A 72,089-nucleotide genomic window follows, 5' to 3' on the forward strand; every position below is an offset into this window, starting at 1 on the left:
ATGTTTATATCTAAACACTTGATCAAATGATTGACTGTGAGACAAACACCATTTCAGAGCACTTTTTCCGTCTGCTTTGAATGGGATCACAGAATTAAGAGTTGTAGTTGTAACTTGGTAAAGTTTGGATTCACTGAATGGCTTATAGTATGAACTGTCCATGCTATAGAAATAATGGACACCTTACATAGTAACAATAAACTCCCTATGTTGGTTGACATCGACAGCAGAGCATTTAACTGTCTCTGGTATATTCGAGGATAATGCTGTGAATGTGATGATCTCATAGACTGACAATCAAATTTTACCTATGAATATCTGAGCGAAGGAGACAATTTGATCCCAATATTAAGAGATAATGTAACTAAATGCATTTAGCAGTAGATAGCACAGCCTCTGACTTAGATTACGACCAGTGGAAGCCCGAATAAGTGCACATAAGGAACATTCCGATTTCATGGCAAATCAATGAAGAAGTTATGTCACCTCGTACTGGGATTTACCGGTCTCTAAAGCCACAGGGCAAAGTGCTTATATGTATATATGTATATATACCCTACATGTAATGTGAACTCCGATGAACCTATGTCAGATTAAAAACTCTGATCTCTGAATCTGAACACACACCCACTTAATACATCCCATTTGTTCAGTTCTGACAAGGAGTATAAGTCTTCCCCATTGTCTGTGACAACAAGTGACAACCTACGTTCATCTAAACACCAACAATCGACAAGGACGCCTTATTAATCATGATTATATAATGGAGTTCTAGTTATATGCCAATAACAAGAAATATCAACTTGAGTGAAAAAGACCATGGTACGTGGATTTCGTGTTCATGTCACGCACTTGTCTCCTATAGCGGTATTGATCATGACAGTCCTAATCATCATCCATTGTTAACTCTGGGTGCAATTTTTTTTTACATACCCTATCCAAAATCTGCATTCATCTATGCCGGCATAGGCTCGCCCTGCCACAAGATGACACATTATATGTACACACACCTGATGACTCTTCGTCGTCATACGACTGAAAAAACTGTTAAGTACGACGTTAAAACCTATGCATACATACATACAAAAGTTCATACATATATTCATACGTACATATGTATTCATCAAGAGAATCATGAAAATGATATTTCTATCGTTAACTCTGAGCGCTCTTTTTATCCCCATATCCTATCATATCGCCGTATTTGTCATGGGAATCATTTTCGACCGTTAACTGTTATTTCCATATCCCATCCTATAGTGGTATTTATCATGACAGTCACGTTGACCTGTTAGCTCTGAGTGCAGTTTTTCATTTCCATATCCCATCCTATAGTGGTATTTACCATGACAGTCAGTTTTGACTCCTTACTCTGAGAGCTGTTTTTATTCCCATATTCCATCCTATAGTGGTATTTATCATGACAGTCAGTTTTGACTTTTAACTCAGAGTGCAGTTTTCATTTCCATATCCCATCATGACATCATGACGTATTTATCATGACAGTCAGATTGACCTGTAAACTCTGGGTGCAGTTTTCATTTCCACATCCTATCCTACAGTGGTATTTACCATGACAGTCAGTTTTGACTCTTTACTCTGAGAGCTGTTTTTATTCCCATATTCCATCCTATAGTGCTATTTATCATGACAGTCAGATTGACCTGTAAACCCTGGGTGCAGTTTTCATTTCCATATCCTATCCTCTAGTGGTATTTACCATGACAGTCAGTTTTGACTCTTTACTCTGAGAGCTGTATTAATTTCCATATCCCATCCTATAGTGGTATTTACCATGACAGTCAGTTTGGACTCTTTACTCTGAGTGCTGTATTAATTTCCATATCCCATCCTATAGTGGTATTTACCATGACAGTCAGTTTGGACTCTTTACTCTGAGAGCTGTATTAATTTCCATATCCCATCCTATAGTGGTATTTACCATGACAGTCAGTTTTGACTCTTTACTCTGAGAGCTGTATTAATTTCCATATCCCATCCTATAGTGGTATTTACCATGACAGTCAGTTTTGACTCTTTACTCTGAGAGCTGTATTAATTTCCATATCCCATCCTATAGTGGTATTTACCATGACAGTCAGTTTGACTCTTTACTCTGAGAGCTGTATTAATTTCCATATCCCATCCTATAGTGGTATTCATTATAAGAATCATTTTGCTAAATCTGGGCGCTGTTTTTATTTCCGTATCCTCTTCCCAGAGGTTACTATTAATACTCATAAGTATAACTATCAATGTTGTCCATCGATTATTAATACTAACATAACTATAAAGAAACTATATACATACATATATACATACATATATGTATATATGTATGTATGTCCTTCGACTTTCTGCGTAACCATTCATCTAGTCAACATGAAAGGAAACCAATAAAGGTAGTGCAGTGCCGAGAAACGTAAAATTAAAAGTAACATAAAATTATTTCGTAAAATTATAAATTAAGACATTGATTGTTTATATGCAAATTAAGCAATGTTCACGCCACAAATAGTTTCAAAGGGCACGGCACTAGTTTATGAATATTAAAATCGTTATCTTCTACCTTCTCTATCCCATGCATTCATTATGTATATTTTCGCTCATAATAGTGTATGAATTAATTTTCCGCCCAAAAGGCAAAAATATTGTTTTAGTCGAAAACGGCTTCTTCGCACAAGACGATGTAAGAGCAGATATTAATATGGCCCAAGCGCAAATAAAAAATAAAACGGACAGAAATAAGTCCAGTTACCTGTCCACGCGCAATTTCCATGACAACACAGAGTGAATAGATTTTCGTCATATACGATATGGTAAATGCACTTGAGGCAGCGTTGAAATAGCTTTGTAGGACGGGCCCCAGGTGACAACTTAACAGCTGTATTACACAGACATACAAACACCTGCCATCATCTAAAAAGGTGAAATTAATGGACGAATGATTATGGCATAACGCCAAGAAAGATCGAACTTGCCTGGAAAATATTATAACTGCTATACAGATATATACTGCTATATCTAACTGTTTGTATTTTAATGTAAGATTGTTATTGTTTATGTTAAATAAACGAAAGTGGTCTTTCTTCAGAATTTGATCGGCCTACGCCACTTAGGATAACGGCGTTAAACGGAACGCGATAAGTCGTCCAGTCTCTATATATAGGCCTTTATATTTTATGCTATTTCATCTAGTATTAGACTGCTCCTTTAACGCATATATGGGTACAGTAAGGTATACATACCTTACAGACTGTATTTTAAATGAAAAGACAATACTAGACCAAATGTCCTATATATCCATCGACAAAGTATCCCTCAAAAATTAAAAAAAAAACATACCATTTTAATTTTGTGAAGTGGCACAACCGAGATATCGCACGATTTGCCTTTTAGCCCTTTGTGGGTGGGGTATACGAGTGACGCGATATCGTGTATCCAGTTTTTCTAACATTGAGAATCCTATCGCTTAGCCAGGATTCTTGACGAAAAGTTGAGTATATATATAGATGATCCGAAAAAACCAAGGTCATATGATTGCCTTTTCTTTTAAATGTTTGCTGACCAATGATAGCTCAGTTAATATGAATATAACATTACTCATCTAATCTTAGAATGAATCCAAGTGTGATATTGGTTAACATATATATCACGAGAATATTTTCAGTCTCGAAGGTTCTTTATTTCTAAACTCTATTGGTTCGCACAATGGTTGTCTAACTTGTACCCAGTTTCCCATTTTTGGACAGGTATGGGAATTAGTATTTGCACCTGAAGGGACACATTGTGTGTGTACGTTCGCGAAAACTCGCTATGGAAGGTGTAAATGGCGCCATATTTTTCCAGAGTGCATAAAGCATTGCGTTTTCTCAGCCTACCGACCATATGGACCATATAGTTCATTTATTATAATTAGTTTCATTTTTAAATATCAATATATAAGAATTCAGTATTTTTACTAGAAAAGTGTTGATTTAAACAAAAATTATCAGGTTAACCTGCATGACGGAAAGCGAACATGGCCAATTTTAGTTTGACTTTATCCTTGCCTTGTGTTCTGACCAAATAGCCTTTACTTCTGCAACATGATTAAGGTAGTCTGGCAGTATGAGAGCTCTTGTCTCTCACTCGAGCGCTTCCGCCTTTAAATAGGCATACGACCAAGTTCTCTTCGCAAATGCGCAGAGAATCTCCACTGACACAGTTTTATAGTGATCTCTTATAAAATCACGAAATCCATAAACCCCGCGGCGCCAAATTTGCAATTTTATGATTTTTTAGGGGAGGAAATTCGGGTGAATGGGTCCTTCACCAGCCGTGTAAATTGACAAACTATCTGAAGGACGCGAAATGGTCCTGGCTTGTTGGCAGTGGGAAATGTAATTTAATTTACACGGATGCCAGCCAGTTGGCGCTATTCCGGGGTTCACATATGAATTGAGTCAGTCCACTTTTGTAGTTACGGTGAAATCGATTCCGATGTCTATCTTTATATTGCTCGAGTAATAAATATTATTTCATGAGCTGATATGCAGTCAACAAAGCGCAAAGAAAGATGGTTAAAAGATGAGGGCGAGAGTAATCCCGGAACAGTTGATTGGCCGGTGGAGCATGAAAGCGACTGTTCCTGGCGGGCACGTGGAAATATAACAGTAGGAGACAGCAAGCACTCTGAAAAGAAGTCTTGCAAAACGAGGGTGTACATGAACGGGGAGCGACCATGAACGTGTAATATTTTATTAGTAGTCAAATATTGGTGAAAACTCATTCTTTTATTGAAAACAGATATGTCATGCTTTGGTGCACGTACATACACATCCATTACACTGTGTTAAAGTTGTCAGCTCTTTTATTTCCTTTAAACAATTTATTTGCTTATTTATCTGCTAGTTTAATTTGTGTTTAATGCTCATCTCAAAATTATGTTTTGACTATATTAATAACAACCGAATCTGGGGAAAATAACATAGATGGCAAATTCCAAAGATCGAATCAACGTTTGAGCTTCAATAGGTTTGGTAACGATTGACTCGTCCAAGTGCGTGGTCCACCTGCATATCTATCCGCTATAGTGATCGCGCGTAGACTGTCTCAGGGGTAAATTGTGCAGGCTTTGTGTGGCTTACTACGGTATAAACGTTTTGGGAGGGCATAATTAATGGTCAGTATACGCTTAATGTTTCTCCACCCTACGTGATCGCAAACTTCTAAGCCTTGAAAGCCCACTGACTTGTATGTCTACAGGTGATAATGTGTGCCTACCAGTTACGGCTGACTGGAAACAAAAGGTATTTGAACTGTCAATAAATTTTCTCACATTAAATTACAGTTCTTACCAGTAAGATATTGCACGCATTGTAAGTAACATCATTCAGCGCGTAACAAAGCTACTCTGTAACCTTTAGCGTTTAACTTTGTACCCTGTACCCTTTATACCTTTATCAACTCTCGAATAACATTCACAAAAACCAAACATAAAAAGTGTTTGTACTGGTTGACCTGAACGGCATGTTGAAACCAGTTTGCGAAAATAACCCGCAAAAAAAACAACTTTGTTTTTAAACAGAGATGGCTGAAGCTGACACTCAAAAAATAATCAGTTAATTGTAACAGAAAGTCGGCTGTCTGAGTGATGCTAGAATGTATTATGTTATTATAACATAATACTGTGTCATATTCAACATAATACCCATTTAGTCTAATGGAATCTTTATGGTTTAATTAATAGAGTGTGTGTGTTATGTTTAACAGAATAATCTGTTGCAATAGCAAAATATATTCTAGCATAACTCAGACAACAGATTCTCTGTTAAAATTAACAGATTTTAAAATTTTTTGAGTGTATAGGCTACCTATACCCATCGTTCAAATATCCGAACTCTATGTTTAGGAACAAAAAGTTACAAGTCCAGTGTGTTCTAGCTGGGAAGAGCATTCCAATCTCTTAAATTTTTAGCTGTATTTAAGCAGTAATTTTTTTTACTCCTCTACATGTCATTTTAAAGTATAGCTACAATACTTTTCTCAGTGGCAGAATATACCGAATATACAGCATTTTTATGTATTTATTCTATTCGCTTTGTGTACGTCTGCCTCTTGTTTGAAAATGTAGTCGTGTATTGGAAGTGTATTTAGTCCAACGTGCATGCTTACTACAGATCGCTCCAAGGCTCTACAAAAGATGCAGTAAAAACCATCAAAACCATCTAGTTGTAAAGTGGCATTCATCACACATCCCACCAAAACCTTAACGTGTGTCAGAATTATCCAGATAGATTTTGGAGAGATATTTTATTCCAGTTGGGATTTTTTGAATCGTTTGCCAACGACAGAAAAAATAATTAGAATTCCGCGCAACGCAACACTACCTTATCCAAAGCACACTTCGTTTAACAAGAATTCTTTTTTTCTATTAGCTGTTTTTCGACCCATAAATGTGGCCTGTGTAGGAGATGAAACTAAAAAGGTCACTGGGGTTGTTACTTGAACCAATTACAACAGGATAAAGACCCGGTGGTGAGGTGATCCAATTTCTGCGCGCCTGGCTGGATAAGACGACACTCAGAATACAGATTGGCTGGGGATAAAGTCGGATCTATTTCATCTACCGTGTCGCATGTTCTGTCGCGATTATGTGTGTTAGGATCAATGGCCAACACTGGTGATGACATTGGAGCTCTTAGAAGTTCGGCAAGATGCCTTGAGGCTGTCCAAAAAGCTAATTGACGCTCGGTTTAGGTCACCATAACGTATCCACCGAAAATAAACAAGCGCGGCGACATATTCGTTGTTCAAGGTTGAAGATTCGTTTGCTGTTCCGTTTAAACCTGTGACCTGTCATGATCTCACAAAGGTCTCGAGCGATCGGAGAATTCCCATTGTTGTTATTCTCAAATTATGTATTTATTCTGTTGGTGTTTTTTTTTTTGCCAAACTGTATACTTTATTCCAAACCGTATACTTATAACGGTACGATGGAGGAAGCTGTACAAAACCTTCAAAAACCATGAAACAATGGAAGAAAGAAGACTAAGCAAGGGGCGGTCATCACACAAGGTGAAGGAAACCGAACAAAATATGGGAAAACTATCGCTCAAAGTGAAGGAAACCAGACAAATCTGTGGAAAACCATCACACAAAGTGGAGGGAGCAGGGCAAAGGATGGAAAAAAATTCATACAGGGTGAAGGATAGCGGGCAAAACAAGGAAAAACTATCACAGAAGATGAAGGATAGCGGGCAGAACATGAGAACATTACCACAGGAGGTGAAGGATAGCGGGCAAAACAAGGAAAAGCTATCACAGAAGGTGAAGGATTGCGGGCAAAACAAGGAAAAGCTATCACAGAAGGTGAAGGATAGCGTGCAAAACAAGGAAAAGCTATCACAGAAGGTGAAGGATAGCGTGCAAAACAAGGAAAAACTATCACAGAAGGTGAAGGATAGCGGGCAAAACAAGGAAAAGCTATCACAGAAGGTGAAGGATTGCGGGAAAAACAAGGAAAAACTATCACAGAAGGTGAAGGATAGCGGGCAAACATGGGAACACTACATCAGGAGGTGAAGGATAGCGGGCAAAACAAGGAAAAGCTATCACAGGAGGTGAAGGATAGCTGGCAAAACATGGGAACACTATCACAGGAAGTGGAGAATAGCTGGCAAAACATGAGAACACTACCACAGGAAGTGGAGAATAGCTGGTCAAATATAAGAAAACTGTCACACAAGGTGGAGAATAGTGAGACAAGTACACGGTCTTGTTACTGTTTCACATGAGAACATCCTCACACGACCTTGTTACTGCTTCACATGACTGTATATTCCCATACGGTCTTGTTACTGTTTCACATGACTGTATTCACATACGAACTTGTTACTGTTTCACATGACAGTATATCACCATACAATCTTATTACTGTTCCGCATGTGGTCATGCCATTTCTCAGTAACAGTTGTATTTTGACATTGGTACGGTCGTGAGATACAATGTCGTCATATCACAATGACGTCCTATTCAGATTCCGCATAGAAACAATTGTCAGGCAACGCTCGATAATCAACAACGTGCCGTCGTAACTAACTGTCAAGGGTCAAAATTTTTACAATTACGTTGGACATGATTTTTTTTTACGCTATAAAAACAATGAACTGAAGAAGTCAAGATGTATCTGTGTTCGAAATCCGGATAACTTGGTACTGAAGAGTTGTCTGTTTTGGACAAGTGTTGACGAGCAGAGCTAGTTGTTTTTACATAATGTTATACAGATGGAAGACGTCCGTAAACTGTGTAAAGTGACGCCTAATTTTCAAGGGGATATCGACTGTCTGCTCTACGACATTATCTTGAGAATAATGCATTTCAGCACGCCAAGCTAGACTGCTCGAGCTTGTCAGTGCCAGCGAGCTGTCACCTCCTCCCCAGAATACAATACGGTCTCAGGTGCATCCTCAGCCTTACTACATTAAATTAATTACCGTCACATCAGCACAAACACCGCTATCAGCGCGTTAATTATTTCTTAAAGGTACTCAAATTCGCATTTATCAGAAAACGGACTTGAGGAGTTTGTGTGCTTCGTGAAGCAGCGGGAAGCTACTTGGGGAGGACATGTTTATCACAGACGGGACCTGACGTATTTGATGACCGGCAGCCTGCCTTATATTAGGTGACCACTCCTACAGCATGTGTTCGTTACTTGTTATCGACAAAAACAAACAAAACCACCGCTTTTTATATCACATATTATATCTTCAACACTTTTTTTGATCCCATTTACGTTGGGATGTACACGATTTTCAGCTTAGCGGAGCGATGAAATATATTCGGGAGAATGTTGCATTTAATTTTAGGGTTAATTTTAAATTCGACGTTAAACAAGTGACTTTTAACGTGGCATTTACCTCCAGTGATTTGAATACATGCAGAAATGTTATAATAATCACATTTTAATGCTAGAACATGTATATACTGAGTAACATTACACTTCACGTTTATAGGAAACAATGGAAAAGAGATAGCTGTTTGGTGTTGTAACGCTTTGTTATACTCAAAAGCTCCATAATTTGCTAATGTACAAAGATATTCTATCCTATAATTATCACAATATGAATTGCCATAAAATCTCAGGTGCTACATTATAATTCAGACATAAATATAGTACAAATGCATTAAACAAATTGTTGTACATAGATTTCTCTTTAAAGCTCAATACAAATGTGCATGGCTGAGTACAAGCACGTGTACGCAAAAAAGTTCGACCTTTTGTAGAGATATTACCGTATAAGCACCTGTGCAATCAAACAGAATTTAAGATCAGCTGAATTCAGGCATCTGTGGATGAGGAAGACTTAAAAGCCAATGATTCCACGCCTACATATCCGAATCGATGACTTGAGAAGTTAGAAATACATGTATGTATGTATGCATGTAAGCATACGTTTGTTTTCAAGTTTTCAACTACAAGTATATATGAAACTGTAAAGGTAAAAGGCAAAACAGTTTGTAAGCAGAGTAACGGCAAAAAGGGCAAGTAAGCTTGTTTGACTAATAACACATGTTTTTGAATATGTGTACGTATGTTTTGGGATTTACGTCGTACTTATTGTCGTTAGGTGTGTGTACTATAATATATCTTTAGGTTTACAATTTATCATAAGCATGTGCATTTAATATTAAAACACATAGCCCAGGCTGATATTGCCAAATGTCTATAGAAAATATGTTATTATTCGGGTTTCAAGCAGAGTATATCGAGAAAGGAATAGAAGTTTCGCAGTAAAATAAATCTAAAACGTATATAAATACACAGACACATATATAAGGAGGACAATGTTTTGATTAGATGATTTTCTGACGACCATTTTAACCCCCTATATAAATAGTATCGTAGTTTTCTTTTTCTGTATAATTTATTGGTTGTTTATCTTTATTTACGCTATTTATGGCAACATTATGGCATGGAAACAACTATACACTCGTCATCCGGAGACATGTCAAATGAATTAATGTTCAATGTCTAATTGCCTATGCCACCAAAAAAAACACTTCTGTAAGATTTCTGTATTTAAAAAAATAACGAAAACCACGCCTCGTTTAAGGCCATATTTTAGTGTAAATCCTGTGTAATTCATAGAGGATATGAATATGTTAGCGGTACCTAAAAGAGCAATTATATGCTCTTTTAAGTGATAATATCTTGTGCCTGGCAAGTTTTTCACTTTATTGAATCCGGTCACTACAGCTATTGCTTATACGGTTTTAGTTGGAGAAAACTGAGCATATGGTGCCTGATTGTCCGACCGTCCGGGATGCGGGCGATGTGTAACGGGTCCGCTAACTCGAGACCGCTAATTACCACAGACCACTCAGCCGGGTTAACACCAAATACACAGGAAACGGTTTCAAGGCTTTTTGGCTCGCTAATTTTACCACCATCAGAGTTGATAATAACTCTGATTATGCACATCATCGACTGAAAGCAAAAGAGTTCAAATGGCAAAGAAATAAACGACCGTTTTCGGTGTCCGGGCTACACGACAGTGGCAGTGCCATATGCTGTCCCGTCTGGTGGGATTCAAATAAAGACTATCGACTTGCCCGTCGAATCCCAAGGCGACCTATCACGGCCCGATCGACTCTTAATTTCAATCAGATAAATGGAATAATGACACCCGAGTTCGGGTCCCACAAAACAACGTTGTATCGTCGTCCTGCGTTCAAAACTGACCATCATTCCTTAAATTCTAGGAAGGTTTTTTTTATTGAAGATATGTAAAAAGAAAACCAATTATTTAACCCACTTTTTCGAATTTGCACTGATATACATCCGCTCATTACAGGCATTGGTTTTGTATGGAACACAATTTAATACACTTAGATACATGTAGCTCCACGGAACGTGATTAGGATAGACAGCTGTTTATTTATTTATTTATTTATTTATAAATGTAAAGAACAGTTTGATTGGACGTTAGCAGTGTGTATGTATACAATCTAAGAGTTTAATCTATACACGTAATGGAAAACAAAGCTGAAATCCCTCTCGTTAACCAATGCAAATTTTTCCATACATGATTACATGAAAACAAGGAATGAAGTTTTGCCAGCCAGTCAAGGGGTTTTTGCCAGCCAGTCATGGGATTTTTGCCAGCCAGTCAATTAGGGGTTTTACCAGCTAGCCGGTGAAGTGGTGTTGCCAGCCACATATGGATTTTACCACCCATGAAGGCAAGGAGCTTAACTGACCGAGCCAAAACATTAGGCTGCGTGTCATGATATAACTCAACAAATCTAATGCGGCACCTATCCCCATACTGTGCTAAGTCAAATACAACACATAATTTATTGTTGAAACTGAAAATGCTCATGTTTTTAAGGAACTATTAACATTTCATTAGCGAACACGATTCACGTAAAGTTACGCTAACCTTAATGTCTGCCACAATTAATTCATGATATTACCCAAGAGAATATTGTGTAATTAATAATAGCGAATAGTTTTGTTGTTTTTGGTGTCAGCGAAATGTTAACAGGCAATGGAAATAATGAGAACATCGATCCGCAAATGTTAGCCCTGATTAAAAAAAATAACGATCTAAATAAATCAGCAGGCATGCATTATGATGGGGGGGGGGGGGCGGAGGGGGTGCAGGAGTCAGTCTCGTCTGTTTCAGCTATTTAACTAATATCACTGAACCCAGACACTCGTTTTAACAGCTTGGCGAATACATAAACGGTGTTATTGGTCATGCTAAACAACCATTTTCCATGCTGAAGTGTTCACAGGGGCTCGGTTTACATAGAGCCAGCCCGTTTCCCGGTACCCTCTTTGTTCCGTGTGTGTGTTATCGATATCAAGCCTGCTCCCTAAGGGCTGGTCGTTTGTGTAACTCGCTGTAAATTGAATCAGACATCATTTGGTCTCGGTTTTAGTCCCAATCACTTTGCTGTTTGCAGACCGTGTCTATTTAACCGACTGAAGCTCGACATAGAAACACTCAAGAGAATCGTAAAGGGAACAATCGCCACTTGCTACAAATCTATGATGTGAATTGATAAAACATCATCATTTTTATCGACAAAACGGAAAAAAATGAGGAAGAGATAATGTTTGCGTGGAGTATTAGCTCTTTGGTAAATTGGAATTGAGTAGGGAGGAGGTTTGCGGCGCCTTACAAATTTCGACCCGTGCCCGAGTCGTACGTGGCTGGAATTCTCGTCTAGGCCACAAAATCCCGCATGGGTTCGGGCGAAAAGTTGAGGCAGCGACCTTCATTAACATTGGTGTTCCCGAAATCCAGGTCCTGTTAAGTGTTAGAGTTGCAAGCCCTTATTCTTGTCGAACGTACAGACAGTAATAATAATAGTATAACTATATAATAATAGTATAACTATATACAAATTTATTTATTTATTTGATTAATATTTTACGCCGTACTCAAAAATATTTCACTTATATGACGGCGGTCAGCATTATGGTGGGAGGAAACCGGGCAGAGTCCGGCGGAATCCCAAGACCATCCGTCGATTGTTGGAAGACTTTACCACGTACGGAGAGGAAGCCAGCATTAGCTGGATTTGAACTCACAGCGACCGCATTGGTGAGAGGCCCCTGTGTTATTGCGCCGCGCTGGCCGCGGAGGCCGCAAATATGATGATAATAACTATATAATGAAAGTATAACTACATTACTACCTCGGCTTCAGTACTCCATAAGGTCAATAAAAAACCGTCAAAAATACAAGGACTAAATGTCCTATATATTATAGCCGTTGAATGCCCATTATGTTATCAGCAAGCTCCCATGCTTCATGCTACCAGGGTAATATAAATATAACCTTCATCACATTACTATAAAGTAATACTCAATCAATTAGCTATAATGCTAATAGTTCCACTTAACCTGGCTGTTTCTGCGTAGGTTGCAGTGTGATCATTGAGCCATGGGACAGGGAAAAACTACGGCAGAAGTGTTAGGGTGGTATGATTTATTTATTTTTATTTGATTGGTGTTTTACGCCGTACTCAAGAATATTTCACTTATACGACGGCGGCCAGCATTATGGTGGGTGAAAACCGGGCAGAACCCGGGGGAAACCCACGACCATCCGCAGGTTGCTGGCAGACCTTCCCCAGTACGGCCGGAGAAGAAGCCAGCATGAGCTGGACTTGAACTCACGGCGACCGCATTGGTGAGAGACTCATTGGTCATTACGCTGCGCTAGCGCGCTAACCAACTGAGCCACGGAGGCCCCAGGGTGGTATGAAAAACGAAGTATAGTACAGGTGTTCCAAAAGTGTCCAAACTAGTGTATGACGAATTCTCGACTTCACAATTATGAAACCCGAGACTTGCCCTTGTACTCCAGTGCATATGTTTTTGTTAGGCACCTTGTTTTCCCGGTTGCTAACTGTATATACCACTGGATACATGCCTTCTTTCAGCTGTTGTATATATTTTTAATGCGCCGCCCACCATTTCTCCCGCACCAGTATTTTTGTGCACTTACTGTTGGTATTAGTCTTTGAAATGATGCAGCACAACAGCGGAAGTCAGCGGTAGCTAGGATAAAAATACAGTAAACGGTTCATATATAATTAAGGCGATCATACATGTAACTGTTCGATGGCCATCGGCAAAACCGTTCCCTAGGAGAATGGGGACAAAGATGTGGAATTAAGCTATGATTAATAAATATGACCAGGCAGATGGAAGGCTAACTTCCAGTCCTGCGGGTTACCGGTCATCCTTTTAGGCCCTCACTCAATGCCGAGTACCTGACAATGATGAAGGCATTTACCTGTTGTTCTGACAGGTTAGGCTATCCATGCATGGCTAGGTCCAAGGCTATCAGCTACTTATCTCTCCGTCAATTCATAATTAACATTTGCCTCCTGTGATTAATGGACAGAGGGTAATTGTATAAGCCGCATGGCTCTCGAGTTAAACAGATTCGCGTTATGATTTGGTGTGTATATGCCGGTATCTGAGGTGACCAGAACAGAGAGATTGAAGGGAGAACCTAAGCTCCAGCATTTTTGATGTGACACAAAGCCAAACAAGTAAACACATTAACAGTAAACCATGCGCATTTTGTTGTCCGGTGCGTATATATCACTTAATCTTGTGTACACTTAATAATGTACATGCACGGAGGAATGGGCCGTAGCCGGTTGATAAAGGTGCTTCCATTTCAACTTGCGGGTTCGAACCCGCCCTTCCACGGGGTTTTCATTACCCCCCCCCCCCCCGCGCACACACACACACACCCCGTTCTTGGTGCCTTTGTGACAATAAGCGCCGTTCTCCCACCAATATATTTATTAGATTGGTGTTTTACGCTGTACTCAAGATTATTCCACTTCTAGGAAAGCGGCCAGTACCGTGGTGGGAGGAAACCGGGTAGAGCCCGGGGAAAGCCAGGGCCATGCGCAGGTTGCCGGAAGATCTTTCCACGAAGGGTTGGAGAGAAAACCAGCATGAGCAGGATTTGAACTCACAGCCACCGGTTAAAAACAATCTTTCAACGAAATAAATCCAATAAAGAGGTCATAAGTTTGAAACATACGGTTGTTGTAAAATGAAGCCGTGTTCGTCCACTGCTATGTTCGCAGCATGGTTTTGCTTTAGACGACAATGACAAGGAGCTCGTGGAAGTCATTTGCATGGAAATCATGTAGCACACGTGGCTGCAACATAATGCTAAATGATTCAATTAATTTCAGCCACAAAGCTCTGACAACAGCCTAGCTCCTGGAGCTGGACTTGGCACCACAGTGCTTCCGCAATGCGCCTCGCTTAGAAGTTGTCCATACCGTACCGCTTCACGCCGGCCGATTCAGCCAATCGGTAGAGGAGGTAAAAGTCACGCACGACCAAAACAGTTGTCTGAAAAAAAGAACCCAGGACATCCACTCAGAATTGCAGCTGATCTAACTGGGACACGACACTACTTTTTTGCCAATGCATGTTGTTTGGTATTAAAGGTTTGTATGGTAGACTGTTGATGCCATTATACTTTATACACCATGTAAATTTACTTTGTAATTAATGGCCCAGTGTACGACCTTATCAAACAGAGCTGTGTCTTACTCATGCTATTATTCAATTTTGCGTATCTGCATGTAAATTATGAACATGACTGTTTGTAAACAGCTCTGGTTTGTTTCTAGGTTCATGCATGTTCTGTCTGCAATTAGTTCTAGTTGTTTCCCCTTATTACATGTCTTGTTTCGTGTGTAATTAGCTCTAGTTGTTCCCATTATATTTCATGTTTTGTATTCAGTTAGCTCTAACTGTTTCTATTACATGCCATGTTTGGTGTGCAATTAGATTGAGTTGTTTTCATTACTTGCTGTATTTTGTGTGCAATTAGTTCTCGTTTCAAAAACAGACCGTGTTTTGTTTGTAATTAGTTCCATTTGTTTTCATGCCATGCCTTTTTTTGGTTGTAATTAGTTCTCTGTGTTCCATAATTGTTATTTACACAATGTATTTTACGTTGTTCCGAATTAGTCACACGCTTGCATGTGCACACGATTTCATTGTTTGTTTCAAGTGAGCCTTGGATTTAGATGGTCACAACACAAATGTAACGCGAATTAGTACCAGTTTATGAATTCATAATTTCACAGTTTTTTGTTGTTGAGATTTTCTGTATTAAAATAACCAACAACTACTATATTCATGAAAGACGCAACAATTAAAACTAGTTGCTGTGGGGATTCTGGGCAAGGGACTTTCATTCCAAGTATAACTGATCTGAGAGTTTTCTTTTCTCTTAAGTTGAACTGAAAAGCTTTCAAAGTTTGTAAAAAGTGTCACAGGCTTCACCTATTGTTCTGTAAGATTGTGAAAGTTTCCTTCGTAAAATGGCTCATAAGAAGTTTTAACATAAATGTTAAAATCACATTTCATATGATATAAATACAACTAATTAGGGGGTTCAAGCCAATATCTGCTGCCATTGAAATATTTGGTCATTAATTATTTCAATCAGTTAAAATAGATTTGTCTAGTATTTCTGTTTGCTTTGTTTACTGCATAACACACATGTACATCTATATTTGCAAAGTTCTACTTTTTGAACTTCTGGCGTGTAGTCAAAAGCTAATACCACATTAAATCGAAACAAATTAAGGGTATCCATCCTGATAAAAACACAGGAAAAGTATGCCACGAAAAATTAAGTAATGTCAAGACGGTAGAGGCCAGATTTCCATGCATGTAGAAAGAATAGTTTAGTACAACAAAACAAATTCTTCCATGACAATTATGGTGTACTAAATCTTTGTAAACCGCTTTTAGGGCTGTAAATCTGTACTAAAATGCACTAAGCAAGCCCACTAATAACTGGACAAAGGATTGTATAATTCCGGTGCAATTTACTTTCGGAACACATTAAAAAAATCCAGAAAAATTTACATAAGACAATGCTTCTTATCTTAGTGGACATTTACAAGAATTTATGTGTGGCGCTCGTTGACTTTTTGAGCGTCCGCTTCGGGACCGGTAGATCCAGGATCAATCCTTGGTCGAGTCACACCTAAGACTTTAAAAGAGGAAGTTGTAACTTCCTCGCTTGGCGTTCAGCATGAAGGGGATAGTGCAACGACTGGTTGACCCATATCAGTATAATGGCTCGGGCGGGGCGGCTTACTTGCCTTCGGTAAGTCGTCTCGGTGATGCAGCACTAAATAAAAGAGCGGTGGAAATCCGTCCTGCAACAAGGAGGCACATTACACGTGCATGCACCCTAATGATTCCTTCGTCGTCATATGACTGAAAAATTGTTGAGTACGACGTTAAACCCCAAGCACTCACTCACTCCCTTGACTTTTTGAACACTCAAACAACTTACTATTTCCTACAATACGTACCAGGTCACATTCTGTTCAGTTGATATATCTACTTAGTGCTAAGTGCCAAGGAAACATGTAAATGCCCACTAATAACTGGACAAAGGATTGTATAATTCCGGTGAAATTTACTTTCGGAACACATTAAAAAAATCCAGAAAAATTTACATAAGACAATGCTTCTGATCTTGTACGTTCTTGACATTATTTATTTATTTATTTATTTATTTATAGAGAACATACAGTTTGACTGTGGTCATACATTTCCTTGTATGTCTCACATACATGTAAAACTTATCATGTGAAACAATATTCATGAGTCTAATTGGCCACTATACTCGTGCTTTTTGAAAATATCACACTGTACATTACTTAACAGTTTAAAAAAATCAAATTGACATAAAAAGTAAATTTTGAGTAATTAATCAGACACTGCTATATTATTAGAAATTTTCAAGAATGTTGGTATGGTGCCTGAGAGGGATGCACAATTCGTGATTTCTATGATTTATAGTGTATCGTCTTGATATGGTTGTCGTTTTAAGCTAAACAGAGAAAAAGAGTCATAGATTTTCTGACACATGTTACATATAGATACCCTTAAAAATTTTACTAAACGGCAGTACATACAATGTTGGTATGTAGATAACTTTATAAATTACGACCTGTCATACATATTTTTTTTTATCAGTATGAAAATGACAAAAGACTTAGTGGTTGTACTGATCTGTATATAGCTGCTGCTTTCACCAACACTGCCATGGTTTACCAATGCTGAGAATGTATCCACCCCCACTCGAAAAAAACCTACGAAAAGATAAGAAAACAGATAACAGCATTTCTTTGAATATATATATATATATATATATATATATATATATATATATATATATATATATATATATATATATATATATATATATATATATATATATATATATATATATATATATATATATATATATACTGGGATATATGGTACAATTAATTAAGATATTTTTCTCTCAATGGTAGTTATCATAAAATGATTACATTTTAATGAGGCAGAATTACCACCTCTAATTTCTCATAGGGTTACGTTACACCCATCAACGAATTTCTAAGGTTGGTTTAATTGGTGTATATGCCAACCACTTCAAGTTTTTTCACAATCGTTTTATTCATCCCTACATTTAATTGTTCTTCAAAAGGATGGCAAGAAGGCATCATCAAAATGTATACATGTATTTGGAAAAAGGAAAGACAAATGGTGGAAAATGAAGTGGTTACTTTAGGAACGCCTTAGTCTGTGCCATTGTCTTAGAACATAATTACATTATTCTTATTTACTGGTGGTTTTATTTGGTCAAGGAATGAACGGGCAGAGTAGATTCGAACGAGGACGTGAGATTTAGTCGAAAACATTAGATTCAGACTCAGGCGCGAGATTTACACGAGATTCTCGACTGAATGTCGTTGGAATCTCGTGTCGCGTTATTGTTTTTATCTCGACCTAATCTCGACTAAATCACGCAGTGTCGTTCGAATATCGGTATCACTGGTTTAGGGTAAGTATGAGGAGAGAGCATGGCCGCATCCAGCTTCCACAGATAGCACTTTTGTAGTGCTTGGGGATTTACACTGGCATTGAACAAGGGAGTGGCTATAAATCCTTTTTCATAAGGGCATGTGAATGAAACCTTCATTTATGTGTATCTATAACGTTTCCATTACATTGCCTCTCAGCGACAAAGTTGTGTGTTGTGTACTATTGATTTTTGGTTTTCAAGACTAAATGACCGAGTGGTAAACGTGGGTATATCACCAGGTTTGAAGTTGGCATGTGTTCAACTCCCCCTTTGTGAAATTATTAATTTGTTGAATGTTATAAATGGAGCTGAGTTAGATTCTCACGTACACAAATGTTTGCTTTACAACAAGGAGCTCCTCACAGGAATTCTTATAAATGTTTTGTTTTTTTTTTGGACGACGAAAAGATGACTTCCAAGAGGGGAAGAACTCGTGAATTCTTTCAAAGACAGTAATCCTATCCGAAGTAAAATGTTTACTTTGGGAACAATGCTGATCATCCGTAACATCCAACGCTGATCATCTATAACATCCAATGCTTATCATCTGTAACATCCAAGAATCTATTCTCTTTCACCTCCAGATAGCTTCAGGAATATATGAACAACCAGGACTTTACTGGTACATGGAAGACACGTTCGTGTGCAAGAAAATTAACAACATCCTGTTTTGAGAATGACGGAATTTGAACAGTGAATAGTCTTCTTTTTTGTTGAAATTTACTTATATGTCATAATTATAATTTTAGAGCATCTTTGTTACCTTTAGTTCATAAAAAATGTTAATAAAATGTTTGAACACCAAGTTTGTTTTTTTTTTTGTTAAATTTACAGTGTTAATTAATGTGTGTTTCAAGAGGAAATTTGTCTTAGACTGCAACGTATGCTTCACCTAATATACAAAATTCAGCTAACTTTAAGCATACTATTTAGACACACTTTTAAAAAGTGGAGTTATATTTGTGTTTTATTTTAAAATACTTTATAAAAGAGTTTTATTTATAAACAATGAAAGTGTGTTCAAAGCGGGGACAAGCTTAAAAGTCATTTTAGTGTTTATTTAAAAGTCTATTTTAACTTTCTGTTCAAAATTTATAGACATTGTCTTTTACCTTAAACACACAAAGTGTTTACGTGTTCTAAAGTGGGGAAAAAATGTCTATATACAGTGTCTTGCTTTCAAACACTTTTTACTTACGGTGTTGTAAAGGTGTGTGAGTTTCAAGATACGGATATCAGCTTTGGGTCATGTTTACAGTAGGCTGCGCTAAATTGAGACAAAATGAGGCTCTAGAGGAATAATACTGCTCAAACAAACAAAATGACAAGGTTGATTTTAGATGACAATAATGCTTTAACAGATAGGGTTAAAGAGAAATCATTGATCAAGTAATCCGTCTAATAAAAGTCAACAGCTTTACCGGTGTCTTCTGTAAATAATAAACCTCTTGTACTTCAATTCAAGGTCTCGCCACGATATGGCTGAAATATTGCCGATGTGGCGTTAAACCATAATCATTCATTCAATTCAAGGTGATTGTATCTATAAATAACTTCATGTGAAAGTTATTCCTCTCAGCCAAATTAGTTCAACCAAACATTATTCAGTTTTCCAGAAATTCTTTAATGGACGTGTATACATGTAAATTTCACGCACGTGTAGTTACCGTGGATCAATGGAAGCTCTTAATACGACACCAAACTTTGGACAAGTACCTAACAGTTTCACGTCAGATCATTAACACAAAGAGTTTACCGCATCGCAACTGGACCGCTGATGAATTAATTAACATATGGACACCAGTGATCTGTTCATCCATTGACTGTAGACTCATGCAACACTTAAATCGTAAACATTTGTCCCCTAGACTGTGATTAACACAGCCGCAGGGCAACTGATGGACCCTTTCATCTGAATGCTCCGACAAATATCACAGAGTGCATTGATTAATTACGTTGATTAATAAACAAACTCCGATTACGGTCCAAAGACAAAGTCTATTGTCAGAACCAATGGGGGATAACAAGCACGGCACGCACTAGGTATACTCCGCTGCTATGAAGATGTACCCCAAAACATGCACACCTTAAACACCTTGGAGTGGGCTTTGACCCGGTCCGCTGTAGCTCGACACTAGGGTAATGGCCCATGCCACTCATCTTACAATGATCAATCTAGCGTGACCGATCTACGTGCGCGCCTTAATCATTGTGTTGGGCTAAGGCTTGTGGACTTTTGGAATTGTACCTCAGTGGTTGATTTACTGAAGTCTGGCAGACACACAAGGCCTGATAGCAATAAAAGAAGACAAAAAGAAATATGTTGATGTTTAATACGGTGTACCATTGGTTTGTGGTTGAATTTCTTTGTATCAAGAAAGTAATGAAGGCATGGCACAATCGTGACATAACAGTCTCAGTGTGGATCAATGAAGTGCAATATACCTCTGTATATACCTCTTACATGTAGTAGCCTAAATCTCTTCAATTCTGTTATAACTAGTTATGCTTTTTTTTATTTATATACCCACATATTTATAGCTATACGTAAGCATCTACTTATGTTTTCATTGACATGTTCATGTATTATTTTGTTTTCGTCGCCATACGACAGACACTTTATACACTATCATGTAGATCAATGAAATAAATACATTGGAAAAGTCAGATATGTAACTATCTGATAGAGGCGTACATTTACATTTTACCAGCGCATGAATATAGGCCTACATATTGAACAGTATAAATATGACGTTAAACCGTTGCATTCAGGGTATGTTCCCACATTCGACGCAATGTGTCTTTTTTGTTTCAGTATAAACGGAAAGGACATGGGTGGGGTTGGGTGGATGGGTGCGTGCATTTGCGTGTGGTGGGGCGTGGGTGTTTCATATCTGGCACTGTCAGCCTAACAGACGCTAGTTAAGATGGTTAAGCCGCAGAAGAGCTGGGGAATCGGGATTCTAATGCTGGGCGATGTGGAGAGGTTTGGCGGTCGAGGAGGATGTAAATCTCGTCGTTGTCTAACACTGATCTCACAACCGTCGACGTGATGATTGCTTTTGACTCCAAACCAATTTCACATTCTTGTCGTGAAACGCTTTCACTCTTGCCCAGGCAAACCGACAAGCTGCTAAGCTGCATTGTCTAGTTAAGGCTATATATACAGGGATGTTTTAAACGAATTCACTTACACGCATTCAGAACCCTGTACATTAGATAGGGAGAGGTATATAAATCGTTCAATTATTCAAATATCGTTGCTTTCAGTATACATTTTTTGCTGTTTTTATTTTCTTGCGCCGTTGTTTTTAAAACGGATATGCTTGATCTCTTATTTGGCTTCATACAGAGCTCGTATATATGAACACTTAATATGTTATCTTACATGAAGTTCACAGGTCAGTTACCTTCCACCAAAATGGCACACTGAACTCACTGAACGGGTGAAATGTCACATATATGGAAAAGTGTGTCAGCTATATTTGCACAACTATAGCCTGGCTCAGTCCGGTTTCCTCCACCCATACAACTGACCTGCGGCATCGGCGTTGAATCCAAAGCAAATTATTATATAAATATATCTTTTTTAAGGCTTTAAAAAAAATATTTTATGTGATATTAAATTTCGGTTACGGAGTCTCCACGGTAAAGCCAGATCAGAGCATTTGGGACCATTGATAATTTTAAGAGGCTTGCATCCTTCAGTATTCGAGGCTCACTATCGACAAAGCCACGCTTTACATGGACTTTCTCTACATGCGTATGTTAGTATATATATATATATATATATATATATATATATATATATATATATATATATATATATATATATATATATATATATATATATATATATATATATATATATATATATATATATATATATATATATATATATACTTACTTCGAGGTACGTCTTCATGAACAAGTCATTTATAAAGCTGCACTACCAAACACCGTGAGACCGAAATATGTGGGGAAACTGACTACCGTGCCTATTTTTACAGTACAAAGTAATTGTCTATTAAATAAATTTTGGTACAAATCTGTTGTTCCATTTTTTGTAAATTGTCTGATCGTCGTTGACCTATTTAATAACACTTATGTCCTACTTTTTTGGGTGGAAAATTAATAAAAATATTTTGTTACTTGGTTTTGTTACATGACTTCCACTTATCGAACTCGCGTGTAAGTCCAAATTTAATGGATTACATTTATACATATGTTTTCTTCTCCGAAAAATTGCATGCCATTTTATCTTTTATTAAACTTCTTAAATTACAATTTCAAGTATTTTTATGGAAATTCTGTTTGTAGAAATATTCTGTGAGTGCATGGAAGAAAGCATATCAGGATTGTCAGCGCGCATGCGTGCGGTTTGTTTCTGAAAATTCAAAACAGCCATGTACAAGCTGACATACGTATGAGTAAAAAACTTTGCAATAATGTCTGTACAAAGCAGGGTTATCCAAAAACTACCAATAGTATACTTGTTAAAGGGACAGGGAGTTCTTGGAAATCTATATGTGGAAATATTAAACGCCATCATCTATATACAGAGATTTGTATCATCAAGTAAACATTCCATCTCCTGTCCTGGATATGTGTTAGAACATGTCAAGACAACCAATTTCCAGTTATATCCGGCTATAACTGTTCTAGAGATTTTTTTTCCGTGCAGTAGTTCTTTAAAACAAAATGCACGTATTTAAACAAAGGGTAATAACTGAATAAATAGTCTACAGTTTTTAAAGTTACTAGCCCTCTTGCACTTCCATGGATGTAATCTGAAATGCATACCCCAATTAAGCAGATCCAGATTTTACCTGGTCAATCATTAAATGTCTAACATGATGAAATCCTCTGCCACCTGTAGAATTTGGTACACTTGAAAATAAGGACACCCATTTACTTTGTTGACAGTTTCAGTAGCAATAATGGTGTCAGTGGTGTATAAAATGTTACCATATCTACCCGTTAAAAGTTATGACGGTCTTCGGAGATAGGTCGTCAAGTCATTCAGCGACGATTGGCTATCGAGTTCAAAGCGAGACTATAGTCACAACAATTGCTTTCTAAAAGTATTTTACTTTTAGACCATTCGGTTGGATAGAAAGGCGCAGATTTAACGTAAACCTGTTGAACATGTCAATTACATTGAAAAAAACAAAAAACAAATAAGAAACCAAATAAGTAATCATATTATATAATTCAGTGGCTTTATAGTCAAAGGGTGCTGTTTGAAAGAGTGCAAAGAGTCCAGTACTAACATATATAATGATAATGACTTCGAGAATATCACATATATATATGGGTTTGTCTGGTCAAAATCTTTATGGTCCAACACTTACTTTCTGGTAAAAAACACACTTCGGTTAAATTACATGCATATTTTATGTTTCTGAGGCAATACCATGTTCACAATTCATTTGTTTTTTTTCTCTGTTTTCTTTTTTTGTGCACAGCTGACCTTAACTTAATTGCGCCCCAGAGCTAACTGCATTGCAAGATGTCCTAAGCCGTGACTCTTTGTAATCCGTGGAGACTTTTGGAAGGACGGCATCGTCTGTGGTGCTATATTACAGATTGAGCGGTCAAGTTAAGACGCCATGATAACACCCGACTCGGGTACGCCTACATTGTCTTTGTGAATTCTGAGTGAGTGTATTATTATCGGTGTTTATTAACCTCATCATTCAAAGCGGCCTCCGACAAGATAAAGACGACTTGATGTGTTTTCTCTAATTGAAATTGTCCACGCGGCCGAGAGAAATTGATTCCGTGTTCGATTTGAAATCCTTCCGACCGCGGAACGTCGTCAGTTATCTGCCGGAAAGATCGACATAGCTGAGTTAATATCATTGTAGCCTGTCCAAGCTCGACACCGGAATGTTAGTGATTACAAGCCGATTACCCTGGCCCGGCCGATCATCGATGGACAGACATCCCCTACCCCTCGGGATTACCTTATTGAAATCCCGGGCGTAAGGCCGCTCTCTTCGGTTACATTTTGATGACAGTGTCACAAACTCATTAGCCCTTGTTCTTAACGCCTAGTATATGAGGCGAGGGTAGAAAGCCCGACCCACGACTGCGATATGACAGCGGATGTGTGACATGATAACATACCGTCCCTGTCGTGGGGCCAGAGAAACGGGTTATAAAGGTCCTTAATATGTGACATCGCGAACAAGCCAATACTTAATAAATAAACTTGACAGCTGATAAATGAATTCGTCAGCGGGGCATTAAGCCAATACAGTACATTACACTGATCACTTCTGTAGATAGAGTTTAATAATCTGTTTATTAAATTTATAGTGGTATAGATTTTAAATTACTGAATGATTTTCCAAACGAAATGAAAATTCATTCGGTTGAGAGTTACCCATATTGCACACATATAGCCAATAGAGCGACAAGTACAGACCAACTACACACGTGTTTACCTTAGGGTTTACAAGTGTGTCGTTCGTAGACCTATGTTATCTCTTCAAAAGTAGCAAAGATACACCCTGCCTTAACTAGAGACATGCTGACTGTGAATATAAACATATCACACTTCTTAGAAATAGAAATAGGAAGTAGAAATACATGTCATGGTGGATAATCTGTTGGGCTTTGCAAGCCGGACAGTTATTTTGAGCCCATTTATCTATCTGATATTCATTTTCGATCTTTCGAAAAATGACTCAATGCCTGTAAACACATCCCAACGTTTGCGGAGCCTTTTTACATATACAGTACTATATTCTTCAAACATTAGCATGTCCGAGTACCTCTACATTTCTTTTGCATGATAATAGATAAAGGTTTTCAAGAAAGATTTCCCGGCATAACAAAGCCCTAAGTGACCAGAAACTAAACAAATCGGATGGATGATACCCACATTTAATGATTCAATAAAATATTTAGTTTGGTTTTGTTTCATAATTGTATTTCAAGAGCATGAAGATATTGACCAACGAGCTGTAAAGACAAACTAAATGTGTCGCAACATTTTAACCTTTACACGTCCACAAATAATGACTTGCATGTAGAGTTAAACGGTGTGAGACAAAATTGAGATTATCAGCATGGATGACAAAGTACGCCTGCTTTGTCAGGCATTGAGGTTCCAAATCAGAAGTAGCACTTTCCAAAGGTGTCACTGTGAGTTAACGTCAATAAATATTTGAACGTTCGTGGGAAAGGGATGACAATGATTTTTAACCTAAAAGTATTAGTACCTTTTAGACTTGAATGGCTTCCCGGTTTTGTAAATTACGACTGTCTATTCAATGTGTATTGTAATGTGTGCCGCTGTATATAGAAGCCCCGGGTCGAATAATTTCTATGTGTAGACAGGTTGGTGTATAATTTAGCAGAGGACATTGCTCAGCGACACGGTCATAAAACGCTTTTGAAAATCACTGCTTAACAGAGTGAATACCGCTCTTTAATTATGTATCACACATTCAACCTGTCGAGAAGATCAACGAATGGTTTGTAGAGGATAACGAGAACAACTCCATTTAGCTAATAAACATTGGCCGTAAGTGGGAGAGGCCTGACCAATCAAGTGTAAGGAAGGTTGATTGACAGAGACATCTCACGTGCGCTGACATTTGTTTGACCAATCGCTGTTAATTGCCAGCGGGGTATGCGGACTATTTGTTAGAGTGGTAAGTGTTATTTGCCTGCTCTTCGTCATCCTTCCAGGCCGTCAGCCATCTGTCTACCGCATCTTTAATAATTCGTTCGGAAGCAAAATCAACCAAATTTGTCCTAGAATAAATTACAGACAAGACTTGTCGACTCGGGAGTTGCCAGTTGGCCATCTTTAGAGAGGCTAGTGAGGACACGCGGCTGTTCAAGCTGTTGTCCGGAACGTGTTTTCTTATATCCAGCGCTTTAATCCACAGCGGAATCAGACATCCTGTCAGTTTTACCCACGCATTATGAAGTTTGTGCACAAGTAACGAGCACGACTGCTGAGGACAAGAACATGGGTGTATGAAACCAGTTGGCAAAAAAAAAACAAAAAACCCTGACCAGAACTGCTTTTCATTGTCGGACTGTTTCCTCGTCTGTTGGACGTTCATTGCTGGCTGTCGCGTGGAGTGCCGAAGAGTAAGTTATTTTGATCGTTCTGATTTAAGAAAACTCAGTTTACTTATTACTATGTGACGGGGAGCTATTTCTACGTCTTAACCGATCTTCAGATCAGAAGTGTAATTAAAAACCAATATAAATCACAATTTTGATCCAAGTTAGTGACTTCCTTTAGTGATTATACCATACTCTTTTTTGTAAACTATGTATATATGTATTTTAGAGTTTATAACATCTACTTCGCTGGACATCTTATGTAGATAGTAAAGGCTCATGGTTTTGTTTTCCTCTATATGCTTTTCGAACCATATTGTGCCGAATTATTCCTACAATTTGTGACTGTAGCTTTGCCTTATATACATCAAATGATTTTTATATATGCTGTGCAACGTGGCGTATCGAAAGAAACAATAGGGACTTTTTCTGCGTAGAGTGGGTTATACATATTTTTCTTTAAAATGTCAGTTCATTTTACATACAATATGAAACTAAGAACATCGACGATAACGTCTTATGAACACTTTGCTTGAAAGGTATTAAACCAGTATTTCCTATCAGCTGCTATTTTAGAAAGATGCTTGTTATGCACCTTACGCGGTGCTCTGATTTCCACCGGGGGTTCTTTCCAGACCTAACCGCCGTGCTATGTGTCGTCTGTAACGTGAAGTAACAAAGAAATCAATAAACAAAAACTTCTTATGATCAGTGGATATATTTTACAAATACAAATAATTAATTAACACTCATAATTTCTTAAAAGAACAGATAGAAACACCACAGCGAAAAATTGGAAAATGGGTCTAGTTAAATTATGCAAATTGCTTCGTCAAAGAGGATTTGAAGCGAATACCTTTAATGCCTGTTTAAATCATTGGACAACGTTAAATTTAGGTTTCATGGGATCACATTTAACTTTCAACTTGTGATTTAACCCAGTAGACTCTACTTCTAACCTGCTTACCTGTTCATACTAATTAAAATATTTACCTTTAACTTATAATTGTACACCTGAATTATATGTACCACAAAGTCACGGCATTTAACGTTTAACCTATGAGTGTTCAAAGAGGAAATTTAATTGATTTCAGCATATATCAGCCTAAATTTTGGAGAAATCACACTTGTTAAGATCTTATTCCAGTAGAGAGGTTCTTGTTTCGAAAATTTAGTACATCTACCATATGCGGTCACATCAGTTAAACGATCAGAATCATATTCAGTACAATTCGTCCGCTATTCGAGGCAGTGTATTACCTAGGGTACAATCTGCAGAACACAGCAGAACTACAAAACTCCCTGTGCTGTACATCGCCACAGATCAAAGACGTGCGACAGGCCGACATGATTGTTCGGTAGCTCGTCACGGTTGGCGTCACACCAAACACACCATTTAAAAGCTGACTTACAGTTTCATTATTTACCGGCTGAAGACGCGTATGGCTTCCCCTGACTTGTAGAGCGCCGGCTTCCCATCTGGCCACCCCTAGAGTGGAGACACACTTACACTGGCGCTGACATCTGGCAGATACATACAAACCTGTATTAGATCGGTATCGGATGTTACTGCAGCCACATTTTGTGTTCATCCCATATGCTTTTGAGATGCCAGGTTGTCGGTGGAATTTTTTTTATATCAAATACTTAATTATTTAAAACACGAAACACGCGTTTGAATTTAACGACAAGAAGTCAGCCGAGGCTATCAAAATGTCTGCAAACCCGCCATCTGTATAATACAGTCCCCATATTCAGAATCCAACAAAGTAAGTGTTGTTTCGCAAAATTTCATCCCGTGACACATTTTATCAAAAGAAATGCATCTATTTCCCGACATTGACAAAGGTAAAGATATATTTCGTGGTAGTAGAATTAATTAATTAATTCCAGGTATATAGGCCATTATCATCGCATTATTAGTTCGGCGCGGTTTGCCTATCACCAGATTAATTGCTACATAATATTTAGCTTTATGGAGCCTATTATCTTAAGCCTGTGTTATGATAAACATTTAAGGCCAGCTTTGCTAGTTTGTGAGGGTTAATTGGTGCTGTTAAAAATGCTATGTTCCTTTCAGCGTGGAAATGTACGCGTGTGTTTAGAGCTTGTTCTTCCTTACAATGGGAACAAGCACTCACGTTGAACACGGGATTAAACATGTTAGCTTTACAGTTAGTGGTTTTAATTTACACCGACTCAAAAAGCGATAAAATCGCCATTTAGGCAACGCTGCTTCATGTTTAACAGAACGATTGTAGGGGGATTCCCCGAGGACGCTCTCTGACTGGAGTTTGAAGATTAAATACCAAGTACTATATTTACCCCTGATGGGTCGGTCTATCAATTACTCAGGAGGGGGCTGAAGCTGGCGACGTATCGCAGGTCCGGCAACAACCATGGATACGCACCGGCGACCAGTGACATCATTACAACCTGCAACTTACTGTCGACAAACATTTGTCTATCCATAAAGTTTATTAATAAATGACAGATTTCTAGAGTACTGTGTAAACGATCCGACATATATATTTGTACAATATCGTAATACTGATATTGCACAGAATAACCATCACTGTACACTGGCCGAGGCTTGGGTGGCCACGGCGTCGCTCAGCGGTATATAACAGTTTTATCTCTAGTGCATAAAGCACAAATGATCGCAACAGATTAATGTACAATTATACATGTATCTAATAACACGGATTATTTCCTACTTTAGTTGATTTCTGGTATGTGATTTCCGCGTTAGCGTTGGTACGAAAATAGAAGCATTATAAAATTAATCTCACTCAGTAGATCGGCCTTTCAGTATCTGCATACAGATAATATGTATGGGTTTTTGTTTATTTTCTTTTTACATGATGTGGCAAAGACCTGTTATACATTCCAAATTTGATCATGGTGGGGGGGGGGGGAACATTTAGTAAATTCATTTTGATAAAGTTTCCCGAACATTATATATTTATATAAAATACATTTATTTTAAGTCTGATTTTAGTTCGCTTTTGACTAGCACGGGATTAAGTGAAGAACTTACTCGTGTAATGAATCTTTGGGAGGACTGAATAAATGGTAATGTAAGTACCCTCCAAGCTCAGATGATGCTCCAAGCTTCAGCATATAATCTCAAAGATGGAATTTTCACGCAGATTCTAAACTTTGGATATAAGTATATCCTCTTAACAAAGAACCATTACCTTCCTATCGCGTAACTTTAGCCGTACCATTATCGGCCAATCATTTTACGCCTCTCAGGCATTGGTTTCCAAGCTGCCTCCATCAACCCAGTAGGAGGTCTCTGATTGGCAGAGAACGTCATAGCTAAGGAAAGCGCTGCATATTCCAATAAAAATAGTAGGTTAGATCGTTGATACGATAGTTTAAATACAGTTTAAGTTGAATTATATTGATTATTGACAGATACATCGCCATACGACTTACTGATCATATGTTGATATTAATGAAGAGCTGTATATACCTATCATTTAGTCTGTTATTTAGGTCAGAAGTGTTTTGTACCAAGGCTTGTGTGGTTATATGGATATATTTTCTTGCCAATAATAATTTGTATTTGTGTTTTTTTTTCTATCATCTAGAAGGATGAGTCAAGGGAGATCACCAGCGTCTCCGGAAGAGCGACCAGGCCCATCGGAGGATATGTCAGTGACGGAAGAAGATGAAGACATGGTGGTTCGAGAGGTTAAAACAAAAGGCGGTTCGTTCAGACCGAACCAAGTGAGCACAGTAGTTCTGGCTGACGTACCCATAGTCGCTCTCCTGATCGACGGCAAGGAGAGGCTATGTCTCGCGCAAATCTCCAACACCTTACTGAAAGGTTACAGTTATAACGAAATCCACAATCGCCGAGTCGCTCTAGGTATCACCTGTGTTCAGTGTACACCCGTACAGCTTGAGATCTTAAGACGCGCAGGGGCCATGCCGGTGTCTTCGAGGAGGTGCGGCATGATCACCAAACGCGAAGCAGAAAGATTGGTCAAATCTTTCCTAGAAGACACATCCCCGCCAAAACTCCCGGAGGACTTTGCGTTCGACGTGCAGCACGACTGCGGTTGGGGAAGCCGCGGAAACTTCATACCGTCGCGTTACAACAGCTCTCGCGCAAAATGCATAAAATGCGCATATTGCAACATGTACTTTTCTCCAAACAAATTCATCTTTCACTTTCACCGGACACCAGATGCCAAGTACAACCACCCTGACGCGGCTAACTTCAATTCCTGGCGTCGTCACCTGAGGTTGACATCAGGACAAGAAAATACGGACTTGGTGTACGCCTGGGAAGACGTGAAAGCCATGTTCAATGGAGGAAGCCGGAAAAGAATGTCATCTTACAGCAGTCGGTTAGAGTCTCATTCACAAAAGTCATCCCAGGACGAGGGCAAGAAACCAAGATTCCACGACAACGCTTTGGAAGTCAAACCTCACCGCACCCCTCCCCTAGACTACAACCCTTACCCTATCTTTCCTACCCCGACGTCTAGTTCAGCCTACCCAATCCTACCCGCAGCATTTCCCGCCGTGCCTCTTTCTCTGTCTGTACCAGGTCCTCATTCTGACCGCTCTCCCTATGGGACACCCACCAGAGGAACTCTGGCTACTAACCAAATAACCCCAGACTTTACCGGACCATCCAGGGTAAGACAGGTTGGAGGCATGTTTTGTAGCCCGTTTGACAAAATTTGGCCAAAATATCCGAGCCTATTCTTTTCTGGTCACAACATGAACTTTTCACGCTGTGATCGACTAATGGCTCCTGATCAGAGCGGTTTGAAAATCGTCGGGTTCAAGTCCCCCAAATTATCTCCTCCAGGTAAACGTGACGTCACACAGACGCCAACAAATTATGTAGGTACGATACCACGAGATCCCGTTTCACCTTTTGGCGTGCGCAGTGAAGACAAAGAATGGTGCTCGGCTTTTCGGCTAGTGGGGACTTCCGGTAAGCATAGTTCCCTTGACGGTGGGAAAGTGGAGTCGGTGAAGTGTAAACAACCTGTGGAATCTGGTCCACTTTTAGAAGATGACAGAGAGTCTACAAACACAGACAGTCAGCCCGAGGATAAGATGTCCTACCATGGGGACGAGGCTATAGGCGCTGACGAGGATTCGGACGAAGAACTTTCGGTGAAGGATCCAGATGTGGACATAGAAGATGATGATTCCATTCACTGTGGAGACAAAAAGAACTTTCCAGACGCAAGCACAGAGAATGACGTTCTGCATGGAGAACCAACCTCAAATGAAAAGGTAGGTTGAAGTCTTGGGCAAGTCTCATGCAAACCAAAATCTTCCTTGGTTTAAACGCCATGCTACTCTTGTTGATCTCAAGTCATACTATTTTGTATAGAGAGACGTAATAGCGCAGCATCATTTTGAACTATCCGTAAGTCTACATGGATGGTGTGGTGTGTTTATGGAAAAAAGGAAGGACCAAAATATTTTGTTCCCCTCTTCCTTCCAGTAGTGCAAAAAAAGGTATAACCGATATACATGTATATTTACAACAGCAACATGCATTCCTAAGTCTTTACAATTTCACTCATCCTTTCAACTCCTTACACCTTGAAATAAACCCTGTGAAATGATCTAAATTCTGGATATATGTTTACACGATTGTTACCTTTTTGTTCACATCAAGTTTATATTCCTCTGTGAATCAGAGAGTATAGTAATGATTTATTTATTTATTTATTTGATTGGTGTTTAACGCCGTACTCAAGAATATTTCACTTATACGACGGCGGCCAGCATTATGGTCGGTGGAAACTGGGCAGAGCCCGGGGGAAACCCACGACCATCTGCAGGTTGCTGTCAGACCTTCCCACGTACGGCCGGAGAGAAAGCCAGCATGAGTTGGACTTGAACTCACAGCGACCGCACTGGTGAGAGACTCCTGGGTCATTACGCTGCGCCACCGCGCTAACCAACTGAGCCACAGAGGCCCCAGTATAGCAATGAATATACCATTATAATTACATGTATATATATGCTGACATAACAGCAAAACAACAGACTGAATCTATTACAATATATTATATTTATATATTTATTTCGTTACCTTGATATGTACGTTTCACGTCTGTTGACGCAGTCTGGTTTAAGATGTCGAATTAATGCGTTAATTATATTTCGGCCTAAAAACACTTCACTCTGGCCGTAGACAAAATATTGCCGGTTTAAATATATAATAATGTAAAGAATCAGCACAATGGCAGAATATTTTTTTGTGGCTATGAAATATCATGATATAATGTATACTTCTTCCCATCAAAAGTATGACTGAAAAATTGTTAAGTAGGACGTAAAATCCCGAGCATTCATTCATTCATTCCCATCAAAAGTTAACATTTCTAAATCTCTGGTCGCTGTGAGTTCAAGTCCAGCTCATGCTGGCTTCCTCTCCGGTCGTACGTGGGAAAATCTGTCAGCAGCCTCCGGATGGTCGTGGGTTTCCCCCGGGTTCTGCCCAGTTTCCACCCACCATAATGCTGACCGCCGTCGTATAAGTGAAATATTCTTGAGTGCGGCGTTACACACCAATCAAATAAATAAAGAAATCTAAATCTCTGTAACGTCCATATTGCAGTTATTATATAGTTTGTATTCGTTCTGGCATCGTATTGGTTTGCTGACCGTGGATATAAGTATAAAACTCTTGTTGGGATGCAGTACGAATATAAGCGTCATATAGCATGTTTGATAATGTATTTCCTTAATCATCTGAACAAGTGGTTGATGGAGTACACGACTATAGATTAGCCAGCGCAAATGAGACTAATAAAGCTACAGAATATTAACGTGACATAAGAAAAAGTTTGGATTCGCTCAGAAGAATGCTCTTTTTCTTTTTAATTGTATGTGACTTGCGGAATAGAAACAATTTTTGACTTTACACTTGTAAAATAATTTACAATACTAAAAATTTTGGTGGGAAAAAAAAGTCCAAAGCGCTCTGTAAAATCTCGTTATGATTTAAAAGTACCTTAGAAAAAGAAATACAAATATAGGATTAAGGATTGCTGCAAGGAATAATTCATTCAAGATGAATAATAATTTTACCTTTGAAGATTCATTTTTGTATGGATTTTCAAAAGTATAATTCAAAATTAAGGAAAGATTTTTGATGGCTATTAGAAAAAAAACGCTTAGGATAAGTATGTCTTAAAGGTTGACGACTTGTATGAAGTTCGGCGAGACAAACTGAGGTATCAGTGATGGAGAATATAGTGTTTGTATATATGCCAAATGCGGCGGCTATCATATAATCATTCATATCTAACAGAGGCAAAATTGGAAATTAAGTGAATGAAAGGTTGGTATATGGAAGATCCGCTTACATAGACGTGTATTCTATAGTGGTGAGGGAGAAACACACAAAGCCGATAGCGGGTGACATCAGAAAGTTTTTCTCCATTATAATATCACAGATATGGGTTATAACGAGTTCGTCATATAGGCCTATGTCGTCTTCGATTTCTCAGTAACTTTTCCCATTGGCAATAAAGTAGATGAGCTTGTGTTCTGGTTATGCCATAATATATTACTGTATAGACATTGATAATGTATTTGCTAGGCGCATACATTTTCTCTTTCAGCAAATTCGCGGATTATTGCATGTTGGACATAGTAAAACAACGGCCTGTGCCGTCAGCGAATTGCAATCTATGTAATGTATTTAGTATGTCGGCAAAGACGCTATAAAATCATCCATATAAATTAGTAGTCTTGATTGCATTTACTTTGGTTCCCTATGGATTAAGAGTAAACTAAGTATAAATTGTCATGGACCAGAGCGATAACTTTCGAGCGTTTAAACTTTCAAACTTTTGAACAGAATTCAGTATATTCAAACACCTGAATGGGATCTAAGTTTTCTTGAGCATACTGATAGTATTGGGAGCTGGCGACATTAGTATAATGTACTGAATTTAACTTGTTCCATTGAGTGCTGTAAAATCAAAAGGGTGAGGGACCTCCACGGCTGAGTCGGCTAGCACGCTAGCGCGGCGTAATGACCCAGAAACCTCTCACCAATGCGGTCGCAGTGAGTTCAAGTCCAGCCCATGCTGGCTTCCTCTCCAGCCGTACGTGGAAAGGTCTGGCAGCAACCTGCGGATGATCGTGGGTTTCCCCCGGGCTCTGCCCGATTTCCTCCCACCGTAATGCTAGCCGCCGTCATATAAGTGAAATATTCTTTAGTACGGCGAAAAACACCAATCAAATTTATTTATTGATTTATTTGATTGGTATTTTACGCCGTACTCAAGAGTATTTCACTTATACGTCGGCGGCCAGCATTATGGGGGGAAACCCACGACCATCCGCAGTCTGCTGGAAGACCTTCCCGCGTATGACCTAATCAAATGAATAAATAAATAAATCAAAAGGGTGAATAGTTGGATGGTGAGATCCTCCTCCGAAAAAAGGTTAATAATAAGGGTTCACAGTTTTGTTGACATTTTTTCCCGTGATTTTACTAAGGGTAATGTAGAAAAGAAACTGTAGATATTACATTTGTGCTGTTTATTATAATAGTTACACACATTTCATGAAGTCTAGAAAAAAATCCCTCTTCCGAAAAATCAGTTGATAATCTACGCTCATTGCGATTATAATGCGGTGCAAAAAAAAAGTGTGTAGGATTGGCACGCTTTACAGTTCATAAGGGCTATATTTGAGGATCTGATCGTCAAGTCTGACATTCGTATAGCACTCATAGACCGTAAACGGGCGTTCCAAATTAATACTGGCAAGATCCATTTTCATAACATAAAACATAACATAATTTTACATAAAACAGCAGTTCAAGAAACTCATACTTTGACACAATATAGGTTATGAATCAATAGCTTGCATGTGACGAATATAGATTAAATTCATCATATCTCACACAGGATCTAAATGCTATACAAGGCGAGATATTTATTCGTCATATATACAGGACAGTTTGGTACATTACTGTCCAAATCAAGATGATTTCTGACATAGATGTCATTAGTAGAACCATACATTTGAAGGTTCAGAAATCTTCTATGACTTTCAAAAACATTTAATGGTTGTGAAAGTGCACCGGTGAATAAATAGTGACATTAATAAATAAATACATGAAAAATATTGCCTGTTTTTTCACGATATGTTACGCTAAAGATAGTAGATCTGCATACTCTAAAAGAAGCAGTATTTATCAAAATGTATAAATATACGAGTAGAACGACGTATGTCATTATATATACTGTAAAGTTCATTTCCACTGTAAACAAAGCAGAAACGGTTTACGATATACTGAGGCCGAATACAGATATTGTGTTGGGCCCTCACGGACCGAAGGGTGCCAGCTTTTGACTGACGTTCTGCACCGCCACCTTGCCCCACTTTCCTGCATGTATCCAGAAACCTGACCTATACTATATATAACCCACCCACGTGTATATCGTTCCAAAAGATTCGTTTTTTTTTTCACAGACTGAACTGGAGAAATGCCATGAAACATCCAGTGAAGAGAAACAGGAAAAAATGTCACACAGAAAAGGTAAGTCGTAAAGGTGTGATTGGTGAAATAATTAATTTGTAATACATTCATCGTTAACAAATCACAGCAGTTTAAAAATATTATTTTAAATTCTGCATAATTCATACTGTTTCCGGTCATTAGTTGATGGTTTAGAAAAAGGGCCACTCTCAATCACAGAGATGTATGATTCACGAAGCACACGAAACCAGAACATATCATTTAATAAGCCTTTTGTAATCACTATTTCAGAAACAGCGGATTCTACTTCCGGGTCAACAGATTTCTCGTCTTTAAGCCGAGGTAAGGTTCACGTAGCCTGAGTCGCTAAATGCAAGTTAAGACGACCCTTCTTAACTGTTATCTGGTACTCTACACATTTAAGGTTCGAAAGTTTTGCAAAGGAAGGTTGAAAGAATACTTCATCAATACTTCATCGCGTAATGATGTAGCTGTATAAAAACCTTCTATCATTACCATTAATCTATCTATATACTCTATTGTATAATATTCTACTTTTCAAAGGATAGAATAAGCTCTTATGAGCTTTATTTCCGCCAAATGTATCACTTATGTATATCATTTAATTTTAGGTTTATGATGAATAAAAAATGAAAAACTAAAAAATATAGATATACAAGCGTTACCTATGTACAATTATTAGGACAATCTAACTACTGACGGTAAGATCCAAGGCCACGCGTATTTTTTCCCTGACTAGGTCGTGAAAGAAAGTATTATAAATACGATCTTATCTGGTAAACAAAATACCCATGCACTCAGTCCAACAGACAATCAATGAAGAAGTCATATATAGGTTTGACTGTTTGTTTAATAATTCAAATGTCCATGATTTGTGTTGATTATATATTTCAGAAAATAACATATGTTATAATATTCATATATTAAAACAGAACAGTTACAAACAGAACTTCAGCAAGAAATGGAAGCGAGGAAGAAAATTGAAAAAGAATGTACAACCATCAAAGGTAAATGTTTCACCAAGATTTATTTGAACGTATATGCAAATGTCGGAAAATGTGACTGCCTTAATACATGCACCGGCGGATAAATACACTCAATAAAACTTAATCATTGTCATTTGTCACTGTGTGAGACGTTTTGTTTTATTTTATCCGCATGCTATTAACTGGACAAAGTGAATGTATTATAGCGCTGGCCCCTGGCGGAAGACAATGGTTAGGGCCGGATGTGGTGACTGGGAACTTCTGACCGGCTCTGTTCTATAAGCTGGCCGACATCTGATGCCGGTGTAGCTTTATGGGTAACAAGATGCAAGTGATTAGCTAAACGAGATTTCTAGCCAGCTCGACAATAAGAAATTGACGGGTTGCATCGCCTGATCCATCGAGCCTGTCATTAGAGCCGCACAGTTGTAGCCAATGAAATATTGGCCTACGCCATATCTCCACGAGACCTGACGAGATGGGGTAAATTATAGGTTGGTCGATAAGAACACAATCTGTCTGGCTAAAATGAATTCCCGGCCATGTCGTCGGCGGCGTCTACGATTATAGGACTAATTGAGTTTGAGCTTTGCGGCAGGATGGAGCGTATTTGATCTAATATCTGCCAGCGTATGATTGGCATTAGCCAAAGTCAAGTTATCCTGACAGAAGAGACCAAAGTCGTGTGATCCCGTCTATTGGCTAGGCTGCTCCATAACTCCTTTCTCTTCCATCGAATCTTATCGCAGTGATTCCTATTTATTAGTACTTAATTAAGTTTAGCAAGAATCTTCTCTTAATTATCGTACATTTTGGATTTTTGATGATGTTTCCGTCACGTGCACTTCTGTTAGATCCAAAATTTTATAGACCATCGATTATCGCACAGTAACTCTGAAAAATAAACTTTTAAATTTATCAGAAGGCTTGTTCTCTGTTAGGATGTATTCTGTTATTACCGCAGACTGTTCTGTAGTACTAAATATAGCACACATATTTTTTTAATTCAGAAATAAAAGATTGTATAATAGACTAACAGGGTTTAATGCTTACTATGTTAAACTATAAGAATACACTGTTGTCAAATAACAAACTTTTTTCTGTTAGAATTAACAGGTTGTTTTAAACGTAGGTTTGTTGAAAAGGTACACAGTAAGCCAGTGTCTTATAAGGCGTAGTGTACAGCTATACAGACATATTTTGGTGGATATTTACAAAGAAAAGCAAATATACAGTACTTAGATTGCAGAAATGTGAATATCAAAGACATAGAAAGCATTCGAATGATATAATGGAAAATTGCACATATAACTTATGAAATAATTGACGACTTAAATCTATATGGTTAGAATTGATCATTTAGTAATTAATAAATCATTAACAGATTTGAGTGAAAGCATCTCGTTTAATAAAAAATTAAAGTTTAACAGACCAAACTTTTGGCTGTTTCAGAAACGTTTGAAGAACAGATGAAACGAGCAATGCAGTACAAAGACGATATTTCAAAACAGCTGCAAGTTGTGAGAGGTAAGATGCAAAGCTCAAAGCTCGAAATGGAAATATTAGATACACCCCTTTTATTTACCTGGGCTATGCGGTGGTTTAGCCATATGTGTATTAAGGTTTTAACTTTATATTGAGTGTTTCAAAAACAACTTTTTTCCCCTGCGAAATAGAATAAGACTTGCACCAAGATTAATGTATGACTTTCATCTTTTACATTCTAACTACTGACGTTAGAGTTACACTACACTTTAATATTTAATCCACCTGTTGATACGACGGCCATTTCCCGTGGCTTGTCCAGTCGTCTTAATGTTATCTAATGACACCAGCTGATAAAACGCTAGTGTAGATACAAATATTACAAAAGCCGAAAAGCTGTATTTACCAGGTTTTAATTTGTTTGGTTTAGTTTTATTTTAGCTGCACTAAGGCATTTGAGGTCTAGTTTTACTTCGCTTATTTCCTTACATTTACCCCCTGGAATACTGTGATTGTTACCCTGCAAATAATTTACTAATCCTGTTGGCTTTTCTCTAATCACAGACACCTTGTGTACCAAGTTAGACCAGGAGAGGAAAGTCAGAATGTCTCTGCAAGACAGACTGAACGGTATGTCAACTCAACCAGCACACCTTTGGTCTTAATTTCACCATGATGTTTAAAACTTGATTTCTTTAGAACTGACCTATAAACACAGTAAGAAGGTGAGGCCTTTGGATAACGGTAACTTTCGCATGCAGTGGTTTAATTCAGCTTTTTTTTACGTAGGCGTGATATACGGACGGATGATATTTGTGAACTGGCTTTCACATTTGGTTCATGTCTTCCTCTATTGAATTCCTCAGTGGAACAGATTTTTCTGAGATAAAGCTTTTAAAGCTCCACCGAGGAGCGTTGTGTCATGTAGGCCTAACGTGGGTTGTTAACGCGATCATGTATATGTTATAGTTTTGCTTTTTTTTGGTTTCTACAGAAGCGCACGATGCCCTCCACAGCTTCAGGTGTAACATGCTAGCGTCTCGCCATTGTACCGAATGCTCCGTGAAAGAAATCATACCCAGATAAAAGAATCACAGAAAAGGACAGGATGGTGCTTATTTGAAATCTTGGGAAAGTCATTTGGAATAGTAGAATGTACTTATGATTGTTCTTGTTGAAGATGTAAGAATCTATATAGACAATTTACCCCTAAATAGTGCTTAAATTCTGGTGTCATTCCACGGAAAACGATTTTCGCAAGGAGGCGTTAGTAGATCTAAACGGGTAGACATCCTGTTAAGGTCATTATATGAAATGCATTTAGAAGTACCCTTGTTAATTTAACGATTCTTAAAAATGCAGATAAAAGCACTCTTTTTGAAGTTTCGCCTGGCCCATATCAATCGGATTCTGTATAAAGGCCTATCTTTCCCCCCGCTGTGATGTTTTGGTATCAATTAGACATATGCCCAGCGAGATCTCCTTCAGCCATCTTTTATAGTTGATCTTGTAAACACTATTGTATAGATATATCAATTATATTATTTTCTTGTTCTTTAGGTAAAATTGAGCAAGAGATCTCACTGAGACAATTAAAAAAAATGTAGTTGTACTGCTGATTTCTTTAATTTCGTTGATAGATTCTTTTCCTGTTTATACAGTTTGCCATAGTAACCTTAATTTCTCATGATGTTTTCTGATTGATGGATTGATTGATACGCTTGTCGACTAATTGACCTTTTAATAGATTCATTTTTTGTGCGGTTAATCAGTGGTACTTACAAAGAAATGCTTGGCTTGTCGTAACTGTTTCTTCATTAAGGATTGATTAATTTTGTGATGTTTTCTTTCACAAGGAAACGTTTGTCAATATGGACAGCTATATCGCCAAGCAATGTGTCTGGAAAAAAAATTTACCTTGCTATTATGCGCCACGAGATTTCGCCAAACTGATGTTATGCCGTCGAACTATTTTTTCTGTAAATTACGAATTGAATTTCCGTGAGAAGTGCTCTTACAATCATAAACGCGTACAAAGAGACACTTTATCGTACGTAGGTAATGAGTAGATAATCAGAAAGCCACAAAGTGTACAAAGCGCCATTTTGTCTAATTACATATATTTTGATTATTTGGTTATTATTTAACGTCGCGTCCACTCAGGTTTATGGGTGGCGGTAACCATAGTGCCGAGAGGAAACCGTAGTGCCCGAAGGAAAGCGCGATGCCCAGAAGAAACCATAGCGCCCGAAAGAAACCATCATGACTGGAGGAACCATAATGCCGGAAGGCAAGATGTACCAGCTTCACAATGCTATGGAAATATAATGTATATATCTAACACATCAAAACCTGAAAATGAGAGGAATATTCTCTTATATAAAACCAATCAAATAAATAAATAAATAAATAAATCATGGTGGGCACGACCGAGTGGCTAGAGTGCTCGTAGAGCACAATGGTTCAGAAACCTCTCTCTAATGTTGTCGCTGTGATTACATGCTGGCTTCGTTTCCGGTCGTACGTGGAAAGGTCTGTCAGCCACAGATGGTCGTGAATTTTTTCCAGGCTCTACCTTGTTTCCTCCCGCCATAATTCTGGGCGTTGTCGTATAAGTGAAATTTCGTTGAACACGGCGTAATAAATAAATAATTAAGAAATTATGAATAATTAAATCATTTCCTCCAGCCTTACCGTTTTGCTTGGCGTGAAGCCAACCAATATATTCAGAATACTACCCCACTGAAAGGCCAGGCCAAAGAAACTAGAAGGGCGACCTGTGGTGTCACAGTGAACTGAAACTGGATTGATTGATTGGTTGATTTGCGTTTAACACCGTTCTGAGGAATTGTTCACTAATTCCTCGGTCATTAGTTTCACTGGTTGAGGTACACGGAGTACCCGGAGTAAACCACCAACCTTATCGTATGTACCGATTGAGTCAATAAGTAACAAACCAGCGATGAAGTGCATAAAGCACCATTTAATTTAATTACATAATTTATCTATTTAATTATTATTTAACGCCGTGTTCAAGAATTTTTCACTCACGTTTACGGGTGGAGGAAACCATAGTGCCGGAAGGAAACGATACTATTCAGAGGAACCCTTAGTGCCCGGAGTCAATCACTGCTCTTGACGAAGTACCAGCTTTACAATGTTACGGACATATCATATACAAGAACAACTGAAATATTGAATTAGGCGTTAAAATTTGACCAGCCGCATATGCTATAAATAGCCAGATGACAAGATATTACAGTTACAGATTTAACCCAATCTATTGTGACGTGCACGGCCGAGTGATTACACATGTAGTACTCACTAATGCAGTTGCTGTGAGTTCAAGTCCAGCTTATGCTGGTTTCCTCTCCGGTCGTAGACCGGAAGATCTGTCAGCCACCTGCAGATGGTCGTGGATGGTCGAATGAACTGAAAATATCTGTCTGTTTATTTGATATTGCAATCCAGTGACTGACATTTGACAATGCACTCTGATATATGACATACACTCTGGTGCTAAATTTGACAGTGCACTCTACTCCATGGCATTTGACTGTGCATTCGTGTGTATGATATTTGACAGTGCACCCTGGTGTATGACATCTGACTGTGTACTCTGCTATATCACAAATGACGGAACATTCTGGCGTATGATATCTGACAGAGTATACTGGTGTAAGACATTTGACAGTGCACCCTAATGTATGACATTTGACAGTGCACCCTAGTGTTTGACATTTGACTCCGCACTTTAACGTCTGAAAAGTGACAAAACACTCAATTAAATACAAAATGACAGACCGCTTTGGTGTCTGAAAAATGATAGAACACGGTGGTTTATGAAAAATGACAAAACACCCAGGTGTATGAAAACGCTGTGTAACTCGACCGATCTGGTAGATGAAAAATGACAGTGTGCTATGATCCTATTTATAACTCTATATATTGACCAGTGCACCTGTTCGAAAAGCACGTGTTTTTGCGAAGATTGACCCAAGAAAAGAAATGAAACCAATTCCCGTTTTAAATATTTTATCCACCAAAGTATTTGTTAATATCTCATATATCTCGTAAAAAGTATACACAGACTCGAGTTTAAAAACTAAAACCGGGACAACATTTTTACATAATTTTTATGTCGCCACAAGGAAATATGTGGACTGGACATATTTTTTTGCCTCTTGAGAACACGGCGGCTGACAAGTTATTGATACAAGAACGTACGTTACTCATTGTATATATACATTAAAAAAAATCATCTGTTAATTATACAGAAAGTGTGTTGTTTGAGTGATGGTAGGATGTATTCTGCTATTACATTACATATATACACCAAAAAAATTCATCTGTTAATTATACAGAAAGTGTGTTGTTTGAGTGATGGTAGGATGTATTCTGCTATTACATTACATATATACACCCAAAAAATTCATCTGTTAAATTTTACAGAAAGTGTGTTGTTTGAGTGATGGTAGGATGTATTCTGCTATTACATTACATATATACATATATACACCCAAAAAATTCATCTGTTAATTATACAGAAAGTGTGTTGTTTGAGTGATGGTAGAATGTAGTCTACTGTTACTCATTGTATATACACACTCACAAAATTCATCTGTAAAATTTAACAGAAAGTTTGTTGTTTGAGTAATGGTAGAATGTATTCTACTATTACATTACTCATTGTACATATACACTGAAAAAATGTATCTGTTAAATTTAACAGAAAGTTTGTTGTTTGAGTAATGGTAGAATGTGTTCTGCTATTACATTACATATATACATATATACACCAAAAAATTCATCTGTTAAATTATACAGAAAGTGTGTTGTTTGAGTGATGGTAGGATGTATTCTGCTAATACATTCCATATATACACCCAAAAAATTAATCTCTTAAATTTTACGGAAAGTGTGTTGTTTGAGTAATGGTAGGATGTATTCTGCTATTACATTACATATATACACCCAAGAAATTCATCTGTTAAATTATACAGAAAGTGTGTTGTTTGAGTGATGGTAGGATGTTTTCTGCTATTACATTACATATATACACCCAAAAAATTCATCTGTTAAATTATACAGAAAGTGTGTTGTTTGAGTGATGGTAGGATGTATTCTGCTATTACATTACATATATACACCCAAAAAATTCATCTGTTAAATTATACAGAAAGTGTGTTGTTTGAGTAATGGTAGAATGTATTCTACTGTTACATTACTCAGTGTATATATACACTCACAAAATTCATCTGTAAAATTTAACAGAAAGTTTGTTGTTTGAGTAATGGTAGAATGTATTCTACTATTACATTACTCATTGTACATATACACTGAAAAAATTTATCTGTTGAATTTAACAGAAAGTTTGTTGTTTGAGTAATGGTAGAATGTGTTCTGGTATTACATTACTCATTGTACATATACACTCACAAAATTCATCTGTTAAATTTAGCAGAAAGTTTGTTGTCTGAGTGATGGTAGAATGTTTTCTATTAGCCCAGCAGGACATTGTACAGAATATGCCATAATACCGTGTTATAATAACAGAATACATTCTAACATCACTCAGACACTCTAACATCACTCAGACACTCTAACATCACTCAGACACTCTAACATCACTCAGACACTTAACACTTTCTGTTAAAATTAACAGAATAATTTTTATTAATCTCATGGCCCCGTTTTGGATTAAACAAAAATTTATCAGACAAATGAAAAAGAGATCATAGAGCTTTTTATCGCAAAAAGGAACCTCATAAAAATCCTGATGCTTCTGTCACGAAAAGGGTTGGTTTCTGATGTATTAGCACTTGAACCGCTTTCAGATCTGACGTTAATTTTTGTCCGCGACTCACCGTTTCATGTCTGCGACTTACCGTTTTGGTCAACAACTGTCGGTTTTATTCAAAATGTTCCGTTTTTGGAGGTCATATGACAAATAATGCAGTCGTTGCAGAGCTAGTTTTCATGAGTGTAAAGATGTGGATATGCTATAAATAAAGGCAAATAATGGTAATTAGAGAAAAGTACATTACAAAGCAAACTTATCTCCTCACTGATAATCACTGTCAGTGCTGAAAAATACCTCCTTCTTCCTATGAAGTTTGAAAAAAAACTGTAGGTACTTTCTGTGAGGAACTGTGAGAAGTGCTACGGTGGAGTGTTGTCGACAGAATTTCCAAAAATTGCTATATAAGTCAAATGTGTTAAGAGGTCAAAGAATTTTCAAATGCTTTGCAACTCCAAAATGTATATGGAAAGATGCCAAATTATCTACATTAAGCGCGAATCTGTTTTCACTTTTCCCCTTCGACTTACAATTTTTTAGTACTTTTTAAACTTTGCCCCGTCATGAAAGGCGACATGAACTCCATTATCCATGGGGAAGTTAGCTCGAGCTTGTGAAGAGAGCGCCACCAAACAACGCTTCCTGAAGTCTCTTGTTTGCGGAACCCATTTAATGTTACTTTGCATTTTTGTTTTTGTTTTATTATATAAGCAACAGAGTTGGGGAAGCAAAATCATGACAGAGGGTTTGGTGCAGGGCTAGTTAACAAATTATATGCATGGTATGATATGCCGAAAATAAGCTTTACATGTATTGATTTTAATCTGTTCCACTCTTTTTCGAAAAAAAAAATTACGTAAGTGCAGAGTATTATAGCGGTGGTACATGTTTCATTATAGCCTCAATAGTCACGTGTCCCACCTCTCGAACTAATTATTCTCCATCCTTTTCTTCTAAAAGCACTGATTCTGTTGCAAAAAAAAAAAAAAATGGGCGAGACCACTCCGAAGGCACCCATTTACCAACAAGACGTATACATGTCAGCCCAAAAGCAAGAAGTCTGCCAGCAACCTGCGGATGGTCGTGGGTTTCCCACGGGCTCTGCCCGGTTTCTACCCACCATAATGCTGACCGCCGTCACATAAGTGAAATATTCTTTAGTAGGGGGTAAAACACAAATCAAATAAATAAATAAATAATTAAATAAATAAACAAAAGCAAGAATTTATACTAGGGCTGTTCAAAACTGTATTAAAAGTTACGCCAGGCTTAAATCATAACACCAGCCTTGTTCTAATACAAAACCAGTTGAACAATAGTGTCGACAAGAGAATACCGTGTTTATCTACTAATACACCTTTGAATAATTGGGTCCTTTTACAAAAATCACTATATAAATGACATGAACCAGTTTCAGTTTTTCGTTCGATCACACTCCAGTGCAGGCCGTCAGAACCGAACACAAGTTAACGGATGATGTGTTTAATTTCATGAATGAATTGAGTGAGTAAGTGAGTGAGTGAGTGAGTGCTTGGGGTTTAACGTCGTCCTCAACAATTTTTCAGTCATATGACGACGAAGGAATCATTAGGGTGCATGTACGTGTAATGTGCCTCCTTGTTGCAGGACGGATTTCCACCGCTCTTTTATCTATTGCTGCTTCACTGAAAGGACTTACCGAAGGCAAGTAAGCCGCACCGCCCGAGCCATTATACTGATACGGGTCAACCAGTCGTTGCACTGTCCCTTTCATGCTGAACGCCAAGTGAAGAAGTTACAACTTCCTCTTTTAAAGTCTTAGGTGTGACTCGACCCAGGATTGATCCTGGATCTACCGCTCCCGAAGCGGATGAATGAACTGACGTGAGCGAGAAAATGTTATAAATGTGAATTTGATGATGACCCTCTTAAACTTCGTTGCGTAAAACGGAATGCATACGGTTACATTGCGGGGGCTACCTCTTTAGTTCAACATAAATGACGTATTGCATACAATACAGATACATGTATATACGCAGTTGTTATATACTCATTTTTATTCACAAAACAAACAACCAAGTAACGAAACATACTTTGGATATTTAAGACATGCCATTTTGATATTTTTTGTGTGTGGACTAAATCAAAATGAAATCGGGCTTAATCTATTCCCTGCAGATTTCAGAGAATACGTTTTTCTATCACACAGGCGCCATTGCAGCAGCTAGTCACGTTACACCCTCGACATCCGAGTAAGCTGGTAGTTCTAACGTCTATGCGCTTCCACGGCGTACTGAAGCCCCGCCCGTCTGTCATGTCCATTGATCCCCTAATCCGCTCCCGGTACAACAGTTTCATCCTCGTCATCATTCTCGGTTTCTAATTTTCCAGAAGGTACTTCAGCTGTAGGCGTAGCTTCTTTTCTTACCGGTCGTCTTTGCGATGTGGAATCTAGCGAACAAAAACCCTCTCTTTCTTCTGCCGCGATTTAAAGTGTAACAATATGAGTGATTCGTATCCGGCCAATTAGATTTATTGTCGCCGCAACACATGCCCAGATGCTGACAGATTGTTCTGGGTCGGGATCAATATGTTTATCACTGTGATTAAACGACAGTTCTGCACGCTATAGTCACATAATCACTGGATGTCGGTTTCTGTAGGACAGGAGACAGATTGCATAGAAACAAGAGAGATGACAAGTAAACACACACGTTCATCCTGATCTATACCTAAATCGGCACTGACTGTCCGGAAGGCTTACCGCTACCGGCCACCACAAGCACTTACCTGCACTGTCTTTGTTATTGGCCATTAAAAACTCATTAATTTGCGATATTAGAGACCGTTCAAAGCCGCTAGGAGTATCACCTCAGCGTCAGATCGGATATAATACCTATTTTAATAATTAAAGCGTTATTAAAAATGTTTACAGAGGGATTTAAAAAGTTTGTGTTTGTTGTCTGCGCGGCATAATAGGAAACATTTATTTATGAATATTTCATCTAACCGGCAAACATGCATTTCCTTTTTGTCTGAATTCATAAATGACTTTGCTTCCCTGCGAATAAAAATGGTTGATAATTATGAATCGAAGTTGGGCATATATCCATGTCTTTAGCCTTTATAATATAACTGTTAGTGGTATACAATTGTAGACTAACTTTAAGAGCACTAACAGAAGTCTATAACTGATGACGCCATTATGTTTATATTTTATCGCCATTATCTAGGAATATCTAACACTTAAAGCTAAAACTTGTTAATTCATAATAAACCTAAGACTTGTATAGTTTCTAAACGTATGTATCATGTTTGGCTGCTATTTCATAAAAGTCAATATTAGCCGATCTTTGATCCGCTTTCCTTTTTACACAAAAGTTTCACGGGAACACCCTTTAAATCTTCACTCCGGCTAAGACGCACTCAGAGATGTAATTGTGCCAAATTAGTTCCTTTTTTTGCTGCAATCAAGTTATTACATTTCGGAAGTATAAACACAACTAGACAATACCTGACTCAAAGTATTATTCTCAACAAGTTCGCTACCATATGCTCACCCCTACCTCTCGCTGATAAAGCCATTGAGCAATGGCGGAAGTCTTTACGCGAGTGGAATTAGTTCGCCGCGTCTTCAATGAACAGGCGGTAGTGAAGTGAATCGATTTCAGCTCAATGTGCTCTCCTCGAAGGCAGTTTTTATCGGAGAATGACCTTTGCAGCTCTTCTCTGTGCAGGTTCGCGATCAACTATTCGTATTATAAAAGCCGATTTACCCATTCAGAAAGCGTTTCATGTGAGGAGCACTCATGTCTTTGTAGCTGCTCTGTGCTGTTTGGCTGCATACAATGGACGGTCGACCAGGCAAGCTGCTCGACAAGTCCGTGTAAAAGCTTCGACACAGGAGCAGAATCGAGCCGGAGTCCGCCAGCTTTATCTCCGGTCACGTATAGTAATCGCTGGCAATTAACTTAATTGCGTTACTCTGGCCGGATTCTATACCATATTGAGGGAAGCCTTATATGCCCAAGCGAATAGAGATATGGGATGATTCCAAAGGGAGACGAGCGTATCATCTTTGTATCACCTCCTATGAATAAACTATTCTCTTTATGTTAGTCCTTTGATTACCTCGTCCTACGCTTCCGCCGTCATCTACAATTCCGGAAATTAGATGCTACACACACAAGAGTTAATCGATAGCAGTTGTTATCACAATGTGTCTCATTTCTAAATTACTTTTACATGATTCCAGGCTTTGTCACGAGCTGTGTGATAAAAGCTCACCCAAACACAACCAAGGGCAGAGGAAATTTACTTAGCGCAAAATAAACGCTAAAACATACAACCATCATAATCCCGGATAATTTTCGACCGTAAGTGGGAAGGTCTGGCACAACCTGCGGATGGTCGTGGGTTCCCCCGTTTTCCTCCCACCATGAAGCTGACCGCCGTCGTATAAATGAAATATTCTTGAGCACGGCATAAAACACCAATCAAATATATAAATAAATAAATATTTAAATAAATAAATAAATAAATATTTAAATAAATAAATAAATAAATCCCAGATAATTTTAACACAAGTGTAAGGCTTTCATAACGGCTGATGAAGCTTCAATAGAATAACAATAATGTTGTGTTAATAATGTTGGGAATAATTTTTCACCTCAATTAGCCTACCTGACTTTTTTTTTTTCAACAATTTTTTCATGCTGGCTTCCTCTCCGTCAACACGACGGCCGGAGAGGAAGCGAGCATGAACTCACAGCGATTCAACGAATAAAGGAATGATTCAATAATTAGCTGATTAAACTAATGAACAGTTGATTACCACGTGAACGTCATAAATATAGACGGGTAAAATATGAATTAATACTTTGAAAAAAAAGCACGTTAGTAATGATGTGATTTATTGATAAATTTATTTATTGATGTATTTTTATAAGATGGCTACTGGCACAAAATAAAATATTCATATCTGTTAAAATATTCATGTTCATAAAAAGTGAAGTTCATGATTCAGTCCAAAACTTTAGTGATAGTCCAGTAAGTGTATGGACAGCGTATGGACACAGGCGATTCAACGCAAGTTAAATGATGCCGTTATCGTTATTTTGATTGCACTGTCTGGCTGGTATTATTATTTGATACTGTACATTCTGGCTGTAATCCGTATCTGAGACTGCACTTTAGCTAGGACCGCACTTTCTGGCTATCTGTTATCATTATCTGTTGCTACACTTTCTGACTGTTATTATTATCTGGGACTGCACTTTGTCTTGGAACGCACTTTCTGGCGATCCATTACCGTTATCTGGCATTACACCTTACGATTGTTATCATTACCTGGAACTATACTTTATAGCTGTCATCGGCATATTGATTACACTTTATAGCTTTTATCATTATTTGTGAGTGGACTTTCTTGCTATTGTCATTATCTATACTGCGCTTTTTGGCTGTAATCGTCGGGATTGGGCGTTCTCGTCTTTATCGTTGTTTGGGATTGCCCTCTCTGGTTTTTATCATTGTTTGGGATTGCACTCTCTGGTTTTTATCATTGTTTGGGACTGGACTCTGCTTTTTATCATTATCTGTCATTGGACTCTCTGGTTTTTAGCGTTTTCCGGGACTGTACTCTCTGGTTTTTATCATTATCTGTTATGGACTCTCGTTATCCCAGCTTTTTTTATTATTTTTTTATCGTTATTTGGGACTGAACCTTCCGGTTAGTATGTTGTTGTGTCGGATTGTACTTTCTGAGTCTTGTCGTTCAATTTAGCCCGGATGTCTCCTACAACTGCGTTTCAAATCAGATATGAATAATGGGAAAGCTTCGTCCGTAATTATATTTTACGAGTGTATAGCCGTAAGGAGAGATGAGTGTACACACAATGATATGTTTGAGATGTGTATATACACAGTGAGAGTGAGATGAGTGCACGCCTGTGTACATGAGATATGTGTACACACAGTGAGAGTGAGATGAGTGCACGCATGTGTACATGAGATATATGCACACACAGTGAGAGTGAGATGAGTACACGTCTGTGTACATGAGATATATGCACACACAGTGAGAGTGAGATGAGTGCACGCCTGCGTACATGGGATGTGTGTACACACAGTGAAAGTGAGATGAGTGCACGCCTGTGTACATGAGATGACTGTACACACAGTGAAAGAGAGATGAGTGCACGCCTGTGTACACGAGATGACTGTACACACAGTCAAAGTGAGATGAGTGCACGCCTGTGTACATGGGATGTGTGTGCACACAGTAAGATGTGCTTACACAGTGAGATGTTGTACACAAAGTGAGATGTTTGTACACAATCAGGAATAAACTCAAGTAAACTTTTTGGGTTGAAATTCTTCTCAGATTTGTGAGTTGCAATTAGAAGGTGTGCAGGTTGGAAATTTCGGAGGGCGTAGAAAATAATTTCGGGGCGTGATAAAGTTGTTTCCTAAGCGAATTGAAATTATTCTTATATATCTAAATACAAAGGTGATTGGGAGATGGGATTCTGCAGGGTCAGGACAATAGAACGAGCACGGTCTCTCTTTGTTTTCAAAAGCTGTAACATTTTGTAGGACATGGACTTTGATGGCACTCTGAATACGTGATACATTTTCACGGGGACAAAAACAGTCTTTAAAAAGTACAAAATAGTAAGAGTTAACCCAAAAAACTTTTGAGAGTTGACCTTCAAAAAATTACTATAATACTGATGCTTGAAAATCTTCTTGCAAATAAACGGCATTGGGAAAAATTGGACAAAGAAGTGGGCTTTCGTCATGTAATCAGATTTAATCAGATCCCAAATCAATCTTGCTCTTAATGATTGTGGGACTCCCTATATAAAGCCCTACATGTGATTTATGGTTGTTTGTAACAGCCATAACATACTACGTGGAAGCCGCACATTGCATGAAGGTTTTAGATTTTTGAAGCGTTATAAGTTAAAGTACTTACAGCTCATGCTTCGCCTAAATCCCAGATAATTATGTTGTATAACTGTAAACCAAAAATGTCGAAATACATAAAGCAAAAACTAGACAAAATAATAAATGTTGTATGTAAGTTATTAGCGTCTTGCATGGGTTGGTTTATTTTCAAACCTTTATCATCTTTATGCGGCTAACATCATATGATCCACATTATTTTTGTTTTGATGTATGAAGACATGACTGTGCTCCTTTGAGGCAAGCCACGAGTGAGAATGTGTCAGATTGAACATTGCTGTGGAGTAGTCGTGTCGGCGTAGGGGATCACCTGTTCAAAGCTACTCTTTTTCGGCCCTAACTATCCAGTTGAAACAAGACAAAAGGAAAAGTCATACTAGGCATGCAGATTCACATTTATCCAGTATATATATATATATATATATATATATATATATATATATATATATATATATATATATATATATATATATATATATATATATATATAATATAATATAGTCCTCTATATATTTAACAGCGCTATAATCAAAGAAAGAAACAAATAAATAAATAAAGAAAGAAAGAAAGAAAGAAAGAAAACAACAATAAATAACATTAACAAATACATTATATAATCAGTCCCTGGCAGAGTGAGACAATAATATTTACCTCCTTCCCGCCCCCGCAAATAATCATCCCGAACAATTACACATGGTCTTAGTTTGATCAACGATGAACGTTTAAGTTAAAACGCAGCAGGACGGGGCTATTTCAATGAATTTAAAGTATGACTGAATGTTTGAAAAGGTGTTCTATAGTTTCCCAAAAAAAAAAAAAAAATAAAAATAACGTTGCTTAGTATAGATGCTTTTAAAAATACCGTGCTTTAATTATAAGCTAAAAAGAACGCTTTTGTATTTAGGACTTCGCTGATCTGGGAAGATCATGCCTGTATAGTGTGGCCATTCCACCTGCATTAGTGGAAGAGGTGATTCGTACAGTTCGTAACGAATGACAGGTACTGTTTGCTTCTTCAGCTCATCGTTTTTTGTTTTTTTTTTTTAAATATAACCCACGGAGTATATATAACAAGTATATATTTACCCAACAAAATGTCTATCACATTTAAGAACTTTTCACATATACGAGGGCGGTTATTTCTGGGGGTTGGGGGAAGCCGGACTATCCAGTTTCTGACAAACTATCCCAACCCCCCCTACAAAAAATGTGCCTGATTCAGTCTCCAAACCACCCTGTTTGAACCTAAGTGTATAAATGGCTAAAACAGGCCAGATGTTTGGCAACATGTCAATTAAACATAAAAAAATCTCGGCATTGGTCTTATCAGGTACCGGAGAGCGGAGAACACGGCTATTCGGTTAGGATATCGGCAAATGCCAGGAGTTAAAATCAATCAAAACGACAAATGTTCTTAAATAAAGCTACAGTCACGTGTCGCATTTCTACCGTGTCATAGGGCTATCTACTTAACTCAGTGATTTCCACACTGCACGCATAAGCCCAGCTAACACTCAGTGAGCAGGTATCGCGTGCGACTTGGTCTCGTGCGCTGTCGCGGGCAGCAGACTTTTGCCACGTGACCTTTATTCCATGAACTGAAACATCCCCACAGTTACAGTTGGTGTTCAAATCTCCATCAAATCGGAACGTGACGATTTTGAGAGAGTTCACAATACCTCCGTAGCGACAGATTGTAGTCACGTGTCTACCATCTGGGAATGACCTGAATATTAATCGTAATTTTTATTAACTGCATTTATCAGATCACCTTTATAGGATTACAGCAGGAGGCTCTGATCAACTCAATCTTGGTGTTTTTTCGCTCAGCTGAGTTTTACGGAATAAATTTGCTATAAAATATAAACCAATTCATTACATAAATCAATACATCAAAATATTTTTCTTACAAATGTTATACACGGGTACGGATAGTAATATACAAATAAATATTTATTTTATTTTATTTATTTCAGTCTTTATTCTTGAATATGGCGATACTCAATCAAATCAAACAATAAAATTCTTGAAAATAAATAAATAAATAATTAAATAAATAAATAAACAAACAAACAAACAAATAAATAAATAAATAAATATTTGATTTTTGTTTAACCTTACTCAAGAATGTATAACATATAATGACATTCATATGGAGTGTAGGTTACTGGCAAACTTGTCTCCAAAACTTCCCGAATATTGCTGACAAAGATTAGTCGTCATTGAAACACTGGCTCTTCAAAGCCGAACTTTCCATCATAGATATGCATGATTCACGGCCCAGTCAGGTTCCACTTTACAATGAAAGTGGAACTGATAAGAGTTCCAAACGACACTGAGTCTGAAAGGGTCTGTATTGAAAGTATACAGTGTATGGAAAAAATTTATTCCACAGTACACGTAGAAGAAATGTCAAGTCATTCGCCGGTATTGCCAAGTACAGCCTGCCTTCATACGCCTTGGGGAGCGGATAAATAGTGGTGTGATAATTAATGGTGTGATAAATAGTGTTGTGATAATTAGTGCTGAGATATGCGGTGCATCACATCACTACTTATAGCTGTTTTCTAGTTTTAGGTGAAGAAAGGAACTCCATACCCACATACATTTGTTTTCAAAAAGAGTCTTGTCTTAACACACACTATCTGATGGAAGTTATGCCGGAAGCAATGACATTGGCTTTCGGAATGTCATATAATATAATAATGTAATATATTCACAGAAGCACTAGAGATTACGGCGAAGAAGCCCGACTGAGTAACAACGTTTCAGAAGCGAGATGGAAATTTTTTCTGATTAAAACCAGAACTGAACCCACGCCTGCTATTGATAAACACACTTATTTATCTCGGGCTGCGAAATAAAATTTTTTGCTTAATCGTGCGTGCGTTTAAATACATATATAAACTTAACTCAGACTGACCGATTATGTCAGACATTATGGTAAACAAACGTGATTCCGAGTTAACTGACAAATCACCGTCGTCGATTTATCAGTTTTCAAACACCAGCGCTAAGCAAGTAGTACCACCATTGGTCATTTTCTCTGCATCTTTGGACAGCCTCGCAAACAATAAATAATAATAATAAACTTGGAGTCCGACATAAATGCCGAGTTCCTTTCTTCAAGAAGGCTTTTTGTTTCTGTTTTTTTATACCTAGGCCCTTTTAACGGCTCCGTATTTATTATTGGTCAACAAAATGAGGGCTTTCTTGTACGCGAGCAAGAGCTCGTGGATGTCAACAACTGGCAGGTATTCCATAATACATTTATATACTTTAGTTAATTAGGATCTGTTGCAACTTTCAGTTGAACTGGGCTTGGGTAATGAGTTTTTACCACTGCTTACTGGAGCGTGGCTGCCTGATTCCCAGGGGAGAGCACCGTGCTCGGCGGCAGGTTTTAGAGTGAGCAAAAACAATCCAAGTGGAACCAACTCGACAGAACATATAAGAGAAGCCAGCGGCGCGGGGCCCAGGGTCTATGAATCACTCTTATAAATAATAAAACACGTGATAAATTCAAATAGGCCAAGTAACAAATGGATGCCTCTGATCACATAGCCGCCGATGCCTCCTAGGATTGACCGCTGTCGCATTTCAATAAGATCTATGCCAGAAGCTGAAATATGTCACTTATATAGATTCAATTCTTTCGATATGGGCATGATGCATGAAATCATTTTTCAAATAGTAATATTTTCCCCAGTAGTTTAAGAAATGGAATAAACCAAGTGGTTGGTTTCCCCTGGCCGCAGCTCGATCTCCTTCCACCTTAATGCTGACTGTCGTTGTACAATTGTAATATTTCTGAGTACACCAATCAAACAAAGAAATAAAAAATAAATCAATCAATAAATCAGTAAATCAAGTGGTTAATTTATGACTGATGTCATTTGCACTACAGGTGTAAGGCTTGTTATGTGATGAAATCCATAACTTTACTTAACTATTTTTTCTCTGTATTTTTAGGCTATATTTAATATATAAGAATATTTGTTTCTGATATCAGAATCTGAACTGTTTCATTAATCATTATTCCGTTCATCAGTGCTGAAAAATTGCTGAAAATAGTTGAATCGGAATTCTCTATTCTCATCATTATACATGTATTAGTACATCTGTTTATAAGCAAAAAAACTAGAGATATGTTGTATGCAGCCATTTCTGTTCTTTTCAGTGGCTGAAAATTCGCATTCATTTTGCCTTTGTTTTATCTTTACGATTTTATTCTATTAAAAAGACACATTTACAGATACCTCCTGGTTTTCAATAACTGTTTTGAAAAATTACTTGTTACTTTGTGAAAAATTGTTTCTTAAATTATAAGTCATAAACATGCAACATATTAATAGCTTGGTGGACGATAGTGTATACAAACTAAATTCTTCCGGTTTCCTCCCACCACAATGTTGGCCGCTGTCGTGTAAATGAAATATTCTGGAGTACGGCGTAAAGTACTAATCAAATTAAAAAATAACAGTTAAATGAAGTTTTTTTCGGTTTGTTTAGACGTTAGGATGTTATCCTACTGAGGTAGTCGTCACGACATTGCTTACATATTGCGGAAGTGGTGTTAAGCCATAAATCATGCATCATTCCTTCTGGAAAATATAAGTATCAGCACCAAAAGTATTATTTTACGACATATATTTACGTCAAAAAAATGTTTTTCATTGGGGGGGGGGGGGGGATTTTGGTTTGCTCATTTGTTTCCACAACTTCTTTCTTTTTTTTTTGATTGGTGTTTTACGCCGTAAGAATATTTCACTTATGCGACAGAGGCCAGCATTATGGTGGGTGGAAACCGGGCAGAGCCCGTGGAAAACCCACGACCATCCGCAGGTTGATGGCAGACCTTCCCACGTACGGCCGGAGATGAAGGCAGCATGAGCTGGTCTTGAGCTCACAGCGACCGCATTGGTGAGAGGCTTCTCGGTCATTACCCTGCGCTAGCGCGCTAACCGACTGAGCCACGGAGGACCCTACACAACTTTTTAAAACTTCCAATGGCACTTTGGCTTCGTGCTACTGGCGTGCAAGAGTTATCTCCCATGTTCTATGAGAATGAGTGGTCCAAGCGAACTCTGCCATTTGCATCGATGGAAGATTTGTTAAATTTTACATTTTCTCCTTTCAGCTTCTCCTATTCTGAAAGAATTATAAATACTAGTAGTATATCATTCACCCTCATGAAGCTCTGTGAACTAAACTATATCGACCCATATTGCAATTAGAAGAGATATATATTTGCGTCTTAGTGCACTTGTGTTGTTTCACAGTATTCATATTTATGCTCACAGGCTAGTGAAAAATTACGTATCTATTTGGTAAAATATAGTTATTGGTGCTCTTCTGTTTGTTCTATTTTGCAACCACCTTAATAGTTCTAAGTAACGAACTCTATTCCACAAGCTATGTGGGACCTGAACAAATTAACTTTTAATGGGCGTTACCCTTCGCGGAACAGCCATGCGTCACTAACGTTTTTCCACAAAAAATATCAGTATATTACCTATGTACATTCAATAATTGTATCTAAACTGCCTAGTGAAAAGCATAGAGAGTTTTCCTTACGGCAGTCATTCAGTATCATGATTCTTTTTTTGAACGCGGCCAATCTTTATAAGCCACACTGATGTAAAAGCGATCAATATTTGTATTTATTTATATATTTGATTGGTGTTTTACGCCCTGCTGAAGAATTATTTCACTTATACAACGGCGGCCAGCATTGTGGTGGGAGGAGACCGGGCAGAGCCCGGGGGAAACCCACGACCATCAGCAGGCTGCTGACAGACATGTACGATCGGAGAGGAAGTCAGCATGAGCTGGACACGAACTCACAGTGATCACAATGAGAGGCTCCTGGGTCATTGCGCCGCGCTGGCGTTCAGGCTTTGTAAGGCACATTAATCTCGATCTTTTTAAGCCAAAATGATATAGAAACGGTCGATCTTTGTAAGCCACTAATATAGAAGCGGTCGACCGTTATAAGCCACAATGACGTAGAAACGGTCGATCTTTGTAAGCCACTAATATAGAAGCGGTCGACCGTTATAAGCCACAATGACGTAGAAACGGTCGATCTTTGTAAGCCACTAATATAGAAGCGGTCGACCTTTATATGTCACATTGGTGTAGAAACGGTCGATCTTTGTAAGCCACTAATATAGAAGCGGTCGACCTTTATATGTCACATTGGTGTAGAAACGGTCGATCTTTGTACGCCACTAATATAGAAGCGGTCGACCTTTATAAGTCACATTGGTGTAGAAACGGTCGATTTTTGTACGCCACTAATGTAGAAGCGGTCGACCTTCATAAGTCACATTGGTGTAGAAACGGTCCATCTTTGTACGCCACTCATATAGAAATGGTTGACCTTCATAAGCCACATTGGTGTAGAAACGGTCCATCTTTGTACGCCACTAATATAGAAGCGGTCAATCTCTATAAGCCACATTGATGTAGACAAGATCAGTGTTTATATTTATTTATTTATTTGATTGGTATTTTACGCCGTACTCAAGAATACGGCAACCAGCGTTGTGGTGGGAGGAAACCGGTCAGAGCCCGGGGAAACCGAAGACCATCCGCAGGTTGCTGGATTACCTTCCCACTTACGGCCCCAATCTTTATAAGCCACTGTGATGTGGATGCCGACAATATAAGGCACACACTGATGTGGAAGTGGTCGATCTTTATGAGCCACACGGATATGGAAGTGTCAATACCATATACTCCGTACAGCGCATGTGCCGCTCTCTACGCTCGCTTTACATCAGTGCCACCAGTAAACAAGCTTAACCTTGCCGGATTTTACCCGTTACCTGTGATCATTTGCAGTTTTACTCTCCATACTATTGTAATATATAGATGTAAAAATAAGTAAAAAATAAGCTCCATATATTTCATTAAATTTCTCCAACGAACTACAAAAACACCCGACATCGTGGATGAGTAAAAAAAAGTAAATGGCAATTTTATTAAAAATGTACACACAAAGGTGAATATTGGATGACTCCTGGTTGAAGGTCTAGGCCAAGAGCTCTGTTGTTTGAAGGTCCAGAAGATAGGTTCTATCGCTTGAAGGTGTAGGCCAGGTTACTGTGGCTAGAAGGCCTAGGTCAGGTTAATGTCGCTTGAATATCTATGCCATGTTAATTCGGCTTGAATGTCTATGCGATGTTAATGTTGCTTGAATGTCTCGGTCGGGTTAATGTTACTTGAATGTCTAGGCCAGGTTACTGTTGCTTGAATGTCCAGGCCAGGTTACTGTTGCTTGAATGTCTAGGTCGGGTTACTGTTACTTGAGTGTCTAGGTCGGGTTAATGTTACTTGAAAGTCTAGGTCGAGTTACTGTTGCTTGAATGTCCAGGCCAAGTTACTGTTGCCTGAATGTCTAGGTCGGGTTACTGTTGCCTGAATGTCTAGGCCAGGTTACTGTTTCCTGAATGTCTAGGCCAGGTTAGTGTTTTCTGAATGTCTAGGTCGTGTTACTGTTGCTTGAATGTCTAGGTCGGGTTAACGTTACTTGAATGTCTAGGTCGGGTTACTGTTGCGTGAATGTCCAGGTCAAGTTACTTTTGCCTGAATGTCTAGGTCGGGTTACTGTTGCGTGAATGTCCAGGTCAAGTTACTTTTGCCTGAATGTCTAGGTCGGGTTACTGCTGCTTGAATGTCAAGGTCGGATTAATGTTGCTTGAATGTCTAGGTCGGGTTACTGTTGCTTGAATAGCTAGGCCAAGTTACTGTTGCTTGAATGTCTAGGTCAGATTACTGTTGTCTCATTCTAATTTTAATCGATCCATTGGTCAACATCACAAATCTTTGCAGATATTAACACTCGGTCTCCACAACTGATTTCTCCTGAAAATAAAATTATTTTCAGTAGAACGAAGAACGAAGTGGTAACAAAGAAACAAAATGGGATAAATAAAGTGGGATTTTAAAGGGTCAGTAACATGGTGGATGAAGAAACCCACATCAGAATTAGCGGGATAGAGAAATTCACATCAGAATTAGCAGGATTGAGAAATTCACATCAGAATTAGCAGGAAAAAGGAATTCCCAACAGAATTAGCCATTCCACATTTGGATCATAAGCACGATTGATAGATCAGGATTAATATTATAATCGGGAAAGACAAATCATATGGGGGCTACAATGAAGATATCTACATCAGCATTAATAGTAGGACCAAAAGATCCGCATGAGTATCATAAGCAAGATAGAAAGGTCCACATCAGCATAATTAACGTCACAGAAAGATCCACATCTATATCATTAGCAGGATAGAAAGATACGCATTAGGATTATTAACAGGATAGAAAGATCCACATCAGTATCATTAGCAGGATAGAAAGATCCACATCAGGATTATTGGCTTTCGAGAAAGATCCACATCGGTATCATTAGCAGGATAGAAAGATCCACATCAGGGTCATTGGCAGGCGAGAAAGATCCACATCGGTATCATTAGCAGGATGGAAAGATCCACATTAGTATCATTAGCAGGATAGAAAGATCCACATCAGTATTATTAGCAAGATAGAAAGATCCACATCAGGATCATTGGCAGGCGAGAAAGATCCACATCAGTATCATTAGCAGGATAGAAGAATCCACATCAGGATCATTGGCAGGCGAGAAAGATCCACATCAGTATCATTAGCAGGATAGAAAGATCCACATCAGGATCGTTGGCAGGCGAGAAAGATCCACATCAGTATCATTAGCAGGATAAAAAGATCCACATCAGGACCATTGGCAGGCGAGAAAGATCCACATTAGTATCATTAGCAGGATAGAAAGATCCACATCAGTATTATTAGCAAGATAGAAAGATCCACATCAGGATCATTGGCAGGCGAGAAAGATCCACATCAGTATCATTAGCAGGATAGAAGAATCCACATCAGGATCATTGGCAGGCGAGAAAGATCCACATCAGTATCATTAGCAGGATAGAAAGATCCACATCAGGATCATTGGCAGGCGAGAAAGATCCACATCAGTATCATTAGCAGGATAAAAAGATCCACATCAGGACCATTGGCAGGCGAGAAAGATCCACATTAGTATCATTAGCAGGATAGAAAGATCCACATCAGCGTCATTTGCAGGCGAGAAAGATCCACATCAGTATCATTAGCAGGATAGAAAGATCCACATCAGGATCATTAGCAGGATAGAAAGATCCACATTAGTATCATTAGCAGGACAGAAAGATCCACATCAGGATCATTAGTATATTTAATTATTTGCTATGTATGGCATTGGCGTGCATCATTCATTAGAATGGAAACGTCATTAAACAAACTACCACCATCGAATGGAAAAATGGGAAAATTTGGTCACTTGTGCGAACTTTGGTTGGTTTTGTGGCGCTCTTTTAGGTGAAATAGCACGGATCGCATCAATTCAAAGAGTAATGTTTGAACACGAAAACGACCGCTTTGATATTTAGAATGCACACTTACCGTCCTGTTCAAATAAGGATTCAGGATTGCTGGGTGTTTTGTAGACGAAATAGGGACCCGTGTCGTCGTCTTCCCAAGGACATGGGCTTGAGCAGTCGTCGTGAAGCCCAAAAATTGCGCAATTAGAAGAGCAAGCGCAAGGTCCTTCACTCACACAGAACAGCTGGTCAGGGTAAGTACAACTGAAAACATAAATCTAACACATGTGCATTCCTTCAATAACAAAATTTTACGGAAAAATAACGGAGAGGTAGATAATATATCTCCTCAATAACAACAACCACGCCAAAATAAGCTCCAAGTAAAGCTTTCCATCTCTTGTTTTAAATGTTCGTATGAGTAGCGGGACTGTCGCTGAGAGATTCGTCTAACTGAGTGTTCAGAGAGACGACTGTAACCTGTAATCAGTGACGGTATGTGCCGGATCTAGCAGGCAAACTAAATATTCGTTTACCAGTCGTCAGGCAAAATGGGCGTCCCGGGTCAATAAACGTAAGGCCCAAAAAAACAACGTTCAACATAAATCACCAAAGAACAAAGAAAGTTATCAAGCATGAAATTAGGACGAATTTAACAAAAAGATAGAGTTTAACATTTTTCAGTGATGATGAAAAGACGCAAGGAATATTCTACGCGAATGAATGAAATTAGTATGCAGATCGTGCACCAAGTTGTCAACAACCAAAATATGTATCTCAGTTGTTGTGTACAATGCAACTGTTCATACTTATACCCAACTTGACCATCTAATTCAAGACGACGAATATATGTCCCTTGCCCGGAGCTAAGCGGAACTAGATACAAACATGAATCAGAGTGGCAGAGATTCTGGGCGCTCTGTCCACATTTACTTGCAAGAGAATTATATTCACTGTAAAACTTAGAATGAGGGCGTCTAGCGGAAAAAACCTGACACATTAGTTTAACCAGTAATAGTTCGTTAAGATGAACGAAATCGTCACATAACACGCAGGATGTAACAAATGTTACATGGCGAGATATCTACACGCTATATGCACGATCCTTGGATATATTGCTATCCAAGAAAGGGCAATTTACTCTGTCATATTGGAAACTATTCCTCTTGAGGTAATGTCGGCGTAAGAGTCAACTCCCGCCCTACGAGTCGTATCCCTTACCGTCTCGTTTAACTGCGGTTCCTCAGGTACCTGATGAGGTACGTGGATGAGCTGGCACCGGCTCGAAAGTAGATAAATAAACAAGTACATAAACAAATCAGGTCTGCGTACACTATGTAACGGTAAATATACATTCTTACCTCTCAACTTCGAAAACGGCATCACTGAACGTTTTAAGCGGTGTGTTGTAAGAAGATGCTATAAGGCGCCGCTGACTCATCCATGAGTTCATACGCGATCCCAGGCCATCGAACAGAAACCAAACCTGTCTTTCACCTTCACTGAATAACTCAATCTTGACCTTGAATAGATGAAAATTAGTGCTGTTTATTCACGGAAAAGGGAGTGATATGGACTTGATCAAATCGGGATTACCTGTCCTTATAGTGTCTGTACTTGAATCGTCTATCAGCCGTTTTTTGTTTTGTTTTTTTTTTTTGGTTTTTTTGTTTGCCATTCGCAGCTGGGCACAATGGATGTGAAAAAAAAACCTGAAAACCACTGTATCATTCAGTGGGAACCTGTATTTAAAGTGATCATAAAGTCTGCCACTAGATATACTTAGAAAAAATGATATAGAACACAGTTATCGTAGAAAAATCTGTAAAAAATTCTATAAACTTTTGAAAGACGAGAAGACGAAGTTCAGCACTGAGGATATGGCACTGACTGACAATTCACTCCGAGTAGACAAGTTGTAGAAGCACGTATGAAGCCCTTTCACTACCACTGAAAGCGTTACGTGATAATTGGCTGTCACGTCCAAAAACTCATTAGCTCTCGATTGTCAGCGTGTTTTTTATAGTGGATAAACAGATACTGATACAGTAAAGTCACAATGCGTACATGTTGGGGAGGATACTGCAGTAACTTGTCGAGGTGAACTGGCAAGGAAACCGCCTAGGGAGAATCACAGCTTGAAGAAAAATATTGTGACTTTGCGTTATCTTTCCTTAGCTAAGCCAAATTTATTACAAAAATATCTTCCCAAAATCTCTATGTTCGGTAAATTCCCTGAAGTTGGTACAGTCAGCTAGACCAAATGCCTACACCCATGCAGGATGAGGGCGAGCAGGGCCACTCAATCATGACACCTGTGTCCACGAACATCGCCCTGATGGAACGCCACACTAAAAGAAACACCGGCCCTTTGAACACGGAACAGAGTTGATACTCTTTGGTTGGGTATCAGGCCTTTTTGTTTGTATTTTCTCATTGTCACCTTGTTTAATACCTATGGTACGGGAGAGCTCCTTGGTTTTGTGACGTCACTCTAGATAGCTATAACACGGCAAAAAAGTGGTCACCAAATGACTGGCTAGGTACCGACGATTGTTTGCTATTTATTTTGTTGACAAGCGGCGTAGAATTTTAAAAATATTTTAGAACATTTCTGGAATACTACTTTATTAATTAGTTCAGCTTTAGTGGCTGATTTTATGTTCACTTTAAAATCTAAGAAGTGCTTTTCCGTTTTCCTTCACAACAGAAATCCAGTTGCATTTTCGTTGTTCACCTATCCAAAAAATGTGGCGTAGTCGTGTCATCTTACCGCTGTGAAATCGAGGTATTATATATAGATGGTGTTGGAAAACTGTACTGAGTTAAAAGGGAAAGAAAATATAAAACTGAAGTAAGCATCAGTATGAAAGCCATATGAAAACACTTACACATTTATTTTTTTAGATTTAGTTTCACTTTATTAAACACAGCTAAATGTTTGGAATGCATGTCATGCATGAGTTTTTGGGCCATGTTGATGATGTACATCGCTAATGACTTTCTTTGCCTAGAAACCAGGTACTAATGTCAGATTCGCCCCTTTCTTTGCACGAGCACAAATTACACCAGTAAGATTCACAAGATTTTTTCTTCAGACCTGAATGTAGAAAACGTCGGTGTGACGTGATCGGCAACAATCCTTATCAACATGGTCCATTTCAAATAAGTAAAGATAGGCATATTCTCACATACAGTTTTTAATGGCCCATCTTCTGATGTTTACTTCGTTTTAATGTTTTCTTTCTATTTAAGGCTTCATACCAACAGCTTAGGGATAAAATGTCGATGCGCGGCCTCCGAGGCCGAGATTGTTGGCATGTTAGCGTCGCGCAAGGGCCAGTGCTGTAATTTTGAGTTCAGATCACGCTGATTTCCTATCCGGTCATACGAGGGACGGTCTTACAACAACCTACGGATGGTCGTGGGTTTCTCCCGGGCTCTGCTCAGTTTCCTTCCACTATATATTGATGACCGCCGTTCTATAAATGAAATATTCTTGAGTACCGCGTAAAGCAACAATCAAATAAATAAATAAATCCAATCTCGATGTCATTCGTTCTTGAGTGTTCCGATATATAGACACACCGGACTCCAGCTGGGTCGTGAAACACCACGGATGTTATGCTTACACTCATGAACTGATTACGGACAAAAACTAAGCTTTCCTCATTGGTATCTCTCAGTAAATACGCCTCTTGATGTTTGCACTGGCACTGTCCGTGACACGGACTCAGAAGTCATTGAGAAAATGCATACATACCTGCTGAACCAGCAATTGCTCCCATCTATCCAAAATATTTCCATCTCGATAAATAAGAGAAGAGGACAGAGTTTTAGCCGCTTCAACGCCTTCATTGATATACCCAGCCTCCATGTAATCGTAGACAAGCTGACCACTCCCACGAACTGCCTTAAACGCCAGGCGCCATTTACAAGCTTGGTCTGAAACCAAAGATAGCATACTATTACTTCACAACTTCTTATGTAACTATAAATCTTAATTTATCTGAACTTCGTATTTGGATGTCGGGAGCAATCCATTTTTCAGTGATGGTTAGAGGTACTTGTCGTTAAATCGGAACTCACGGGGCGCAGCTTCAAACATTTAAAGCCTTAACTGGACACTGAATCTGCAGCCATCAATGATTGTGGGGCTTTGGTGACAATAAGGGGTAAACGACGCTCGTGAGGCCGTTTTGGCAATTTAACGTTCGTTAACGTTCCACCAATATGGTATATATATCTGTATCTAATAAGCTCATGGTGGGTTCCCCCGTGGAAAGGTCTGACGGTAACATGCGAATGGTCGTGTGTTTTCCGCGGGCTCTGCCCGGTTTCCTCCCACCATAATGCTGGGCGCCTTCCTATGAGTGAAATATTCTTGAGTACGGTGTAAAACACAAATCAAATAAATAAATAAATAAATAAATATCACACAAAGGAAAGTTTACCAGTAACTTGCCAAAGGTCGTTTGTTAACCCGAGCACTCCAGTCTCCTCCACCCATAAAACTTACTGTCAGCGTATAAGAAGTTACAGGAGTTATTTTTATGTTATATAAGCCAAGTTGTGTGCAGCTGTTTGACTTTTCTCAGACCTATCACACGATTATTCTTGATTTCGTATCCATTTTAAGTCGGCTCTTTTACTCTGAATTGTGAAAAAAAATCATTGGAAAATACAATGTAATCAGATAAAATGAATTATCTCTGTTTACTTCTAGAAATTTGACGCACGCGACTCACAAATCCTGGAGGTGAAACAAACCCGATATTAATATTTGCTAAATTGCTTAAAATCTTTTAGATTTTCCGAGAAAACTGGTAGGCGTTCGGAAACACTTTGTAATGTACAGTGTAAATGATCAGTAAAATAATTCTTTTAGCTGCAAGTTGATTTTCATTTGAAATGAAAATTCTTTGAAAAAACTTTAACATCGCAACCGGATGTTCGGACTATGAAGAATTTTGGCACAGCACTTACAAGCGCGTTCTGTGAATGTCCTTTGGGAAAGCACGTAATTAGCTGTACATGGTAGTACAACTGCTCCTTTCTGATGGTTTTTCACTACAGATTTCCGACTTATATCTGGTAACTGGTGATACGTGAGACTTACCAACGTGGCTGCCTTGTTCTGACCGGGGCCTTGTGATTGGAGGTCGACAAGTTTCCTCATCAGCGTGGCAGTACTGATGCCTATACAGCGGAGGTTCTTGGGGTATGTAATGCAACGGGGCTGGTCGTCTGCTAATATGGTGTGATTGTAGGTGTGGCTTGGTATTTCTATACTCCGAATGAAGGTAAGATGATTGCTCCCCTGCCATTGGCCCATGAGGGTGATTAAAGGATTGTATGGGCCTACTGGTTTCAGCCTGCTGGTCAAAAACTGATCTTTGCCTCGTGCTTCGTGTTGGTGGTCTAGCATTTGTCTCATCTTGTCCAACGCCTGCCTGAGGTTTAGTATTCAATCCCTGATCCAAGAAGTTGTGAAAGAAAAGACTGCTTCCTGGGGCTGTTGCTAGCAGCCAAATTGCCACCTGGAGGCCACCGACCCTACACCAGTTGCTCATCGTGAGACTTCCAGTAAAAACTACGCCACGTAATATTGGTTGTGTTAGCCGATCGTAGAGCGCTTGACCTTGTATGCAGAGAGAAGGCAACCCGAGTCAATTTATGAATACTAGATGTTGACAATGATTCATGTTTCAACACACGCCTTCTGAAGGAAAAGTGTTTACATTATCGCTCGTCCTCGTCTGCAATACGCATTGATTGTTTACCAATTCTAGATAAATCTGTTCTATGTTTCGACTACTTTTCATGACCGTGTTTCTGCTTATTACTTTAGACGCCCGTGGCATATGAAATAGCCGATTCCAAAACAACATGGTAAAGCTGTTATCCATATCTTTATAAAACATGAAATTGTTTTGTCTATGTGGCAAACTACATATGCACACTAAGGGGCAGATAAAGGATAAGATGAGCCAATTGACATAGCATTTCATTATGAGACATGAGGTTCACTGAGACATGTCAAGCATAACAGCTTCCAAGTAGATTAAACGTATTGCTTAAATCACGGTTTTGCTTTGTCCAGAAATCTAGTGTAACACATGCACATTGCAAGCATGAGGTGACCGGTGTAAGGTTTGTTGTGTATTGCTCGTCTCCACCCACAATCATAATCTGTAAAGGGCCAGTAACATCGCTTTGTTTGATTATGTTAGGCTTTTTATGTTTGGATTAACGCTCTTCCTAAAGTTTCGAAAACAGTTCCTTAGTAACCTGGTCTGACCAGTTATTCTCTACCATGCTTATGGTCATAGAGCATCAGAATTAAACACCTGAGCTGCCAATCTTCATAGAGGATCAATGTTTCATCAAGTTTTAAATTCCCCAAAATGACTTCTGTCTGTTAGGGTACTTGACTCGCAGTTATGTGGACACGCGACTGCATGTAATAGGAATGTCTAACCGAGGAACCCGGAAGGTGTATATATGATGGACGGATATTTTTTAAGAGAGCGGAGAGGCTGAACTTTAATTAATATAGATAGATTTTTTACCCTTGGCATGATCGACAGCTCGCGATTGTAACACGCTGTCCCCGGGACCGCGAAGCGATATTAGACTTCACCCAAAATTTCAGTCATTAAATTTGATGTGTTCCTTTCCGTTATTTTAGCTGCAATTTGTTGTACGATAACTTAACACGAAATTACGTTGTCAAGCAATATTTTGTCCATATTACACAAGAAATGACGATTTTAAAATGATTTACCGGTATAACTCTGACTTAAGTCCACAATCGCTACGTGATCTCGAGACCCGGTGCTCCAGGACACTAAGCATTGTAAAGGATAACTGGAGAGGCCGAGAAGCCGGGGAGAGGGGTGGGGGTTGGTGGGTTGGGGGTTAGGAGAGGTTATTAGTCAACTGTTTTCGTTTTTTTTTTGTGAAGTATCTTACAGTGATGAGGGGAACACGCCATGAATATGTGGGAGTCAGTCCAAATATAAAAGAAAACGAACATCCAAACGTGCAGTGAAGACACTTGCATCCGAAAAATAGCAGGTAATCGTTGTAAACTTTTGACACATCGTACAAATCGTGTGAGATCTTGATGAATCTAAAAATGTCGTCAGCGAATGATTTTGAATGATCTAAGACATTTTTTTTTCGACGTAAAATCTGACTGATTTGAACTGATCGCGCTTTGTCGTATCAACAACATACGAACATCGCAAAGGATCTCCATGGATCTTATGCGCCTTTTTGGCACGCAGTGTCTTTCATTTCATGCAATCAGGTGAGTATATATCCTTAGCTTTCATGTTGTACAATGTCCTATCATCACATACACTTTGCCTTTTCTCTACAACACACCAAAGTATCAACACAGCAGCACAGTTTTTAGATGTTGCTACTGGAGGTGGGATCACAGCATTTTAGCACCTTAGAAACCTCCAGCCGGGGTGGGGTCGGGGATGTTAGTGTTAAACCTGGTCAAAAAGTTTTCATCTCTACCCACACAGCCAAAATAGATATTGATAATATATTTTATCTTGGTTCAAATAACAATGCAGAAATTTATAGTATAGCAACAGCTTATAAGATCTATGTGCGGTATTATCCAGTCAGTGGTCCAAAACTCTTCAATTCGCAGGCAAATTAACTCTAACATCTCTATTAAACCTCCGTGGAACAGATGAATGAAGTAGATAACGTGATTCAAGTCATATTCTTTTTACTACCAACATGACACACGAAAAATATTTAAGTTTTCTATTCCATAGTTGTGTCCTCTTGTTTTTTTTCATTATATGTTGTCATCATAGTTACCTCATCGTTTAATTAAAATACAACATTAGAATATAAAATTGCAAAACCTTTATTTATTCATTTTACTTGAAAACATGTACACTGCAATGCTATCGTGTTCAAATAGAACAAGAGATCCTCTGCATCCGTGAATGTAGGCCTGCGGATATGTAGCAATCACTGTGTATTGGAGGACTGAGGTGGGGAATTCATTACGTCTTTCTATATTTGTACTTTTCACATTACTGACATCGCTTTCATCACTGGGCCCATCAATAGAAATGAACTGAAGGGATTTTCGAAATCCCGTTTGCTTCAGGCTCAGTATTATTAGTGAAAGAGCTTACATATTAATCCTTCAGACCTCCCATCAATACCAACGGGCCTCCGTGGCACGACGCAATGACCCAGGAGCCTCTTACCAATGCGGTCGCGAGGAGTTCAAGTCCAGCTCATGCTGGCTCTCTTTCCGGCAGAACGTGGGAAGATCCACCAGCAACCTGAGGATGGTCGTGGGTTTACTCCGGGCTCTGCCCGGTCTCCTTCAGTCAAAATGCTGGCCGCTGTCGTATACGTGAAATATTCTTGAGTACTGCGTAAAAGCATCAAGTAACTAAATAATAAACAGTGGCATGAAAATATTTCCCTAAATAAACAAGGGATATGAACACCTTTTATTTGTTCGTTATGTTCTAGTGTGATAATTTCAATTTGCGCTTAATTGCTAAAATTTGATCGAATTTGGCACGTAAAATTTGAATTGCTCGCCTGTTATACTTAAGTATATCCACAACAGTCAATCCTGTGTCTCAAAACAAAAACATCTGTCGGGAATATTTAACATAACACTTCATTCACCAGTCTTCAGTCGGCAACGAAACATACATATATACACAGTTTTTCAAAGCTAAAGAATGGACTACAAAGATTGCTCTAGACTGACGGACTCTTACCCATTTCTTATAAAGCTGAATCATCTCTAATTTTACATAACGTATACGGGCCTGGAAAGCCCTCCGTACATTAACAAATGCTGTGATTGACAATCCAGTACTGGGTAGACCTCTATTCCTACAAATCAACAAATATTGCGAGGAAAATATTATGAAGTATCGGTAGGCTTCTCCTATTTTTGGTGTACTCTTTCCAAAAGGTTTTGCTGAAACGATCATTTTAGTCCTAAAAATGTGTAGGTAGATGTCGCTTGATTCGTAGGCTTCAAATTTATGAAAAACGAGTTTTAGCATTCTCTAATTACATATGGAAAGAGAAACAAATGAAGCATTATTTTCATTTTATTTGAGATTTTCAGTTCATAATCGTGCGTTCCAAATTTGAAACAGCCTGGAATAAGACGTGTCACCTGGGCTCTCTATTTATAGAAAAAAGATGGCCATGTAAAATCATAGGGTCACCGTTTCAGCGAAGAGAGTAGAGTTAATTCTACTTTAACATAGGTGCACTATTTGAAATTTCATGATTCGTAGACAAGCAATATAGTGACTTTTTGATCCCTGAATTTAGATTTAAAAATGCATAGATTAATGGTCATCTGAGCTGTACGAAGCTTCATGGCACGATATCACAAGACCTCAACCAGCATTCGTGTGTGTATACATCATAGTGTGTTATATTCCGTCGGACCGTGTTGTTACAACAGAATTAGTGTTTATTTGAGGTGTGTTGTAGGTTGCCAATACAGCAAGAGGGTTCGGGGTACACTTACATACCAACATTTCAAACATCCATGATACACAAGGCTGGACGCGGACAGCAGAATTTAACATTCTATGTTACAGTGTTAGAAGATAGCGCGTCTAAAATGAGCAGACCAGAGGTGAGGGGGATAATTGTTCTCGAGACTATTGTCATCCTTTGGACACAGATGGCTATTAGCCATCTCAATCACTCAAACGCCGGCCCCGATGTAATAGCTCAATACGTCTTCAGCGACCCTGTGCAATCGTTAAACTCCCGCGGATCTGCCAAACCCGACGATAGCGAGAATCGAAAGTCTTCGACACGCATCTATAAGAAGAGGCAAGAACGTTCAGACCAGCATCTAGCGAGTCGCACCGATCTACAAGGGAAGTTCTCTCCACGCTGGGAGTCCTTATTCAGAGAGTCAAACAACCACAAACAGGCAACAAGTCAAAGACGGTCAAGTAGGCGGAGATATGAGCAAAAAGAAGTATTTCCTCTGTTAGAGTCAACATACAGAGAGTCAACCATTCCCAGAGAGGTAAGCAACCACAGAGAGTCAATTAGCCGAAGGCAGTCAAGCAGGCGCAGATATAAACAAGACCCAGTATCTCCCCCCTTAGAGTCCTCGTACGGAGAGTCAACCAATCACGGAGAGTCAAACAACCCCGGAGTGTCAAGCAGCCGAATACAGTCAAGCAAGCGCAGATATGAACAACAGCAAGTATCTCCCCCTTTAGAGTCATCATACAGAGAGTCAACCAACCACAGAGAGTCTAGTAGCCGAAGACAGTCAAGCAGACGAAGAGATCATCAAGAGCCTACCAACAAAGAGTCAAACAACCAGAAAGAATCAACCGTCAGAAGGAAGGAAGGGACATTATACGAGAACCCACTGTACGCATTAACACAAAGAGATTCTAACTCTGACAGAGATAAACAATGGAGACAAACAGAGGAGCAAAGAGACTTTTCTAACAACAGTGAACAAGAGAAAAAAAGGTTAAAGGCCGAAGGGGTTCAGTCAGAAGAAAAAGCCTACTATGAAAGTGGTACGCTACAAATGCAACCATACAACCAAGAAGACCTGTCCTTATACAGAGGGAGCGATGCACCCAGCAAAACTCTGCCAAATATGCATCATCAGAATCAAGACCAGAAAATGCGATTTGCCCAGAAAGATCAACCAAATGATCAGCCTGAAAGAAGACTGTTTTATAACAGAGGTGATTTTCAAGCAAACCCATACAACCTGCGTGATCGTGTACTAGCATCGTCTTACAACAAATGGGACGGTGAAAGAAGAAAGCCATACGACTCACTAAATTCCCAGTATAGAAAGAAACATTATGATTCGGCGACACCTTTTGGGCCTTCACACTACAGATATGACACGCATTTGGCAGAGAGCTCTCCGCAATTCTCAGAGAGTCATCAGTCTTTACCACGAACTGTTGGAACCTACAACCCTTCACAACAACAATGGCAAGAAGGGTTAACGGTTTCAAGAGAGAATGGACACCGACTGTCTCACCCAGCCCCAATGTATCCGTGGCACAGCCCTCCGCACCCTAGCATCAGCAGTCGGTACAAATCAACTTTGGACCATCCAAGTTTCCTTCCGGAATTGTCAGAAGAGCACATCCCGCAGGATTCTGGTATTGGGCCACCTCGGTACAGACATAACCTATTTCACCATCCCAACCGTTATAGTCGTCGGGCGGCGCGGTCAGTAGGTGAGATACTCCACTCTTATTTATTATTCGATACATAGTACATGACCGAGAATGTTTGATAAGGTTCTTGGATTTTGGATAAACACAGGGAAGAAATGTTTACCGTTTTATGACTAATAATCTCTTGTATGACAATACCTGTGATGCTGTACAACAAGAACAGGCACAA

At 38.6% G+C, this 72,089-nt stretch overlaps 1 protein-coding gene across 1 annotated transcript; it reads left to right on the plus strand.

Moving 5' to 3' along the window:
* The first annotated feature begins 30,122 nt into the window (after positions 1 to 30,122).
* On the plus strand, positions 30,123 to 39,989 carry LOC135473384 (SKI family transcriptional corepressor 1-like). Its single transcript, XM_064753235.1, has 7 exons — positions 30,123 to 31,790; positions 36,006 to 36,072; positions 36,304 to 36,354; positions 36,966 to 37,040; positions 38,472 to 38,546; positions 39,069 to 39,134; positions 39,499 to 39,989. Exons 1-7 carry the CDS (start codon positions 30,123 to 30,125, stop codon positions 39,588 to 39,590), a joined length of 2,094 nt encoding a protein of 697 aa, XP_064609305.1. The 3' UTR covers positions 39,591 to 39,989.
* The last annotated feature ends 32,100 nt before the right edge of the window (positions 39,990 to 72,089 follow it).

Source organism: Liolophura sinensis, chromosome 8, assembly GCF_032854445.1.
Source record: "Liolophura sinensis isolate JHLJ2023 chromosome 8, CUHK_Ljap_v2, whole genome shotgun sequence".
NCBI lineage: Eukaryota > Metazoa > Mollusca > Polyplacophora > Chitonida > Chitonidae > Liolophura > Liolophura sinensis.

Coding starts and splice junctions, on each gene's coding strand:
- LOC135473384 (XM_064753235.1), top strand. CDS start 30,123: ATGAGTCAAGGGAGATCACCAGCGTCTCCGGAAGAGCGACCAGGCCCA. Junction 31,791..36,005: donor AACCAACCTCAAATGAAAAG/GTAGGTTGAAGT, acceptor TTTTTTTCACAG/ACTGAACTGGAGAAATGCCA. Junction 39,135..39,498: donor TCTGCAAGACAGACTGAACG/GTATGTCAACTC, acceptor TGGTTTCTACAG/AAGCGCACGATGCCCTCCAC.